At 34.2% G+C, this 60,948-nt stretch overlaps 1 protein-coding gene across 4 annotated transcripts; it reads right to left on the bottom strand.

Annotated features, from left to right (window-relative positions):
- Window positions 1-9,991: 9,991 nt before the first annotated feature.
- LOC124365757 (interferon-related developmental regulator 2) lies at window positions 9,992-58,421 on the bottom strand. Of its 4 annotated transcripts, none has more exons than XM_046821757.1 (9): window positions 58,203-58,421; window positions 49,899-50,036; window positions 43,305-43,473; window positions 36,410-36,611; window positions 32,424-32,638; window positions 22,687-22,930; window positions 20,658-20,753; window positions 12,043-12,165; window positions 9,992-10,176 (listed from the first exon to the last, which is right to left on the bottom strand). In XM_046821757.1, exons 1-9 carry the CDS (start codon window positions 58,231-58,233, stop codon window positions 10,093-10,095), a joined length of 1,302 nt encoding a protein of 433 aa, XP_046677713.1. In that variant the 5' UTR covers window positions 58,234-58,421; the 3' UTR covers window positions 9,992-10,092. The 4 variants fall into 4 exon arrangements, with proteins under 4 accessions (XP_046677713.1, XP_046677712.1, XP_046677714.1 ...); XM_046821756.1 differs by having other exon boundaries at window positions 43,305-43,476; window positions 58,203-58,420; XM_046821758.1 differs by having other exon boundaries at window positions 43,305-43,476; window positions 49,899-50,018; window positions 58,203-58,420.
- Window positions 58,422-60,948: the final 2,527 nt, after the last annotated feature.

Here is a 60,948-nt window from a genome sequence, read left to right as displayed (position 1 = left end):
ATGAGACATGTGAATGTCAAATTTCATCTTTCTAGGACATTGGGAAGTTAAAAAAAAACATAGTTCTTCTGTTTCTGTGTGGTTGCAACCCCATTTCAACCTCTGTGGTTGTTTGTCATGAAATGCTTTAATTTTTATATTCAAGCCATGAGCCAATTTTCAGCTTTCTGAGACATCGGGAAGTTGAAGAATTAGTGATGAGTGAGTGAGAACTTTGCATTTTATATGTAGAGATTTTGATATTGGAATCTATGCTGTTTAAAAATGTATATAGATATACCTAATATAACTAAAGTTATGATTATTTTGTAAATCTGTGACAAACCATTTATTTTCCTATTGCTTATCACTGTAAAAAAAGATATAAACCCACTTTCAGCTGTGAAGAACAGATCTTCAGAATTGGGACTTCTGGCAGCTGTTTATCTAAGTCTGCAGTTAAAATTAAATTTAAGGAATCTTTGTTGATGTTGATGCCCTCATAGACACTGGTAGATGAAACTTTTGATGAAAATGAAGGATTTATTGTGGTGGTCGGAATTATACGGCTTCAGTAGACTTACAATCTCATGTAAGTAGTCATTATTTTGTCGATATTGAGCTTTTGAGTCACCATTATTTATAAATAAGGTTTCTGTCATATCTATGTACAGATATGATTATCGGGCAAGTGATAGTATTCTAATATACATATATCTTTTAAAGGGACTAACCCTCCTATAGCTTTGGGCCCACGATGTTTGCCTACAGTTATAATTGATCCTTCTTAATGGTTTGTCTATGTCACACCAGAATTGTCATCTGATACAGACAATACCTCAACAATTTTTTGTTGATGAGACAAAATTTATTGAAAATCATATAAGTAGATTGATATCAGATAGAATCATTGCAGAGGGCAATTCCTGTCCTAATAACCAAAAGTGATAAATTCGACGATGTGAAAGTTTCTCAATATCAGATATTCAGAATTAATGACAATAGACAATAGACAATAGACAAATTTCTTTATTACGTGTTCATTAAGAACAGAAATAGGGTCATGAAATACAAGTACAAACAAATATTATGTTGTCAGTGTCAATGAACATGGCTGCGCCTCAGGTCATCTTCTTTTTGCAGTTATGAATTCTTCCAGCGTGTAGGTTGGCCTGCTCACAAGAAAGTCATGGAGTCGCTTCTTGAGAGCTGCTCCTTTGAGTTGCTTTTATTGGTGTTGGAAGAATGTTCCACAGTTTACGGGCCATTGTAGCTTGGACTTTTTTCCATACAGGGTTGTGCGATGTATTGGCAGGACATAGTTTTTGGAGTTTCTTGTGTTATATTTGTGGTAGTCTTCATTGGTCTGTAGATTTAGCTTGTCAACGTATAAGATAATGTGTAAAATGTATATGATGTGACTGTTAAGATTCCTAGAGTTTTAAAAGCTTGTCTGCAGCTTTCTTGAGGTCCGAGCTCAGCAAGAATTCGTATAGCTTTTTTCTGTAGAAGAAGAAGTCTGTTATTGTTATTGGCTGAGGATCCACCCCACACCGCAATTCCATACCTTAAATGCGATTCTACAAGAGCGTGGTACGTTGTTTTGGCAGCTTCCAGATCACTAACCCATTTGATTCGCCTCAAGGCATAGATTCCAGTACTGATTCTCTTGCATAGATTATCCACATGTTCTGTCCACGTAAGTTTGTTGTCCAGAACAACTCCCAAAAAATGTAACAGAATTTTTTGTTGATATATCAAGTATGTTAGGGATAGGGTCTTTTTTTCTGCTGAAATTTACTTGAATTGTTTTTGGAGGGGTTTATTGCTAGGTCGTTACTGTTACAATAATTGAGTGCTTTATTAAGTGCGTTTGTAGCTGTTGCGTGGATTCCCCTGGCGGTGTCATTTTTTGACCAGGAGTGTTGTGTCATCTGCATACATAACACAGGTGGTGTGTTGGTCTTGAACATGTTCGGGGAAATCGTTAACAAAGAGCACAAAGAGGACGGGGTCAAGGACCGATCCCTGAGGTACACCACGGTTGACAGGCAATGGGTTGGACTTGACTGTGGTTTTTACACCGCAGCTTGTGGTTTGCACCTCGACAATCTGAGAGCGGCCTGTTAAATAGTTTCATGAACCCAGTTTTTTTTGCTCCTCCTACTATACCAAAAGATGTTAGCTTTCTTGCAATTATGTCATGTCCTAAGCAATCGAATACCTTGCTGTAGTCCAAGTAGCAGGGCAGTAACATATTGTTCTTTGTCAATTTGAGTAGTAATAAATTCAACAAGGCTGATTATAGCAGACGAAGTTGACCTTTCTTTTAGAAACCCGTGTTGGCTGTTATTTATGAGCTTTTGGTGATTTAGATGTGCCATGAGTCTATTTAGGACTACTTTTTCTATAATTTTTGAGAATGTCGAGATCAAAGAAATGGGCGGTAGTTTTTCACATCTGTAGTATGTCCTTTTTTTATATTTAGGGTATACTTTTGATATTTTTAGTTTTAGTGCTGACGGGAATTCACCAAGGGTGAAAGATTTATTAATTATACTGACTAGTGGTGGTGTGAGTTCATTTACACAGTGCTTCACTATTTTTGAAGAGTACTCGTCTACTCCACTAGAGGACTTTACCTTAAGGGAATTTATAATGGATGTTACCCTCTTTGTTATTAGTCAGTTGTAGAATTAGTGGGTTGTTTATGTTTTTTCTTGAAGTGTGGTCTGCTTGATTATTGTCGTCGGTTGGTTGGGCAGTTGTTGTTTTGTTTTAGTGTCAGCTCAGCTATTTCAGTGAAAAATTTAATTTAAGTGTCCTGCAACTATAGAGGGGTTGTTTGTATTATCTTCATTTATTGATATGCAGAGTTCATCTGGTGATCCTTTTTAATTTTCCTCTCTTTGTTTATAAATGTGCCATAGGGCTTTACTTTTGTTACCAGCTGAGTCAATTAGTTTTGAATTCGCTTGTTTTTTTTTTTAGATCTCGAAGTTTGATATCGTAGTTCTTTTTCTTTCTTGCCATGTCTTCTTTGTCTAAGTTATTCCCTGTCATTATAAATTTACTCAAGGCTCTGAGAAAAATGTCTTTTAGCGCTTTAGCCTCGGAGTCATAGTGTGATTTTACCTGTTTCTTTCTCTGCTCTATTTTTTTCTTGGGACAGGGCAATGTCAAGAGCTATTTGAAGGGTATTGGTAAAAATGTTGTAGGCTACGTCTGTATTAGGGGGCATAGTGGATATTGTCCCAGTTTTTTGTTTTGACAAGAGGGATTTCAGATTGTTTTAGGTTGGCTTGGCTAAAAACTCTTTTAAACGTGGTCTGTGAACTGTTGTTAATTTTGCAAATGTTTATTTTAAAGTACTTGTACCGTGTGATCTGATAGACCTGTCACACAACAATGTTTGTGTCATTGCCGTCAGGTAGATTAGTACATATGAAGTCAATGGAAGTGGCTTGTTTCATGCGTAATGCGTGTTGCAGGTAGGAGGAGTCTTCGGATGTTGTGTGTAATTAGTTCATCCTTAAGTAGGGTTTTTTTCTGTGGTGTCTTTCATGTCGTCTATATTTATATCTCCCATGATCACTACAGGTTTGTTATGGGCTTCTATGTGGTCAAGGATATTTGATAGGCTGTTTATACAGGATTTTGGCACTCTCTTTTGGGGAACGATAGATTCCAAGAAAGTAAATGGTTTTCCTCCATGCATTTAACTTTGGTCATTGCCGCTTCACAACAGAGCTCCTGACATAAGTGGGAGACATCAATGGCTAGGGCATTTTTTGTACCAGGGGCTGTTCGACATAGATAGCGACCCCCACCCAGTTTGTGGTTTTTGCCGACTGAATTCCGCTATTATGAGTAGTTTTTCAATTTGGGTGCTCCTCAGATGCTCCTTTTTTAGTCCGTGCTCCGTTAATATGACTAAAGTTTGGTTGTGTTTCATTAAGGATGTGGTTTAGGCGTCTACCTTTTTTCCTAACCCACAGATGTTTTGATGTAGGACTGTTAGCTGAGTATTTGTGATTTTTTTAAAGTCGAGTTTATGAATATTCTGGTTTTTGAACTTGCTTATGTTTTGGTTGACCTGGCCTAAAAAAAGTTCTCTAGTCTTGGTTGCCTGTGAGTTTGGTTTTTGTGTGTCATTGCAGATCTTGCTTCGCCCGTAACTTTTGCTGTAAGGCCTTTGTATCTGTCGCCGTGAAGTTTCCAATCGTGGAAGTTGGGGGTAACAAGTTTTCATATGTTTGTCCCTTCTTCCCCATTTAGTGGCACTTACTGGTGGTTGTTTGTAGTTTGCTTGAGGTATTGTATTATGGGAGCTTGCCTGTGGATAGTGAATAATTATGTCATCAATGGCTTTCATTTATAGTGTGAGGAGCAGGAATGGTACAGTGTCGGTGCAGTGTTGTGGTTGGGATTTGTCCGGCATTGGAGTCCTCAAAATGCTTGTCATCGGTAATCTTTCCAGTTATTGCCCTCCTTTTCTCGTAATGAATTTTTAATATGTTCAATATTTTTCTCAAAGAATTTTTCATACGTTTCTCTATCTTCAAGTTTCTGTGCTGTGACTGGTGGTTTAGTTGGTCCTACAGCTATGCTTTCTTGTGTAAGACGAGACGATTTCTTCAGCAGTTTTGGTGGTGAGTAGCTGTCAGGTTGGTGCATCTGAGCCTCGACCAGGATTTGGTTTTTGTCATTATTAGTTATAGAATTTGCTTGTGGTGTTTGGTGCATATAATTTGCTGTATCCACTCCAGGTAGATTCCCTGTCTGTTTCAGTTGTCGTAATGAGAGCTTGTTTGGATTTAGCAACTTTTAGTGAGACACTGAACAGGTTTTTTTATTTTGCCTTGTATTTCTCTGATTTTGGAGGTATTCAGCTTATGAGTTGGGAATCTTTTTGTGCTACTAGGTGTTTGACTGTCTATTAAGACTTGTGGATCCTTTGCACAGTTGTGCTGTTTAATTTGATCATTAAGTAGCGTTACCTGAAAGTTCTATACAATCCAGCTTCTTTTCCAGCTTTGCCAGCTCTTGAGCCACTGGTGTTGGACTTGACGGTGTTATTGTGTAGGCTGTGGGCTGTTTTGTATGGTTTGCGTTTCTACATTTTTGAATTTCTTTGAGTCTTGTTGGGTTTTTGTCCAGCAAATCTCTTTGTCCAGATTTTTCTCTTTTGAGGTTAAGGATTGTTTGTTCTAGTTCTGATATTTTATTTGCTTGTTCATCATAAATGAGAGTCTGTCTTGTGTCATGTTCCTCATAAAAGTTTTGTAGTTCTTGTCTATTTTGTTTTTCCTTTGTGATCTGGGCTATCGCTTCCTGTAGTTTTATTCCCAATGCTTCAATTTTATGTAGGTATTTTTCCTCGGCTTCAGTTCGATCCTCCAGTGTTGCCTCCATTTCAGAAAGTTTAGCCTCCAAAGCTGAGTTTCGGATGCTTAAGTCCTCCACAATCCTTTTTCAGCTCCAAGTTCTCCGCCAAAAGGAGACTGCCCACCTCGGCCGCCAATGCCAGGGATGTCTCAGGGTCATCTTCCTCTTGTCCCTCTTGATCTCTTATACCTTTGTTTTTACAGCACTCAAACTCAGCTCCAGATCAGACTTTAACTGTGTTTCTATTTGCCTTGACCTTGTGGTATCCTGATGGGCTGGGTGTCTTAAATTGGGAAAAAGTTCTGATTCTCCTATTGCCACAAAGGTTAATTCTGACATAGAGCCGTTTTGGGCAGTCATTGAGGTCTTGCAATTTTCACATGCCCATGTTTTTTATTCATCTTGGGTCAATTTTTTTAGGCGCTTGTCAGATATATTCACACAGCCACCATGGTACTACTGGCTACAGGACCCAGTACATATTATACCGGAGTATCTTACCCCAACACTGCAAACACCACAGGGTATTTGGAAGTTTCCGAATTCGTTTTTGGCATGTTAATATTTCTTTGTGACAGATGTGAATCAGTTTTTTTAAAAGTTTAAAATAATAATAAAATTGATCAGTTTGATTTAATTCTGTTTGGCTGGTTCAGAATCTGTCAGTTTTATAAAAATGGGTTCATTGAAGAAAAAATTATCAGTATTAATAAAAATAATGAAATTATTATAAAAACAATAAAATTATTAATAAAAATGATCAGTTTGTTTTTAAATCTGTTTGGCTGGTTCAGAATTTGTCAGTGTATTAAAATGACTGCAATTTGTGAGAGAAAGGGTTTGTTGTTTCCCTCTTCAAACTTCTTGTTGTCAACAGTTTTTGCAGTTCAATAGTGTAGATGTAGCCGTTGAGGTAGAATGTGTCATGTGATAGTTTGCTGTGCAGTGATGACCTTGTCAGTGTGGTGTAACCAAGGTTGAGGTAGGTTCCGCAGGAATGTCCTGCCACTGCTGTGTCAGCACAGGTGTTTGGTTGCCACTTACAGTTTAGTGGTGTTTAATGGTGTGCAGATCAGTAAGTATTTTGTTGTGTTTACTCACTAAAACTTCACAATAAATGGGAGCACTTTCACAGTTGATGATAAGTGTCGGCCATCTTGTCTGCTCATCTGAGTTAACTCAGTTCATGTATAAAAATAATATTTTACACTCCATAGTAATTTTTCAATTGTTGCCTACCTATATCTATATGAGATTCAAAGTAAAAAAAACAAATAAACAAATAGGATGTTTTTTGAAAATATCCAAAATTCACCTACAGATAAAATATGAGAAAGTTTGATAAACAACACACAAACAGATAGACACTGAAACGAGAAAGTTTGTTTAAAAAAATACACACAAACATATAGATCCTGTAGTATTGTCTTTTAGAGGTCAATGCTGATTACTGATTACTGGTCAATACTGATTTTATCTACAGTCAATGTATAGCCCTTGACAAATGAGCAGTGTCAATGATGTTTTACTTAGTAACTTTTCAATGTCCATGGATACCACATAGTCCAGCACTGGGACTGTTTAGATAATGACAACAAGCTGGTTTTCAGTAGCAATCAACCAACTTTCCTGCAAGCTGTTTGTAGTGGGGTATCCTGTTTGGAGAAATCTGCCACAGGAAGACTACAGTACTCAATCTCTGAATAGTGTTCTTTTTTTATTTTAAAAATATAGTTTAATTATTTAGATTCATTATTGGCCTTAATGACCTACAAAGTGCCTACCATCTAATTCCTATTCGTGACAATAAAAAGAAGTTAACAGGACAGGTTTTGAGGCTGGGGTAAATTGTGCCATTTCAACAGAATTTGCTTTGGAGTTAGTTACGAATAGAGCCGCCTATTTCCAAGATTCCCTGTTTTCAGAAAAATACACAAACTAGTTAAGATATTTCCAATTCCTCCATATGTTGTTTCAGACAATGAAAAACTTTAACATGAGATTGATCAGTATGTAGTACTGTAGAGTAGTACTGGTGATTGTCCCCTTTTAGTTGAAACTGATGAATCAGAACACGTTCTTGCTCCAACACTTAGTCAGATGGGTGGACCAGTTGCATTTTTTTCTTGATTTGTATCAGACAGGGAAAAGAGGCATTTGTAATAGAAAAATAAGCTGAAGCTATCTTTGAAGCAAAAAAAAGTAGAAACTTCTTAATTGGTCATCATTTTAAGATAGTGACACATCAGATATTAGCATATTTCATTTTTGATCAAAAAAACAGTAGTACCAAAAGAGTAAGGAAGTTCACTGATGGAGGTTTGAACTGTCTTGTTTTAGTTTCGATACTGTGTACAGTCCCTGTTGTCAAAGTAATGTCACTTAAAAAACGATTACAGAGGTAGCTAGAAGTACATAACTTGTTTTCTTCATTAACTTAATTTAGCTTTTATAAAGAAAAATGTTTGAATAAAAAAGCATTATTTATTACAACTGATATACAAACCTCTTGCTGAATCAAAGTTCCTAACTGCAAATTTTATTGAGATAGAGAAGAATATGATGTTAATTTATTCATACTGAAGAAAAAGTTACTTCAGATTGGAATCCCTTCTAACTGAATTTTTTTGCTCACTGGAAGAATCATTCAGGTATAATATAACAACTCCAAGGGTTTGTTGGAAAGGAATTCCCCAGGGCTGTACCTGCACTGTGTCTATCTTTATATAGAGCTGGACTTTCAAAGACTTTTGACCATAAAGTAACATTACTTGAGTTTGCAGATGATTTGGTGGTGAATAATAATGATAAAGCATTGGAAAATTGTAAAAATGCTCTTAATGAAGCTTTAACTCGTTTGCATTTGTGGGCTAGAAATAGTGAGTTTTAAATATTAACTGAGAAATCAGCATTGTTTTCAAAAAATATCTTAATCTAACATTAATGTATTTTACGATACTAACCAAATTCAGACTAAGAATGACCATGCATTTCTTTGTATAGTTTTTCACAAAAAACTTACCTGGAAAAAGGAAATAAATTGCGTAAAGGAAAGATGTCTCAAAAGACTAAATATCTTTCTATCAGTTATCAGTTGTCATTTGGGATCCTTTAATATTAAGTTCATTTATCATGTACAATATTGGATCATTTAACTTATACAATCATCAGTGGACGAATTGAGTGAAGGTTTGACTTGGATTTGAACGACCTGAGCTTTGGTGTTAAAGTTCTTACTTGCGGCGGAGGACCATCTTTGTTAACAGTTCATAAAATTCAATACGGCCTACGGCCCATAGTCCGAGACAAGTACTAGTACTACCATTCTTTATTGCTTCCTTCTGTTTTTCCGCTATACTTCTTTAATCTGTGTGTAAGCAAATATTACAGAGTTTTACTCAATATGAATTATTACATTCAACTGAACAGCTTTAAAATACTGTTAAATTCAGTGTTTATTTATTTTTATTTTACATGCTCCAAAACAGGTAACAACCCAATTACATTGGGGCAGTTCTCTTATTACAATACAATATATTGTGGGTTAAAGTCCCCAACCACATGCAACAAGCAATAAATTTTAAAAGCAATAATAATTGAAACTACTACTTAATAATAATTATACCTACACCTTAATTTTAAGGAATACACACGCATATATATCCTTTATGTAAATAGACATAACTCACTCAAATAATATATAAATACAACAACAAATAAATAACAACAATAAGTAAATAACAACAATAAATAAATGGCCAGAATAAAAAAAAAATAACAATAACAATATATAAACAACAACAATATGTGAGTATAACATGCATTTGGAATTCACAAATAAATCAATTGTACTTTAGTTAATAATCAACAAACAAGCAACATATTTTAAGTTGTACATTTCAACATGCAGAAAAAAAGCAAAACAATATGTTGTGTAATATATCTATTCTAAAAATTTAACAATTTCATAAATAAATTAATAAATAACAATGTTATACATAATTATTAAGATCTCAGTTTAAGAAGCATTAGACACTTGTTTTTAAAAGTAGAATCCGTTTCGAAAAATATATCTATATCACCTCCACCTGAAAGCATCATATTATGTGATCTCACCATCCGGAGCAGAGGCGAGGACGCGTGCGCCACCGTCCGCACGTGTGGCAGTTCAAACAGTAGCCTGCCTCTACTGTTAAAGCTAGGGACCCTAAAACTTATAACCCCCAGACCCTCAGCGCTGTCCACCCGTCCCTGAACCAGGCCCCTCAAAAACATCTGCTCCATCACATCCCTCCTCAGGCTCAGACTCTCAAACCCAAACAGACTCATCAGCTCTTCATAAGGAATCAAATATGTATAAATATTAAAACATATTTAATATTATAGTTAGTTAGTTAGTTTTATAGTTAGTGTTCTTCTAAACATATTAAAATTTTCTGATTTGGATGCGTGTTGAGATTGGAACAACTCACACAAGTTTCTTGATATAGAACACCAATACTTACTGCAGTCTGAAGGTTTGAATGAAACTCTAAAGTTTAAAGAGAGAAAACAATGAGAACACATGGCAAATTTCACTGTAATAATTTAGTGAGGATGATTACACTGGGTAAAAAACAGAAAATTTCTTGCTCAATGATTCACTTTACTGATTACTTACTGTACACTTTACACTTGACAATACAAGCCCATGAACACGTTGGAATACAACACGTATGATTCAAATTAACTTATAACTGCGGAACGCTTGTCCCTGTTCTTGGCTCTGGAGATGCAGCGGGCCTTGAAGTTAGCTTGGTTCATCAAATGCTGAAAAAGTCACAAAATATCAGTTGTAATGAAGTTTGCGTTTTTAAGTTTAGGCTATTATAACTGTAACACTTTCACTACTGACAACGTCTTTTGACAGCACCAACTTTTATAGTAATAAAAATGTATTTAAACGTATTTGGACTTCGGCATTGATTGTCATTTACTATTTCCATGTTTTTATTTCTTCCTCTACGGATTATGATCAATAAAATGTTGTTGGCAGTCATGGAAAAAGTGGTTTGTTTAAGAAGTCGTCATCACGTCGCGTTGCCAGTTTGTTGTCGTTCTGCTAATTCGTCGTCTACATTGTTATGGTTTTACTTGCTATTACTTTAGTTTACAACAATTGTTTTGTGAGTAAATACAATGAATCGTGACAGTATTGAAGACAATCAAGTGCTAGAAGAATTACTCAGATTTACAACAAGTGACAGTGAAAGTGATTATTTATTCCAAGATGACACAGATAATGATCCTGGTATTACTACCGATGGACTTCTTAGAGATGCAAGTAAAATTTTGACATTGCTTTTTATGCAAATAACAAATATAATCAAAATAGTAATAAAAACTTGTATTATGCTCTTTGATAACTAAAAAAAAACGACCAAGCAAGACTGCAAGAAGAGACACTTCCTATCAGTGTAGCGAGTGCAAAATTGACATGTGTTAAGAACCATGTTTCGAGACTTTCCATACTAAAAAAAATATTTAAACGTAAGTGGATTTCAATTGTAAATATCTGTAGCTATATTGACAGTAATGACAATGCTGAATACAGCAAATTATAATGAGAAATATATTTATGTTATAGACTAGTACATGGTGAGGTTTTTTGGTTTACTTAAAAAAATATGTTTTCAAGTTTTAAAACAAGACTTTAGGTTTGAAAATATTTATGCATGAGCATTTGTGAAAAAAAATGGGCGGGAGTGTTAGAAAGTTGTCAAAATTAGGAAGCGGCAGTTAAAGTGTTAAAGGTTACATCATATACTATACCAATGACATGAGTCAAACAAAACGACAAGTCTTGCATGTCTATTATTATATCTGACTAGAAGGAACGTTACAGGAGCTGACACGAATAAATGAAAGAGTAACACAACTAGGAATAAGATAAATGTTTTATTATTTACCAATTACGTTAAGGAAGCAAGCACAAAGGTCAGGCCTCCTAGTGGACAATAATATTGGAAAGAACTATGCATGTTATTTTCGAAATCACGTGAATGATTAATTTTTTATTTATTCCAACATATTGCAAAGATTTATTATTGTATATAAATATAAAAAAACTGGGAACAATGTTCAAATAACAAAAAAATTTGATATAAAAATGTTCAAATTATCCAAATTTGCTCTTAATAGCACACAATCTAAATTGCAGTTGTGTTCCATGTGAGCTGTTATATTTTTATTGGACAATAAAACAAATTGGAAATGAATAAATAACACATCCACCTAATGAAAGTTACAGTGATATTGTAAATGTAATTCAGTTACATTATTATGGTTTATTGACACTTGGAGTAATTGTTTCTATGGTCTTCAATTTTCATAATACTGTACAAAGAATTTTAATATTTCGTGGTTACTAGAAAAACAAGAAAGAAGGAAGTGCAGAAATGAAGACGCAATAGAATTCAACTGGCTCATCAAAAACTCTACAAGGCCACTGACTGTCAGCACAGGTTAAATGATGACTGTAGGAATAGATGATATTGTCAATTACAATTCATGAATGTGAAATGAGAAATAAGCATACAAAATAAAATAATACCAAAATAATAACCAATAGTTGTAATTCTTTTCAAGTTTTACACTCCACGTGGGTATTTACTAAAACAAATTGACAGTACGTACTCTTTCGATCCTGGACTGCTTGTGAGCTGCCATGTTGAGGGGAACCAGTTTTTCGCCCAGTTCAAACACGTCACGCAACAAGTCGTTCTCTGTGAGATGCAGGTTCATGCCAGACCCCAATACCTGTCGACATGTCACTTGTCAGCATTGTGCAAATACATAGAACACTCTAACCCTAATTAGTGGTTAGTCAATAAAATAAAAAACTCTTGGCTAGCCTACTCTTACAGTAAGAGACACTATTGTGCAAGCCTGGGTTGTGGCAGATAAACTGTTGTTTAATGCTATTAGGCCTGAGATTTACTGTTAAACTTCGCATGAGTACATAAGATTAGTCTCTTATGATAACAGTAGCATTTAAATTATTAAATAGGATCTCTTTACTTTATTAATAAAGTTTATTATAAAACCAAACAATGATATGTCATGAACTATAATAATATTTTTGTTACAATGTCAAGTAAATTCGAGAGCTATTCCAAAAGTAACCGCCTTTTGGTTAGAAACAGTCACCCAATCAGATAAACATATTTTATTATATACATTTTAAAACTACATATTTCCTCTATGTTCATACATAATTACTATTAAGATTTAATCACTTTTAATTATGAATATTACTAGATCGAAACACTTGCTATATTATCTTCAATCCAACTTATAAATGCCTTCTTCCAACAATTCTTGCTGCTTACGTATTTAGCCAGCCCAGTGAAAGCATTTTTGAGATCATCGTTGTCATTGAAACGCTGAGCCAAGTCACTTTTTAATGTGCATTAAGAGATGATAATCACTTAGAACCAAGTCTGTAGGGTGGATTGTTGAAAATGCCTCATTTAAATTCTCGCAGAAGGCCTGTTATTAGCCGAGAAGAGTGAGGGTCGTGCAAAATCCTGTTTGTTCATACACTTCTAACAAACGAACCCATTCCCTTCTCCCATAAAGTTTGGCTCATAAACAGTTTAAAGTTCCCTTTGAATACTTGCCACCGAATATTGTTTTGCTATAAAACTCCTAATTACAGAACGAACTTCATATTTCACGGCATGAACTGCTACATACATTTTGCAAATCTATAGAAAATGAACAAGTGCTCTTACAACCTTCTAACTGCAACCACTAGATGCTGACTGACCTACGCATGCCTGTGTGTGAGAGAGAGAAATACCCCCCACTACTACCAGTGCTTAATTCTGGAATAGCCCTCGTAGTTCACTTTTGCGGAGAGGTTACCCAATCTGGCTTGGGCCTTTGCAATATCAACAGGAGCAAGTGTGTGTATATTTCCCAGTGGCTATCTGTTCTATTTTAGCATAAAGCAAGTCCATGTAAACTTAAGCCGTTATATCAAGTGACTTAAAACAACCTACAAGCTGTTTAAATAAAGTTTACTTTTAAGTTCTGCCAGAGGACATACAGCATGAAAATTGAGCAACAAGGAGAGTTGAGTTGCAGCAATCAACTAAGTGTTATAAATATTTGACACAATGTGTTAGGCATGATATTTTACTTACTCTGATATCAGATTAAAACTAATGTATACTTTTCCGTTTCATTTAGGCCATTGACACAGATCACCGGAATTAGATGTTATATAATCATAACTTACTACACTAGAGTGATAATAAAGCTCATTACCTAACTGACGGAATACAACTGTTTAAAAACAAATTTTTTAGGAAGAATTCTTAACCACCTAAAAACCTTTAAAACTAGATATATAAAAAAAATATGTAATTTTGTGAGATTCCAATGTCTAAATAAAATTGTTATAGTGGACATAATGCATTTATAACTAACAAATTACATAATAAAATTGGTTTCCAAATCTACGGAACAAAAAATATTGTACTCAAATAACAGAAAACATAGCCTACTACAGGAGAATTGAGAAAACATAAAAAAGACACTGAGTTTTGGAAAAAGTGTGTTATTTCTAATAGCTGTACCACAGTCGTGTTTTAGTTTTGGTTAAATCTAACTCTACCATATGATGTAGCTTATCTTAAACTATAAAATATGATGTACCTCAAAAATGAGAATTTTATAGATAGTGAGGTTTGTAAAAACAGCCTAAATTTCAGGGTTAACTCACGTTTTTTTTCCAACTAACACATGAGAAATTTAATTCATATTGAATAATCTAATCTATGAGCATTCCAAATAGGAGTATGGTCTTCACCACCATACCTTATACCTGTTTTAAATCCATCAGCAACTCTAGCTGACATAAAAATCAAAAGTGGTGTTTACCTTGTTATTATTTAAACGAATCTACTGGTGAAAAATTAGTAACATCCTGAAACCACAACGAAGAAAAGGAACAAACTGAACATAGATTTAGCACATCATAAGGAAGACTCACTTAATATTACAAGACACTTTACATGCGTACATGCAAGGCAGCAAAACACTAAGGAGTGATGGGTGCAAAGTTTAGTCATGCAGTGCACATAAATACTGCTTTACGTTAGCCAAGACAGGAATACCTGCAAAGCCGTGATGTTGCCATGTTACCTTAGGCTGATGAGACACAGTGGCTAGCAAAGCCAATCAGTCAAGTGAATTAAAACTAAGTGTTCGAAAAATGTACTAATGGGTCAAGTGAACGGTTCACTTGTGGGTGAATAATTTAGTCAATTCCTCACAAGCTTTTACTTGGCCTTTAAGAATAAATACTGGGAGAGCACTTGTGAGTATTTATTTACTCATACTTCCAGCTGGGACTGCTTTTACAAGTAAATACTCGAGTAATAACTGGAGAGTATGTAAAATCTCGCACTTCACTGTCTTTGCTGCGTTTCAATAATTCAGAAGTAATTACTCTTCAAATCATAAGTAAAAGCTTTTAATTGCCTTTATTCACTTTACTGACTGTATCTGTGTCTCTATACTGCCATGAATCTGGCAAGACATGAGTTGTTGTAAAAGCTGGTGTACAATTTTACGGCTGAAAAGAAATAGAGCTGTTGGCACAGTCTTACTTTAATACATGTAGTATTAATGTTCGTGGTCTTGCATTTAACTAGCAATAACCTTAAAGAGATTGATTCATGTTCCACTACACAAAAGTTTTGTAATAAAGGACAAGAATTGAGAGAAAGTTTGGTCAGAGTTATACAGTACCATTTATTTTCTATGATTTCTGCTGCAAGTTTTAAATAAACAACATAAACTCATTATATCAGTGATTTTATCAACTATGTATGTACTCTTTAATAACTGTAACAAATGGTCAAATACTCAGTAGAAGAAACTTAAAAAAACAATAAAAATGAGAAGCATTATAAAATATTACTTATTTGAACAAACAAAATGTTCATGAATGTAAAGGATTGATAAACAAAATAGTACATACGAGGTTTGTCTGACAATATCTGACCTTGACTTTGACAAGAACATACCGTGATTCTGTCCCTTCAAAGTACTCCCCTCCACAATCCACTCGTCTCCCTCCTCCTGCTTTCAGAAATTTTCCCTGAACTTATTTTAGGAAATGGTTAGCAAATCTTTCGTAACATTGTCTATTTGTCTCCAATCTTTACTCTTTCAGATGAATTTTCAAATGTGGAAACAGCCACAAATCACTTGGATCTATGTCAGGACAGTAAGGAGACTATCTAAGCGGTTTGATATTGTATTTCATTAAAGAGTAATGGATAAGATTTAATGAATGAGCTTGAGTGTTGTCGTAACGGAGGATCCAATCACAACCCCTGAAGTTCAGGCAGTTTCCTTTGCAAAGCAATTTGTAACCGCCTTAGGACGAGATAATATTACTTGTTGACTGACTTGTGGAATTTATTCGTAACAAAAGTTATCCCAATACATTTTTTTTTAAACTGAATATTGCTCTGATTTAGCCTTTCTTTTTTTGGGTGTTGCTCTTCACAGGTGAAGATTTAATTTTGTTTCAGGGAGTCCAGGCCATTGTGTGCGATTTAAAGGTGGCGGCAAGCCATTCAATCATCTGTCAAAAACAGAATTTTTTTGCAGAATCAAGGTTTAATTTCTAATCGTAAAATTTTATAAACCGCAGATTTTAAAATGCAAAACTTCTTTCAATTACCATACAGTTATTCAACCCTTTTCAATGATTGCTACAAGACACGTTCAATGATTGCAGAATTTCTGGCCATAACACATGCCTGTAAAATCATAGATCATTCTGCACTGAAATGCGGCCATGTTGTGTATCATAGAGGTTGTATCTGAGTCAGAATAGCCAAGATTCTGACAAAACTTCATGTAAACTGATTACTCTCAAATCATAGAGCAATGCGACGCAAGAATCAGTATATAGTATATCAGTACAATAATATATGAATCAGATGCCTTCATATCCGTTCTGAGATGGTCAGTCATATAACAATCAACCTGCGACATGAGGTCAGATAATTGTCAGACAAACGTCATAATCTAATTTAAAACCTCAGTAATACATGGTTTTTCTCAGCGTTTTTATAGTTCCACAATTATTCTTTTGCAACTATCGACAAAATCTAATCCATAATTAATTTACTGTGCTTGTTACATATTTTACTTTCTGAAAATTTAAAAAAATAATTTACAAAAATGGGAGATGTATATTTGCATTTTTGTACTTACCTGTGTTGGTTTGTAGAACTATAACTACAGTAGGCTGCATAGTCCACTAGCACGTTAATTTAACTAAATTAAAAAAAGAAACTATATTAAGTACAGAGTACATGAAACACAAGGACAACTAAACACTAACAAAAATGACAAGCAATAGATTTGGCATACAAGCATGCGTACAAAAATAATGTGTTAAAAAGCTAAAAAATACATGGCATTATTTACATTAGGTGTTATTACAGATTGTGAAAGCTGAAATTTTAAGTAACATTCTATAGAACGTAAGTAGGAAAGAAATAAGCACGCTGAAATTTTAAGATTGTGAAATATGTATCAAAATTACAATACAACAAATCCCAACACAATTCAACAATTACGATTAGGCTGTACTAACTTTTTTATTAACTACACTACAAATTTATTTATAGAAAAGAAGCAGGACATCTTAACCCTTTTAGTGCCAAGTATTGCTGTGAGTAAGTCATTCTAGTGCGAAAAGTCATTGACATCAACAAAGCAAATTTGTTGTAGTCCTATTTATTTTTCAGCATGCTGGCTAATACGGTTAGGATTTAAATGTTTTAGTCTGGTGTTATTCTTTCTTTTCTTGCCTGATACAATTGGGGCAATGGTACTTTTGTGATGTTTGTTATAATTACACTGGCAGCCATTGTGTTCTGCCGAGTATTTTGTTTATTACAATACATCATATAATAAATAATTCGTTCTTACATTTATGGTATATTTTGTTTTTACTCCAATATATACAATGAGTGACAACCAATTTATCCAAGCAAGTGATAAAAGTTTGTTGATTGAGTTAGGCCTTCAACTCTTTCTTCAGTGGTTTTTTTTATACCTACAATGAAATTTAAGTTTCAATATTTACTATTTATATTGTAATAAATTGTTCAATCACATTCTGTATATCTTGGAGTACAGTGGCAAAACAACTTGGAAAGCAACTTCATTGAAAACATATTTTACAATTTTTAATGTTACCAGACAACAAAACGTAGCATTTTTGCTTTCTTGCTCTCATAAGCACTTTTGACAATATAAGTATTAATAGATCATGATGATTGTATAGATTTGTATGCTCTTTATTGTAAAAATACTGGAAAAAGATCTGAAATAATTATTATGGGGTAATGTAATCTGAAATGTACGATATTTGGGTTAAACGTCAGAACTTTTTTAGGTTTTTTTTTAATTAAAAGAATGATTATACTTCTGACACATATTTTACATACCGCATTTATACTTTACAACATAATGAAATTGGAAGATGATATGATAAAAAAATAAAAGATACAATTTTCCAAAAAAACTCAATATTTAGGAAAAGAATGGTACAGCACTTTTTGAATAACAATTGATGGCGCTAAAAGGGTTAATTATGTTTAATATTGGATACACTTTGCTCAATACTACCTACCTCACACTCCAACCTTTCCTCTTACTTTCAAGGATCAAGAATATTTTGATTGTCATTCCCCATTACAATGTATTGACAAAGTTGTTAGTGTCTAGTGCATATGTATGCTGAAAAGTACATGTCACTGTTCTAATATGAAACTGGGAAACAACAATTTTTAATAGTCAATTGATAATTAATAAATACAACAAGGGAAACATCGAACATCTCATTTAACCCTTTTAGTGCTGGGGATTTACATGTCATGTCTACGTATAAAGCATGGCCGCCAGTACAGGTAGAGCTTTCTAAAAATATATTTGTTTGTTTGTTATTTCTTCTTCAAAGAAACACAATAACTTTGGCAAAAACAATAGTTTTAAATTCCATAAATGTATGCTAATAACCCAGGTTAATTTTCTTCAGCACTGTAAGGGTTAAATTATTGTAACTGATCCAAATGTGCAAGTCACTTAGTTCAGCTGGTTTGTTCGTATTTGTTTGTTTGTTATGATTTTGTTACTTAGCCTATTTAATTGTGTTAGGATACTCTTTTATTCAACACATTATCAACATACAGTGATTGTAAAAATATAATTAGCAGCCCTGCTTCCCACATTGACTCTACAACCCAAAGTGAACAGACAACTAGAATATTCTCTACTCATTAAGAAAGATTGCAGTGTAATCTAACATTTCTAAATATGTGTAAAGTATTATTACTTTGTATGTGTTCTTTTTTAAGCCAGTGGACCTTACATAGAGTATTTTTCAAGGTCAGACTGCTGATTTTCCCATAAACTAGGAACAACTCTTGGCTCTCAGCGCTAATCAATCTAAACCAAAATAAATAAAAAATGAGACAAGTTAGATTACTTGTTTGAAAAATTGTTAATCCTTTAACCGCTGTGAAATTAGGTTAGATTACTTATTAAAAAAGTTGTAACCATTTAACCATTGTGAAATTTGGTTAGCAAATGTTTATGCCGAGAATAGTTTTGTGCTGACATTTTCCAGCATCAAGTTTTTTGTTTTGTTTTCGCCATATTATTAATTTAAATTGACAAACTATAAATAGGTTATTTAAAATTTATTTACAGATCAAAGAATTATCACGTGATTTATAAATATTTTGAATATCAATTACATAGATTGAAAATATCAATACATAATTCAATAATTTCTCTATTTACTCAATCATTAACATAATCGCATACAAGGATGCACATGACATCCTAGTAGTTTGACTAGATAATATATCCTCAAGATTGCAGCACCAATACTAGTTTTCGACCTAACAGGGCCTTGAATAACAATATAAATAACACAATACACTATTCTTTGTTTGCAGGTTATTTTTGACGATGGAAGGATTGTGAAGGAAACAGGATTTTTCCGGACATTTGCCATTGTTCAGTGAAACAAGAAATCAGTAACACTATGTTTCGAAGATCTGCAATCTGATCTCTTCTTCAGGTAAAGAACTAACCTAATACATAATTACAAACTAGGTTAAAATAAACAAATCTTACCAAAGCGTTGTGGCACGCCTAAGTCAGGAATCACAACCACCATGTTGTTTGTCAACTTCACTAACTCTATAAACATGCATTTAATAAAAAAACTATACACAACACTAATCATTAAAACTGAACTACGGAATACAGGTCACAACACGTCTTCATTCGTCTACTAACCACCTACGACTGTCGACCAGTCGTTTGACGAATTGGTGGTTAGTAGACGAATGAAGACGTGCTGTGACCTGTATTCCGTAGTTCAGTTTTAATGATTAGTGTTGTGTATAGTTTTTTATTAAGTGCATGTTTATAGAGTTAGTGAAGTTGACAAACAACATGGTGGTTGTGATTCCTGACTTAGGCGTGCCACAACGCTTTGGTAAGATTTGTTTATTTTAACCTAGTTTGTAACTATGTATTAGGTTAGTTCTTTACCTGAAGAAGAGATCAGATTGCAGATCTCGAAACATAGTGTTACTGATTTCTTGTTTCACTGAACGATGGCATATGTCCGGAAAAATCCTGTTTCCTTCACAATACACTAGTTGTCGTAATGATAGCAAAAGATAATAACTTGAAAACAAGAAAACTCAGGCATTGTTCTCTTGTGCACTAAAGTAGTACTGCACCATACTCCACCATCTCGAGCATGGTGGTTATTTATAAAAGTAGTGTTGAACTATACATCTAAAGCGGTGGTTAAAGGGCTAAGCAATTTACAGTGTCTAAAAAAGTAAAATGAAATTAACGAATTCATGTTGTGCAGGATCTATGCATGCTTTAACCAAATCCATGCACATACCTTTCATGCACAACACAACCCCTTGTTCTTGCAATATTGGTGAGTATTCCTGCAGCTGGTGAGATGTTCTGCAAACCAGTTGTAATGTACTGAGAAACGCTCAATGTAACAGGTATTTTTTTTATTGCCATTTGATTGGTTCAATACTTGCACACACACACTCACACAGTACAATATTTTGGCCAAATAAAAGTCATAAGCATTTGCGCACACACACACATTTTACTTAAAGTAAATTTTTATTTGCAAGAAAATGTGACAAAGATATGAGGCTAACCTGACAGAATGCATCGTATTGCTTTTTTCTGCACCAAGAGTCGAGCGCCAGAGTCTCCAGACCAAACCTGACTTGGATGTTTGGAGGGCAATCATCCTAAAACAAAACACAAGTTGCTAACAGAACAAATAAACATTATCATCACATTTTCAAGCACTTAAAATCCTCTAAAACAACCCAAAAATAGCCATATTGTTCATTCTGTTAACAAAAAAAAAAATGCACAGAAATGTTCTTTCATATCGGGTGACACAGTTCTAAAAGCTTGCTGCCTTGACTCGATAATGGCGCACGTTTTTAACACTGAAGTGCGGATGCTGTAATTGTATGGAATGCCAAGACTCCCAAGGAATGTAGAATTTTACAACTACAGAAGAGAACAGATATCAGTTTCTAGTGTTCGAAACACATAACAATAATGTTCATAATTCTGTTATCTTTTAAAATCATCCATTGTTGATAATGAACTACAGTAAAATTCCATTAACCCGACATCCTGTAGTTCGGCACACTTGATAATCCAGCATACCTTTTGAAAAAAAAAAAACATTTTCCTGAATAACGCAAAACATAAATCATTTAATATGCAACGATGTTTTATTCCGTTTGTGGTGGGCACAACGTTTAGATAGACATGGAGAAGAGACTAGGCGTCATATTCGGCTGACTGGGTGATATCGATTAGACTCGATTCATGTGACTGACCATGGCCATCAGCCTGTGTAACCAGTAGTACTTTCATATCAATTCAATTGAGTCTAATAATGGTAAGTCAATTTCACAGTTAATGTACTCAGCACAGGCTTGTGATGGAAGGACAACTCTAAAGGACTGAAGTTTCATTATTGCTTTCTGAGATAGGCAAGCAGTGTCTAGAAAGCCTGGCATTGGCAGTACAGTACGGGACTGTGTGAACCGGGATGAATGCGCCCTCGACCTTGATTTTGTCCTACCCAATTGTTGTGATACGTAGACTACACATTGTAAATAGTCATAAAAAAAATAGTTCATATCTCCACATATAACGAGGACTATATGAAGGTTATACTTGAACTTTTTGTTTACTTATTATGCCTACAATATTTCCTTGATATATATCCAATGATCCAGCATATCTGATAATTCGGCATGCCTCAAGCCCTGACCGTTTTGGATCAACGGAAGTTTACTGTATATACAAAGAAAATGTTGTATTTGATGAATATGAATGTTTTCATAACTGTGGGGATACATCAGTGAATAATTCCAGAATTTCCAGCGTGTGTGCAGATTAATTGTCCTCACTTGTAATACTTTAACCCTTCCCACGCCATAGACAAATATATTAGAGTGGCAGACTTTGACCAAAACGCCAAATACAGTTATATCCGATAATATGGATTATGTCTCTTGGAGAGATTTTTTGTTCACTAAAGGCCTTCAAAATTCCTGGTGCACGCTCTGTGCTTATCGTGGTTGCCAAGGAAGTATTACAAACGACCTTCACTCTGCGGCAGGGGGAGGCAAGTGCCCTTGGTCTAACTCCAACCACATGCTCATCAGTTCTGCGTCTCCTACAGAGCCATAATCAAACATATCTGTGACTTGTATTACCGCTTTCTCTGTTGTCACGAGCGTCTACTACATACCTCGTTATTATTCATCATCGTGTGGTAGTCTTGTGATTTAGTTTGAAATATTTTATCTTGTTTTATAGTAAAATGTAACTGAAATTTATTTGAAATACACAGTTTTGTAAATAGTTCTTTTTTATTTTTATCAATAAATACGCTAGTTTTAAGTAAAATTCTCGGTTTTATAGTTTTTTTTTTTGCTTTTACCTTTTATAATTTAGTTATAATAAAAATAAGCTTTAAACTGAAAGAAACAAATGTTTTTTACTTGTCTTAGCATCATAGGAAAGTGAATGATTATTATTAGTGGCGTGCGAAGGGTTAAATTCTATAGTTATTAAATTTGCACTGGCCGTATGCAATGGATAACCCTACGATAAGTAGGAAAGGGAGGGGAGATAACGTAGTAGACTAACCTCCACGTATCTGAGGATGTCACGGAAACTGCTGCGCTGAGTCTTGCGATCCTTCTTTGCACGGTACTTGTGTGAATCAGTGGCCAGCTGGCGCAACTTGTCGATCAGCTGTTCCCCAGCCTCCCACTCGTAGTCGTCGTCGTACTGGCGGCCTCGCTCCATCATCAGTGCAATCACTTCGCCCGCCGCCATCCTCACATCCAGGTGTGGCGAGTCCAGCAGACCACTCATCTGTGTCAGGTTCCTGTAACATCAAAACCACACAGGCAAATGTTAAATAAAAAAGATAGTTAAATATTTAGTAATAATATCCGTACAATCAAACAGATTTGTAAAGAGCGACTGCTAGTAATAAGACTTAGACCTTTTAGATAAAAACACAGTTCAAGGCAGGTCTCTTCTTGGTGAATCTTCTTGTACAATCAATGAAAATCATAAATAAATTATGGAACTCGAATCACAAATTTGAATAAAAACCTACAAAATATTAGAGTAGCAGATATATTTCTGTGCAATAAGTACTAACATTTTTTACAGTTCATACTGTAACTTTTTTTGTAATTCAAATTTATAAGGATTGCAAAGTGTCACAAGTGGATTTTCTACAGTGGTTGATTAGTGATAATTTGTTGAAAATGAGTGGTTTCCCTTAAAAACAGTCATTTTATATAGAATTTATTACTTTGACATTATGTCTCTTATGAGATCCGATAACGTCTAGGAGAGTGAAGGTACCATAAATTTTAAAAATAGTTAATGACACATCATTCAAAATGCATGTTGCAATTTATACGGTTTTAGAAATTTCAGTCCAAACAGAATTTGAAATATATGCTTAACCCTTTCCGGGCCAGGCGGCAAAATATTGCCACCAGTGACATACGCGAAAAGCGCCAGGCTGCAATATATAGTCTCCTTGATATTCGTCGTTTTCTTAAATAAATACGATGTCAAATAATTAAAGTTTTATGTTTTTTTATTCCCTGGTATATTTGTAGATAATTAACATGAATATCATTTTTATTTTGGAGGTCTATGCATTTTTATTTCGTAATAATTGTCATGTGACATTATCAGCTGACTCGATCTTTTGTTGTTAATTCTTTATGCTTTAATGTAATCGTACTATTGTATGCTGGATTCTTCTTCATTATTTTATTTTGTGGTTGTAAATATTAGTAGTGTTAGTTGTTACGTGCTTAGCTATTGTGTATAGTAGTTACAATGACTGACAGTTTGCAATCTCACAGGAGTGAAATTGTAAGTAGCACATTTGTAAATAGAAAAAGTGTAAATAAATTTCAAATAAAATTGTGTAAATATTTCTTGGTAAATAGTGTTTTGAAACTGTTTATGGATCCTACAATCATCTGTTTACCGGTACATCCATAATGTGAATATTTATTTTAAGTTTCTTGCAATGTAAGAGTCAGTTGCTTTAACACTTATAAAATGTTGCAAAGTGCTAAAGTCTGTGAATGTAACAGGGGTTTTTAGGGTTGTCAATGTCTTTGTATTACCTTCACAATCCCTTTAACATCAAAAACAAACTTTAAACAAAGGATGCTAAAAGTTTATAGCTGTTAGTGTTAATACGCATTTCGTAAATGCAAATTTTGTACTTTATATACACCACCACTAATATCAAAGTAAAAATATAATTGATGTTCAATTAGAGATGTCAACTCGCCTTCGGCTCGCTGGGGGCTACGCCCCCAGGCCCCCAAGGTAAGTGCCTTAAATTCTGGGAAAGATTGATTTGGTGATAGGTAAAATTCGGACATGATGTCATGCCAGGTAATTCCCAGGGGGGGGTTAACGTTAACGGGGGATAAGACGTCAGAGGGTTATCTGGTCATACCAGGAACTTACCATGGGGAGGCAAGAGATTTGGTGATTGGTAAAATTCGGATAGAGGTCACGCTAGGAAATTCCCAGGGGGGGGGGGGTTAACGTTACCGGGGATTATGACATCAGGGGATTATCTGGTCATACCAAGAACTTCCCAAAGGGGTTAAGAGATTTGGTGATTGTTTAAAATTTGGACATGAGGTCATGCCAGGAAATTCCATGGAGGGGGTTTTAATGTTACCAGGGGTTAAGATATCAGGGGGTTTAATTTACTCAGGAGGTTATCTAGTCATACCAGATACTTCCGGGGGGGTGGGTTAATGTTATTGGAGGTTAATGACACACCCAATGCCCCCTTTCCGGTGTTGGCCAAGTTCGGGGATAAGCGGAATTCTGAATAGTATTAGACATACTTTTTTGAATTTTCCAGTTTTTACCAAAGTTTTGACTCTAAGGCCCTTTTTTGACTTAACCGTTAGAGATACGACAAAAAGTGACTGGACCTTTCTTGTCGAAAATTTAATTTTCTCTTTCGATTATGCCATCAGATTTAAGCTACGACCTATAATTTAGGCAGTACAGAGTATAGGACAAAATACTGCACTGGGCACTTTAAAAATATCACGTAAAACATAAAAATCAATACTTTAAAACGCGTTATGCGGCCAAACCGTTGAGGATAGGGCAAAATGTTACTGAACATTTTTTGTAGATCACGCAATTTCATAAATCCTGTTAAAAATTTGTTTTGAGCTACGACCAACCGTTTAGACGCTATCAAGCCCGGAATGTAAATTTTTAGGCGAAAATGTCAAAATATTTTAACTTAATCGCGTTTTGCGGTCAAACTAATGAAAATAGAGTAAAAAATTACTTAAACCTTTTTTGTAGATCACATTATTTCCTAAATCTAATCTTTGTTTTATTTTGACCTCCGACCAATGGTTACGCCGCTATCGACCCCATAATCAAAATATTCACGTAAAATTTACAAAAAAATTGCACATAATCACGTTTTTTTTCGGCCAAACCAATGGAGATAGGGAAAAAAGTCACTAGACCTTTTCTGTAGATAACGTAATTTGCTAATTTGATGGGTCAATCAGATTTGAGCTACGACCTACCGTTCGGCCACTATCGGGCTCGAAACTTTATTTTAAGCGAAAAAATCTCTGGAATGTCAAACATTTCCGTGTTTTTGTGGCTTAACCACACGAGATAGGTCAAAAAGTCACAGGACCTTTCTTGTAGTTCACTTCATTCCTGACTAACGATTTTTTCGTCAGATCGAAGCTAGCTCCAACGGTTCACCCGCTATCAGGCTTACAAGAAATGCCTGCAGGGGTGAAGAATGCGCGATTTTTGAGGAATTTTTTTGAGGGGTTTAAAAGTAAAAAAGTCCGGTTTTTCAGACTTTTCCTCCGGGTCATATTGTGAAAGGTACCTGCGTGCCAAATTTCAAGTTTCCAGCACTTCTAGAACTATGTTAGAATTTGTATCTATATGTCAGTCAGTCAGTTACACATGCGGCTGTATAAGTATTTAGATACATACAATACAAAAATGTTACAATAACCACCTATCCCTTTTCAGTTTTTCTAAATTTCAAATTGTTCATTTTGTAATCCAAGTATAGTTCTTCGTACTTCAAAAAACTGACTTTTTTCCAACTACATGACAATTGGCAACTAATGATTACCTCATGTTTTAAATTTGTTAAAACTAATTGATACATTTTTAAAGTGTCTTTTTTCCAATGTTTTATTATTCTTTATTTACAAATTTATAAAAAAGAAGAAATTTATTTAACACTTTACATTGTTTTAATTTATTCTTCTCTAATGATATAGAAATAAGTTTTTGTTTTCACTTATCTATTTTTTTATCTATATCTATGGTCCAGGAAAAAAAAATACATGAGAGTAAAAACCGACTAAATCAAAACCACTAGGTTGCAAACATATTATAATTACATATTTTATTTTAACCCTAGAAGTGTGTCCATGTTACCAAAGATAAAACGTCAGTCCATTTTTGACGTGTTGCAAGGGTTTTTTAAAAAATTCGTAAAAAATACTTAATTTAAAGAAAACATATATTGTTATATATCGTTTTTCTTCTCAGGAGTTGTACTATTTGAAATAGGAATAAATGTTTTGATATTCTTTGGTTTAGTATATATTTTCATGAAAATAATGAGAAATCGCAAAAAGTTTTATATGAAAATTTCAAGTTTGGACCTCTGTAAGGTATTGAAATATTACAGTAAGGTCAAAATGTTAAATGTATAAAATGTAGAGAATTTTATAGCAAATTAGAAAATATATTAAAAATTTCTATGCAACCAAAATTGTAATTTTGCCATTTTTTTTTTACAAAAGCGAAAATGTACAAAAATGTACAAGGGTTTGGGCTTTTCATTTTTTTTACCTCCAAATGTGACTATATATTTATATAAAAAATAGTTTTCTATTGTAAATTATACGTGCTATTTGAAAACACTAAAAGTAAACAACAAAAAAGTAAACTGTTATTTTATTATAAGCTGACAAAAAAAAAATCTTTTGAAAAATGAAAATATTTTGTAACAAAATTCAGAAACAAGCTAAAAATTTTCACTTATACTTTATGTTTATGTAATTTTTGAATATACTCTTAGTAAGTATGTTTATTTGGCTAAAATAAAATATAAGATATGTTCAAATAGTTTGAGAAGGAACTGAGTTATGACATTTTTTGCTAACAGTCGCACGTTGAAGAATTTACTCATAAAAAATAATCTGGTTTGCAATGTAAAAATAAAATATAAAAAATTTTTTTTAATTTTTTTACATGTTATATTATGTTAGCCCATAATGTTTGAAAGAAATACACTCAATAATTTTTGAAATTGAGTAAAAAATAAATGTTGTGCGTCAAATATTGTAAAACCTTGCATTGTAAAATTTTTGACAAAATATAAACAATAGATATTATAGTTCAAAATAACATTGTTTTATAATGTTTTTGTCATTTTATATGCATTTATGCAGTAGAGTATTTCAACCTGAAAAATTAGAGACCTAAATTATGAAAATCGGTAAAAAAATAAGCTCGTGGTGAAATAAAATAGGAGCTTAGGAACGTAAAATAATGTGTCTCAATACAATGTACATAAAATTTAATGGTAGTTTACACAAAATATGAACAAAAATTTTTCTTACTCAGTGCTGAGCTCCTGGAAGAGTTTTCTGTCCTCGTTGCCTGCCACGTGGGTAGTGTTGGAGAAGGGGGAGGCACTTTTTGTGTACGCCAATGTTACACCCGGGGCACCAGAACACAGATCGTTTTTTACACACACCACACCTCCTCAAGCTGCCATTGTCACTCAAGCTTTGGATGCCGTGGCCCTCAAATGCTTCTCCAAAAGGGATGTAGGGGATTACCGCAGGAACATCAAGTACAGGGGAATTATTTGCCAGCCCGAGTATAATTTCATTTATGAACGTGAGCTTGCTTTCCGGTTTTGAACTGCACAGCTTATACAAGTGGTAAGCATCGAACAGCGCCATGTCAATGAAATTATACACGATCTGTTTCCAGTACTTGGTGGTTTGTCTGGAACAAGTCAAGTGGTATATGTTCTTGTCCTTAGCATCAACACCGCCCATGTATTGATTATATTGACAGATCATATCCGGCTTGATCTTGCGTTCACCACTCCTACTGACAACTACTGTATTTTTTGCTACATATGCAGTGCTTATCAGGTGCACAGGCTTCCTGCTTTTACGTTCTTTATATTTTACAAGAAGGACATGTCCTCTTCTAAAATACAAAGGCTCGCCTACACGTACATCTGCAGCTAGAATGCCATGACTCAATAAACGGCTGGTTTTATTGATCGTGCCAGTCAAGTAAGTTTTATTGTCCAATAGATACTGAGCAAGAGGTATAGTACCAATAGAATTTTGGTATAGTAGTTGTCAGTAAAGAGGTGGTGTCTTTTGTTGAGCAAACCACAACACTGCATCAACTCTGCAACAACTTTCTGCGTAAAAGGGTCCTGCCCTCCAGCAAGGAAGTCGGTGCCTGAGTATAATGCACTGTGCAAAACGTAACCTGAGGCACTGTCACACAACTCGAACTTCTTAATACCAAACCTGGAGTGGCGCTTATTGGGCATATATTGGATGAAGACACATCGGTTTTTCATACCGACCATGCTTTCATCTATACAAACCTCCTGGCTTGGTACAAAGTAGCGTTTGAAGGCATCATTCATATTATCAATGAAGTCTCGTACCTTTACCCACGGATCAAAATCTGGATGGTCCCTGGGCAAAGCATCTCGAGAAGACACCTGAAATTGTGACATGATGGCTTGAAATCGATCTAAGCCCATTGTAGTTTTATAAAACGAATTTGAGTGATTTGGAAGAGAAGACCAGTATAGTTTCAGTACCTTAGCCCTCATGAGACCCATATTCAGCAGTATCGCCAAGAATTTCTTCATCTCCACAACAGTCACATCAACCCATGTTCGCAATCGGGATCTTGGGCCAAGATTCCCTGTTCTTTCCATGGTTTGAAGATTCTGTTGTGCATACCTGTTAGTCGCATTCACCATCATTTCCCAGATGGTGTTGGTCATAAACAGAAAAAAAAAATCAAGGGGAGTCCTGCTGTTACCGATCTCACGGGGACCAACATTCCTTACTTTGAACCTAGCCTTGATGTTCTTGGGTGGTTCATCTGGGTATGCTCGTATCCATAATGAGGCAGGGAGGACGAGAGGCACAGGTCCAGTAGCAGGGGCAGGGGGGGGCGAGAGGCACAGGTCCAGCAGCAGTGGCAGGGGGGGTGAGAGGCACAGGTCCAGCAGCAGTGGCAGGGGGGGTGAGAGGCACAGGTCCAGCAGCAGTGGCAGGGGGGGCGAGAGGCACAGGTCCAGCAGCAGTGGCAGGGGGGGGTGAGAGGCACAGGTCCAGCAGCAATGGCAGGGGGGGCGAGAGGCACAGGTCCAGCAGCAGGGGTAGGGGGGGCGAGAGGCGCAGGTCCACTAGCATCAGGTGGGGGCGGATCAGCGGCAGCAGCAGCAGAAGGACCAACAGGTCCCTTGGCTGGACGATGACGTCGACGACGCTTTCTCGGAGACATGTAATAATCATCATCGTCCTCCTCGTCACTCTCAGGCACATAGTCATCACTTGACCCAGAACTGAAGTCAGTAAGTTCATCCATGGCAGCCTCTTCATCCACAGGCTGCAGCACAAAATCATCTCTTGTAGATGAAGGACCTGGCATGGGCTGGTCATCTTCTTCATCCTCCGAGTCTAGCAGGAGCCTGTCGAGCTCGCTACTGTGGTCCGCTATATTCTCTGCCATTGTAGGCCTAGCTATTGATCTGTTGTGTACAAAGTAATTTATTAGAAGTAGCACTAAATCATAATTCGATTGATGTCGCACTACTTCTAATAAAAGTAAACAAATTTGGCTCTAAAATTGAAAAAAATGTTTATAAATGATAGGCCACTATGACCTGATTATGAATTATTATCAAATTATATGTAGGCCTATCTCTAATACTTGTATTCTAATGTTTGGGAAAATTATTTCTGAATAATTTGTAACTTGTAAATAATTTCATGTTCAAGCCTAACTTAGGTCTCAACTTTTGAAAATGTATAAAAATGCTACTGACACCTAAGTATTTACAATTTAGGTATGTAATACTCATTATAATAAATATTAGGAATGATGTTTATAAATAACTCTAAATAATAATATATCAAATAGAACATGTGGTATGTTGTGAAATCCAAAGAAACATGTGACTGACAATAAAATATATAACAGATCAATAGTTATTCCAACAAAAGCATAAAAACCTTATATATTTATTCAGAAACACTTCACAGGTAATCACTTCACTAAATCACTATACACTTACACTTTATAGCAAAGCGCGATGGAACGAACACAAGCGTAATGTACTGTGGTGCAACAAGTTACAAGACAATGACCGACAGGGATGGGTTGGGTTGGTCTCGATGCGACGCCGTGAGTCATCTCTTTTGTTTCGCACTGCCGGAAACCTACTGAACTAAATTTACCGCTGAAAGGTTGTACCGGTAGATCGTTTCTTTCACTTTACACTGATTTTTTTATTTTCTTTATTGACAATAAATAACTGTGTGAATGTTATTATACTAACCAGCATAAAATATGCTGGTTTACAACTTTAGAATTGTCCCTTTTTAGAATATTCATAGTAACTCAACTATTCGTTCTAATGACTTTCTGTTTGCACTGGAAGAAAGAATATTTCATTCCGCGTCTATTGACATATGGCAGCACTGTTTGTAGGCAATAAGTAACTTGCTATGATTGGTTGAAAATGACGTATTTCTTTGACCCGGCCACCCGCGAAATTCAACTCAAATGATGACTTCTTCAGAAAACATTTCACCACGACCGTAATATTGAAGTTAGAAAAAAAAAGTTTGTATGAAAATTGTAGAGTGGAATCTCACAATTTCAATGATACCAAAAACATGGTGATTGTTTGAAGATAAATAATTATTTTTAACGAAAAACTGAACCGACATACAATATGCTGGTTCCGCACAACACACATAAATTACAACCGACATAAAATATGCTGGTTCCACACTTCTAGGGTTAATGATGATATAATATACCAGTGTAATTCTTAGAAATGGTTTTTACTTAAATATTCTTGAATAGAAACTTCTTAGTTTTTAACAACACTTTTAAAATTAATCTGTCTAGATATGCTATATCACATTAAGTATTTGCATTATTACTGAACTGATAAAACAGATTAAAACCATCCATGAATTTTCTAAGTATCAAACTTGAAACTGATTTATAGTACGTCCAAATATAGCCGTTGTCTGATCGGATTAGTCATACCCCTTACTGCATCACCGAGATTGGTTAGACAGTTGGCTAGACCTACATTACAGCTGTAAACAACATTAGATAAGCAGTCTCATCAGAGCAACCAATAAAAGATAACATTTGAGGACTTTCTCATTAGCTAACTAGCTCATTTTCCACTATCTATGACTTCCCATCTTCTCTCTTTGTAAGCACAAACACATAAATATTATCCCACAGAATTCTAACATACTTTTCAAGAGATTTCCAATCAGTATTCCAATTAAACTAAAAATTAATTCATTTTTATCTTCTCACGATTTTATGCAGGTTCTTAAAAAACATTTGTTTCTTTTTCAATACCGGGGATTACAATCATAGTTTTTCACTTCAAGAGCGAATGTTATTTCCCCAACACATAAAGTGTCTTAAAATTACAATAATGATCAGGATAAAAACTTATCTCTGGTCAAACTTTTTAACTGATAAATTCTAAACCTCTAGTTTTCTAGAATTATAAATATGTTTGGTCATTAAAAAATTAAAAAATACACTTATCTTGAAATATTCCTAGTAATTAGTAGCTAACATAAATTTCATGGTAACAATGTAGTATGAATAAAGGAACAATAGAATGGTTTATTCTAGGTATTATAAATAATTAGTTATATACCAAACATGATTGAAGAACTAAAAAGAATCTACTCAAGAGTTAGGAGGAGGGACAAACATTGCAAAATGCTTACCCCCTTTAATATTTAAATATTTTTTAATATTTATTTTATTATGGTTCAATTTAACGTCTTTACTGTACTTATTGTTTGACGATTAACACCAAAACCAATACCAATGCACAGAAATGAATACGTATATTACACTACACTTGAGAGCAGAAGTTGTTTTCCTTTACGAGATGTTTCACAATTAGTAAAGGATGTAGAAATTACACTGAAATTCTTCAACAAACACATCCAAAGTGGAAATGGAAGCAGGCAACTCACGGGTCTGTGAAGGCATGAATATCAATGATGGTGAGCAACAGGCTCCAGGCAGACAGGGCGGCTGCATGCAGTGTGGCCAACTCAACAGGAACAGAAGGAGTGGTACCATCCCCCTTGCTGTAAGATCCACTGAATACCGACAGCAGGGTACGGTGGGTGTCCGCCAACACGTCTGTAGAGTCTAGGAACCCCAGCATAGCCAGTGTCCAACAACACTGCAACACAACCAATAATTATCATATTAAATTCACTAAAGGAATGGAAGTGGAGGTGAAACATAAATAAAAATCAATATTTTAAAGAGATTTCTTAATAGTCGTAATCATGGTCATAGATGATAAAACCGCATTTTAAATCAAGAACCTTAACCCTTCGCACACCACTAGTAAATCCATTACCTTTCCTATAACGACAAGTAAAAAAATTCCTTTTTTTAGCTTCGAAGCTAATTTTTATTATAACTAAATTATAAAAGGTATATGCAAAAAAAGAGTATAAAAGAGGGAATTTTACGTAAAATTAGCGTTTTTAAGTTTAAAATTTCAAGTTTTATTGTATAATGTAATCAAACTGAAAATTTAATTACATTTTACTATAAAACAAGATAAATACTTCAAACTAATCACAAGACTACCACACGATGAAGAATAATAACGAGATGCGTAGTAGACGCATGCTGCGTGAGCGTCGTGACAACCAAGGAAGCAATAATGCACACCACGGATATGTTTGGTTATGGCTCTGTAGGAGACGCAAAACTGATGAGCAGGTGGTCGGAGTTAGACAAAGGGCACTCCCATCCCCCTGCCGCTGAGTGAAGGTCGTTTTATAAATACTTCCTTGGCAACCACGATAAGTACGGAGCGTGCACCGGGCATTTCAAAGGCTTTTTGTGAACTAAAAAACTCTCCAAGAGACGTAATCTATAATATCGGATATAACTGTATTTGGCGTTTTAGTCAAAGTCTGTTATTCTGATATATCCGTCTACGGCTTGGGAAGGGTTAAATAAGAGAATAACCATAAAAAATTAAAAGAAATTTCCTTCGCTAGTTTGATGTATAGTTTGCATATTTAAATGTTGCAACTTTTAAATTGAAATGAGGGCTCCTTTTATTTAAGATGAATAATGTAGCTCAAATTCTGAACTAAATCATAGCAACTAAAAAAGGGACCTTGACTACTCTTAAACGGTTAACAGTGCACAAACAGTGCCCCCCACGGAGCATGCATATCCTCTATTCAAATTTAAGCCAGTGATGCAGTTGGATGTCCTGCATGTAATCAACAGAATCAGTACCAATGCAACTGGTGCTGATGACATATCAATTCGACTGGTGAAAACGTGTCTTGTTCGCTATACTTCCATTCTCCTTACTTTAATTTTTAATGAATCTTTGCGAACTGGTATTTTCCCTGATATATGGAAGATTGCCCAAATCCGTTCACTAAACAAGATCCCATCACCTGCTTTTCCGCAAGACTACAGGCCTATCAGCATCTTGCCTGCTTTATCTAAAGGTCTTGAACGAATAGTGCATTGTCAAATTACTCAATTTCTACAATCGCAAAATATTCTTAACATTTATCAGTCTGGATTTCGACAGTATCACAGTACTGAAACTGCGTTATTGAGAATTACAGATGACATCCGGTTTGCCATGGATCAAAGGCAGTGCACTGTATTAATACAGTTTGACTATTCTAAAGCTTTCGATACTGTTAATCACACTTTTATTAGTAGAAAAATTGAGACATATAGGATTTTCCACCGAGGTTCTTACATGGATGGGATCTTATCTAGGTGGAAGACAGCAGTGTGTTATGGTTGATGACATTAGATCTGACTGGAAGCCTGTTACGTGTGGTGTTCCTCAAGGATCCATTCTTGGCCCTTTACTTTTTTCACTATATGTTAACGATATAAGCAAGGTACTGACACATACGAAGTTTCACTCTTATGCTGATGACTTACAGATATTATGCTCACTGCAGTGTTAGTAACATTAACCAAAACTATTGAAAACATTAACTTGGACATTCAACAGATTGTACTTTTGGACTGAAAAGCACGGACTGAAAACTCAACTCGGACAAAACTAAACCCATAATAATTGGGCATTTTAGACTTTTGAATACAATTGACTTTAACAATGTACGTGAAATATTGGTAAAACGGAGAGGCTGTAGCATACTGTAGTAGTGTCAGAAGTTTGGGATTGACAATTACGAAAACGCTGGACTGGACCGACTACGTTGTAGATACCTGTAAAAAGGTATTTGCAGCAGTGCATACGCTGAAAAGAATGCAACGATTTCTACCGCACCACATAAAGCTTGTACTAATTAAATCACTCGTATTTCCCCACTTCCTCTACTGTTGTGCCGTGGTTAATGACATGACTGTGGTTTTGAATAATAGATTGCAGAAAATCCAAAATTATTGTTTAAGATTTTTGTTTAATTTAAAGCGAGATGAGCATATCTCACCTTATTATGTACTAATGTCAACGTTAAAATTGCAAGATCTAAGAGCTTTCCGAATCCTAATTTTACTTTTTTTCTATCCTTTAAAACCGGGTTTCCAAAAATACTTTTACAAAACGATTTTAAGTTCATTGCTATTGAAGAAGGCGTAAGGAACACCCGCACTGGCTCGTCGACGTTGCGAATCCCCCACCACAGAACGACTGTCTTTAATAAATCATTTGCAGTGTCTGCTTGCCGTTTGTGGAATTCTCTTCCAGATCCTTTAAAATCCTTGGAGAGCCGGGATCGGTTTGCTTCGGCTGTTAAGTTGTATCTTTTGCAGCGGATGTCCGCGGCCGTGGTGCCCGAGGATTGCTAGTCATGATTTGTTGCAGACAGAATGAATGAATGTGTGAGTGTAAGTAAATAATTTTAATAAAAATATAGTGTTTTAATATTGTAATGTTGTATATTTTGACTAAATTTTTTGTTTGAAAGTATCATCAATATTATTTTGTAATCAAATATTAATTTTATACGCAGTATAAATTTAAGAGTGCAATTTTGTTTTTGTTAAAAGATTTGTTTTTTATTTTGAAGATTTACAAATGGCTTGTACTTACATATACTAATAATCAGGTTAAGTGTAAGAAAGGACTATGTAGTCCTAACTTCGCCTGAAAAAAAATAAAGAGAATTTTCATTTCATTTCATTTCAAACAAGTCCGCCACAGTCAACATGTTAATTGTTGAGCACACAAAAGCAAAATCAACTGTTCTGACTGAAGGGTTGTCTTTTCCACTGTTGATAACAATATTCACATACACAAAACACTTGTGCATGACAGGACAACTATAGTTATGTAACCTCTACTGTTATACCAATCAGCTGTTGTGGCTGAAGAGTCGTCTTTTCCACTGTTGATAGCAATAGTTGATTTGAATTGTAATTTCTTGTTTAACAGATTATTACCACTATCATTCTTAAACGCCACATAGATTTCATACTCTTCCATTGTTGATAATAAACTGCCTTCCTTACAACGATGAATTACTTCCAGACCATTTCCTATTTCGCTCATATTGTGATTTTCATTGATCAGATTTTGGGTGAAAGTAGGTCTTTGTTTATTTCATATAAGATTGGGATGTGTCCATTATCTTTATTTGAATGAACAACCAGTTTGTTCGATATACTTTATGGGACAGTGTCATGCGTGATCGTGTTTTGCGTATGTGAATGTGATATATTTGTTTGTGTCTATTCTGTTATTTTAACTTTATGACATCACCATTCACCACCACGCTACAAAGGTTCAAAGGTTCTTCATGATGAAGAAAACAAAATAAGCTTTCGAAATATGTCATCCAATACATGACTATTAGATTGTTTCACAGAAGGCTATAAACCCAATTTTAAAGTTATTAAAAATTACTCTTGAGCTATAAACTATGAATTACAAATAAACAATCAGTTTTTATATCCTTTTTTATTTTGATCAGTTTACGCAATTTACCTTGGCTCTGGCAAGAGGACTGGCAGAATTATCAAGGATGGTGAAGGTAAGTAGCGGCTTGAGATCGTGGCACACCTGATCTGTCAAATCGCCAACACCCAACTGTATACAGAGCAGGGCTGCCAACTGTGCTGCACTCGCTTGCTCTGCGCCCCGACCCTTCTTCAGACACCTCTCGATGCCATCACAGACTGTCAACCTCCTGAATAATAACAAACACGCCAGTTCCAGTAGTACCAAGTTTCAAATCTGAAGTCTAATTCAATACAACAATTATTAGCTACTTTTATCTGTACAAAATGTATTTTAACCCTTTGTATACTGTAAAGAAATTACTTAATACCTCTGTAACGCTCAATTAAAATCATATTAATACTGTATTTACATTGTAAGTTATTGCTTTTAGTTGTTTCGGTGTTCAAATCAATATCAAATGCTATTTTGAAAATATTTATTTTTATTGACTACATGTATATATGGACTGTAACTTAAATAAACTAAAATTATGTTTAATTAACAAAGTCACAATTAATTATTAGCTCCTATCACAAAGCTTTTAATTATTAAATATTATTAGCTCCACAAAGCCTATCACTTGCGGGGAGCTGAAAAATGTCCATTTCTGTATGTCTGTCTGCACGATATCTCGAAAAGCAACTGACCTATTGAGTTGAAATTATGCATTTCATTTCTGTATGTCTGTCCGCACGATATCTCGAACAGTAACTGACCTATTGAGTTGAAATTATGCATTTCATTTCTGTATGTCTGTCCGCACGATATCTCGAACAGTAACTGACCTATTGAGTTGAAATTATGCATTTCATTTCTGTATGTCTGTCCGCACGATATCTCGAACAGTAACTGACCTATTGAGTTGAAATTATGCATTTCATTTCTGTATGTCTGTCTGCACGATATCTCGAACAGTAACTGACCTATTGAGTTGAAATTATGCATGAAGCTTCATTTCTGTATGAGGAACACTGTTTCAATGATGGTGCATGTCACTCCATGGGATTTGGCTGGGGTTAGCGAATATTTTTACATTGGTCTTAAGGGTAACCACGATAGCAACGAGAAAATAGCAGAATAAATTGGTAAAAAAACTCAATACATCCATAACAGATTCAAACGTGTAATAGATTAAACACACATAGCCTAACTATCCCAATACATGCAATATCATTTTATAGTGACTTGGTGTGTAGACTTTTATTATTTACACTGAAACCTAATTTAATGAACAAAAATCTGAATGTATCATGTGGTAAGATTCAAGATATTTTATTGTCATTAAGCAATTTACATGCAATAGACAAAGTCATAGTAGCAATATTTAACCGTTTACCCTAAAACAATAGTATATTTAAAAGCATAAATAAATCATTAATTAAAATTCATAACTAAAACTTAATAAATATGACACATACAAACTAAGTATAAATAGTAAATAAAAATTATAAAATAATTAAAAAATCAGGGTATTAATGTTAAATATTATGTTAAACATGTTAAATATTCGTCAACATAGTAGAAAGCATTCATTTTTAACCATTTACTTAACACTAACTTAAATCTATTCACTTCTACACTAAAAGCTCTCTGAGGTAGTTTATTAAATAATTTAATCTTCATGAAGATGTGGCTACTTTTTGATTTTTCCAACCTTACTGAAACTTGATTAAGTAAGTAGTTATTCCTTGTATTGAGGGTATGAATATCTTGCCTAAATTTAAAATGGTACACATTTTCCTTAACACCAACTAAACAAGAATAAATATACATACTAGGAAATGTCATTATTTGAAGTTCTTTAAAAATGGGCAAACATGACTCTCTTTCTGGTATAGATTTAATTGTCCTTAGAGCTTTCTTTTGCCAAATAAAAATTCTATCTGCATGACTGCTATTACCCCAAAGTGTAATTCCATACAGAAGATGAGAATTAAAAAGGGCATAGTAGGCTGTAATCAACATGGACAAGTTAACAATTTTTTTTTAGTTTTCTTAACAGGTAGATATTCCTAGATAACTTTTTACAGAGACTATTAATATGTGAGCTCCAACTTAATGCTTAACTAAATGCTGTCCAGATGAATGCCAAGTAATTTAACAGGCTTACTACTTTGAACTACTTCCCAATTCAGAGAGAAAATTATTTTTTCAGTTTTACTATTATTTATCATCAATCCATTAGATCTAAACCATTCCAGAGCCATACCCATAGAATTATTTTGTTTAATTGTCAAATTATCTAAAGTTTTGTCACAGTTTAAAAGTGTTGTATCATCCGCATATAATACAGTTGGACTTTGTATGTTAAATGATAAATCGTTCACAGCAACTATAAAAAGGAAAGGTCCTAATACTAATCCTTGTGGAACTCCTTTCTCTGTAATTTTAAAATCTGATTTTTCATTATTTATTGTTACCATTTGTTTTCTTCCACTTAAATATGATGAAGTAAGATTATGTAAAGAAAGATTTAATATGTAGATTTTAAATTTTACATGAAACTTAATTTCTACAAGAATGAGTACTATGATGCGTCATTTTCGTGTCAACTTCATTTTTTTATGATTGCCTTTCTGTGATATCAGGATATCTTGAGAATGAAATGAGCTGTAGATTTGAAATTTTGCATACAACCTCAGCAAATCCTATTATGACACATTGGCGTGGCATATTTTTACCTTGCTATAGTTGGCATAGTAATAATTTTGTACTAGTTTAAAGGTATGAAATATAAATACAAGCAAGATAATAAGAATGAAAAAGATACAAAGGCGAAAAATGCGCAGTCAATGAGTTAATTGTGAAATACTAATACAAGATAGTGAAATAGTAGTTCACCATGGTTGTTGTATAGTACAATAATAATCATATATAACTTCTGAAACTATTATAAAACAACAATGAAGTCACATTTCAAAAGTAGATAACCTCGTATAATAGTCAATAACAGCTGAGTATCAGTTTACAAACAAACTAAGCTTGCACAACAGCTGATTGACATGAGTGAATAGTTCCACTTAGAGCAACAGCTGGACCACTGTTAGTGGAGTGTGTCCAGACTGTCAAAACAAACAAAAGTTGGAGTTGTAACTGTCCCCAGATGTTATGATGAATCATGCTGCATATTATATCACACTAAAGAAATTCTCTAACGCATTCTGATGAACTTTTGTAGAACTAACATTAATGTAATGTGTTGATCTGAGATACCGTGATGGATGTATTCCGCTTACACCATACAAGAAGTTAAATTTCTCAACACAAGCTTGTTAGCTACAGGACCATTAAAGGAAAAAAAATTAAAGCCAATTAAATAAGGTTGATAAGATGACATTGAGTAGTTCACAAACATTCTATTCATGAAAGAAATCTGTATTTGCAATTTTCTAACAGTGTAAACCCACTGCTTCTATTTCTGTAAATATTTAAAGATACATAGACCTAGTGAAAATATAACAATAATATGAATGCAAAAGTTTTCAATATGTTTGTTATAAAAAGCCCATACAATTTCAAAACAAAACAGCAGATACACAATAATAAAGTTATGTAGAGAAATGCAACGGCTAAATGTAAAACAATATAAGTGTGAAACTAATACTGTAAGACAAATAGGAGGGGAGGAGTTAATTTTTAACTGTAACATTACTTGCCTGAAAGGTCGAGAGATTTCAGGACTACAAGGAACCTAAACTGTCCTATATGTTTATAAAGTAATTCAGCTGATTAAATTAATCAGACAGTTCATAATACAAATTCAATTGACAAAACGGAAAAATATTAAACAAAAAAATTATGTGACCTAAGTTTTAATTATTACATTTACAATTACACCTAAATAAATAAATGATTAAGTAAATAATAATATAATTATTAAAATATTGTGTAATGTGATGTCATTTTTAACTTTGTTACGGTTAAATAAAACAAAACACAAAATCTGGAAACAATATCTTATTCGACACAATCCAATCAAGAGCACGAATCCACATAATGATAATGGATGACTGATTAATGGTTTAGATGCAGGAATTGGAATGTTAATTTTAACAACAAATATTGTCTGGAGATAGGGCAGAGTCTAGAGATATCGCTAGTAATCAGTGAAGAGGCCAGAGTCTAAAGACACAATGAAAGGCGGCTGTCAAGTGGGTACTACACATACATTGTACAATCTTCACTGGCTTTTCTGCAATCTCAAGCTCTGACCGGAAAACTTCAATATTTGGAGCACAGAGTAACAAAAACCAAAATCAGTATTTTTTTTATATTATCTGGATTTTTCTGAAACAATTTATGTTGTTGGGATAACATTCACCTTTAACCCTAGAACTTGTCAGTTATTTTATCTATGCTGGCATACTTACTCACAAGTATATGTTTGATATTATATATCTATGGCTTTTACAACTTGCAGAACTGGTTATGTATTTAAAGGAAAACTGTCTTACAAATGAAACCAAATTAATAATAAATAATTATTATCATATAATTTTGTTATAAAACTTTTAAATTCCCTGGTTCTTCCTAAAATATGGTTTACTACAATTTTTTTTTTTTTTATTTGTGAATTGACCAGAGAACTCATTCTTAGTTGTAGTACAAGTGTTACAAATACACTGGATTATTATTTGTAACTGTACTTTACACAAAAAGAAAACATTCAATTTGTAAATCTATTAAATTGCCTTCCTAAAAACTGTATCATATAATTTATTTTCCTCTCTATTGGTACTAACAATAATATTATATTACAGCTGATAATCTAAGCTTTCAATCAATTCAATATAAAACACTCTGTTGAACACTTTACCTCCTTTAAAGTTTAAATACTGATATACTATATGAATATGGCGGGTGCCACCAACTATTCATTAACTTTAAATAAATTGTCTACCGACACTTCTATCAATTATAAGTGTGTTTTTAATAGTTAAGGGTTATAAACTCACAGGTAACATATATTTTATTGGGTTTCTAATTTAAATTTATGATTTAAGACATGGTAAAAACAAACACAACACCCACTAGATTCCAGTTAATGGCCAGTGGGAGGGTTAAAAAGTGTGTTTTGTCACAACTGAATGCCAGTATTCTTTCATTCAAATATTACATATTATAACATCATTCATTTTATTGGCCTAGCTTTAGTGAAACCTATCACTTGAGAGGCTGAAAAATTGTATTCATTTCTGTCTGTCTGTCCGCACAATATTTCAAAAACTTAATGACCTAGAGATTTTAAATTTTATATGAAGCTTCATGTTTTATATAAGCAACACTACGTTCAATGATGTGATGCATGTCACTCCCTAAGCTTTGGCTGAGCGTTAGCGAATTCTTACATTGGTCTAATGGTTAACCATAATGGCAACGAGAAAATACCAGAATAAATTTGTATACAAACTGTATACAATCATATTAGATTTGAACATTTGAGATTTTTATATGTAGGTAAAAGAAAAAATAATAGAGTAGTAAGTTAATGTTAAAATTTGACCATGTCTATAGTACCACTGTTGCCTAATTACGATAAGGAATCTGAATACCTAACTTTATTTTAATGTATCATGTGGTAAGATATCCTGAGAAATATTTCATACTTTCCACATAGAGAAAAATGTGCTCAGATGATGCACGTCCAACCATGGAATTTGGCTAAGAGTAATTTTTGTATCAATTTCTTTTCTGTATGATTTTCTGCCTATCTGTCTGCCCATAGTGCATCTAGAGAATTAAATGAGTGAGCAACTTAAGTGAAGCTTGTTGTGTGACGCTATGATGTAGTGTACTTCTACTTACCAAGTGGGCAAAAATACAAAAAAAGTCTAGATGTAGAACTTTATTTTGTATAATATAACAACACTAAAATAGTAAAATATAAAGTTTTCAGTTTGGGTTACATTTTACATCACAGAGAAATTCCTGAAGAAGGTTTATGCTTCGGAATATCATCTACATTTTTAATAAACCTATATTATGATAAGTACCTATCTAAACGGGGTTTCCACACTCCAGGAACATCTGCAATGAATGCAATTAAAAAGCCCTTAAAATAGAATATTATGCTTTTTTTACTCTCAATTGGTTTATGGTATTGAAATATGGGGAAATACATTTAAAAAGAACATTAATAAAATTGTATTACAACTACAAAAAAAGCAGTACGTTATATTTTTGGTATTGGCTATAAGGATTCGTGTAAAAAAATTTCAAGAACTTCATATTATGACAGTCCCTTGTTTAGTTGTGTATAAAATGTTGCTTTATACGGCTACATCAAACAACTTAAAATATCAAAACATCCACCAATATAACACAAGGGGAGCAAACATATTGTAACTAAAAAACTGACTTCCACCACTTGTTAGTGGTTTGTATTAGCAACATTATCTTTTGTACCAAAATTATGGAATGCACTGCCAAATAGATTAAGATCACTGCCATTTTGTATTTTCAAAAGACAAATTGGCTTTTTACTTTAGAAACACCTACTTTAAGAAGTGGATGAGTTTTTTGGGATTAATCATGAATTAAACAATTATTGTAGATCTTAGGAAATTCTTTTATCTGTGTTGTAATTAATTTTTAGTTAATTGATTTGTTTTAATTATATTTGATTATTTAATATATTGCTTATTTAAAAGAGTTGGGTGAACTGGAGGATTGCATTGCTCTTAACATTGAAGTGTACAATGATGTGTTATCAATGTGACAATGTATGACAAATTGCCATGTAATCTTTACCAGTAATAAATGAGTATCATTGAGATGTTATTAAAAAAACACAACCAACCGCATGAATGCTCTTCAACTTCTTATAATGTAGAATAGAAGGAGATATATGACCAGTAATGAGGTACTATCATGTTTGTACCTGTCGATGAGGAAGTCTGGGACGTACTTCCTGGTGAGCGCTTGACTTACGGCGTCCAGGCTGGTGGTGCGACCTTGAGCTGATTTCTGGGTGATGCCGTCGATGGCCTCGCACAGTTTCTCCTCGAACAGATCCTCCTGGCTCTGCTCGTCCACCTCATCCCCGGCCACTGCTGCCAAACACACACAGAGACTCGCCACTTTACTGATTTGTTGCGATATTTTACCACGCAGACAAGTATAAAGGTATTGCCCAATCGTTGTTACCTCTCTGTTGATTAGATTCTCACAAGTTATATCAATTTGGTAGATTGAAGATTTTGAAAACCTAGGGTACATACAATTACTGTGTTAATTATTTATTTTATTTTAGACTATAACCAACTTAACTGTTATGTCAATCTATTTTAATCATAGATCCAGATCAACCTAACCATATTTTAATATCCTGCAGAACAAGTACAAAACTTAAAATCTTTTAATGGTTCATCACACATAATTCAAGTTCTCTCATCAATGGCAGGGGTGTTACTCAGGGGTGTGTTTTCTACCACACGCTGTCTCAGATGCTTCAGTTTGTCTCAGCGGAAAACACAACACTGCCTGTAATAGAAAAGACAGCAGAATCTTAGCGAGTCACTTTTTCCAGTGATAAGTGAGGCGGGTGGGTTGTTCAGATCAATGGGCTAGCGTTGACTATTCTAAAAAGCCAGTTAACTTTTTAACAAATTCAAATGTAATCCAACAATTTTATAACATGACTTCAGTGGCATTTTCCTAATTTCTTGGACTTCTGTGGACCAGAATTTGAAACGGAGAGATCACATTTCATGTCTTTCAGGCCAAATAAACAGTGAATGTTTACATCTGTGAATGGTTTCTCTTGTGGCAAGTTTATAAGCAATATGTTTATGGGTACTATAAACATTCTATAGTATAATAATTATATATTCATTATTCACACCACAGATATGCGATCGCGTTCTGGAAAAAATTCTGTGGTTATTTAAATATAAAAACTACATTGAGAAGTGTATTTCAACTGGACAACAAACAATCCAGCAAACCCGGTTTTAAAATTTTGGAAACTTTTACTTCCCCTTCAATTTATATTTTTTAGCCATGCTGTTGTCTACAGAAAATGTTGAGAGATTTCAAAAAAGTCAAATACTAATTGGTGCCAGCTGAGACATGAAACTCTGGACTATTCACCGATTAGCTCACTATATGAACATAAGACTACTGTGCTTTGGGAATATACAAGCTTAGAATTCACTTACAACCCCAACTGACAGATCAAGCCTACTACACAATTGCTGATTTTGTTCACAATTTTAGTGAAATCAGCGCTCTGTAGTGACCTAATTAGCTGTATAATTAGGAATTTATGTTTAAGTAACATATCCTTATACGAGGTAGAGTCAAAAAGTTCCCAGAATCGATTAAAAAAACAACCAGCGTAATTACTGCTGGGAAAGAATTACCTGCAGTGTTGGTATCGCTCAGTTGCCACTGTTTACTTATGGAGACCAACATTTGACGAAATTGGGTTTGAGATAAATTTATCACATGGTAGGTGTCCACAACATCCTTGATGACAATTTGAACATGCATCAAATTTGTTTGTGAATGGTTCCATAAATGCTGACTGACGACCACAAAAAAATCACATGTTAACGGCTGGTGAGTTAATTCATGTCTGATGCAGGTCCAGATGTTGTGACAAATAAATTATAAATATATTAATCTAACTTTATATCACAAAAAAGGGTTCAATTTTGTTACACTTGCATTTAAACCAGTACAAAGCACATTTTAAGTTGGCAATTTTAGATTCGGCCTATCTCAGTCTTGGCTTAAACCTGAGCTCATAAACCCACAACGATTATCTTTTAAACCTGAGTTTTTGTAGAAACCAAATTTTTAGACCGTGGGATTATCCCTCCTCATTTAAATCGAGCTTATGTTTAGACCACATGTTCAGTTAAAACCGAGCTCCAATATTTAAGCTACGGCCTAAAAACCAGGTTTTAGACCAGGTCCATTGTTACACCCGAGTTCATCAACCAGCTCTATACAGGGTGATTCAAAAACTAAACGGCAATCTCTCGGGAGCTTATTCCATAGCTAAAAACAAGTAAAAAAGTTCATATAACCATATGCCCGGAAACGCTTCGTTAGCGAGTTACGCCTAGCGAAAGATTTCGCCCGGATTTCAGAACCCTTGGTGAAAGTCAGGCCATATAAAAATGGTAAAAGGTAGTTACAAAGATACAAATACGATTGGGTTTTTATGTTTTTATATCTGACAAATTTTATTAAAAATTCGTCCCAGAGCTGTAAATGCAATACTTTCAGAGATATCTTACGTAAAACACAAGAATTGGTGCAAAGAAATAACACATTTTTGTGTTTAACCGTAAGATTACTTCCATAAATGTTAAATAAAGGTCATTTTTTTTCTTAAACAGATTTATAGAACATTTAATTCTGAAAAAGATTCATGGTGAATTACTTAGGAAAAAAATTAATAATAGGTATTGAAATTTTAGCTTTATTTAAAAATAAAACAGACGCACAAAAATGCATATTCTTATCTGCATAAAATATTAACTAATGTTTAGGTTGTGAGTAACAGCTGATCATTTATTCTAGACTGAACATTAACATAAAATGTATTTACCTTTATAAAACTGTAATAATCACCTATAATAGTTGCTCAAAGTGTCCCTCCGTTGTTTAGCAATGCACGTTTTCGCACGACGAATCCACTCTTTTCTAGCGCGTTTCATAACGTTTGAGCATTCTTGATAGTTTCTGCCGCCTCTGTAATGCGATTACGTAACTCCTCTATGGTGTTAATCCGTTTTGAATAAACAATTGACTTCATCCAACCCTATAAGAAAAAGTCTGCTGGCGTGAGGTCAGGAGAATGTGGTGGCCATTTTACTGGTCCATTTCGACCAATCCATTGTCTACCGTATGTATCATTTAAATAGTTTTTCACATCATTAGAAAAATGTGGAAGGTGCTCCGTCGTGCATAAACCATGCATTTATTCTGTTTTGAACAGGAATATCTTCCAAAGAGGGTAGGCAGGTTTTTTTTCTTAAAAAATTTAAGTACGCTACTCCATTAAGTCGATTAGGGAGGAAAAATGGACCAATCAAATTATCACCCAGAACACCAAGCCATAGATTGACTGAAAATGTATGTTGAAAATGCCTCGTCGCAGTTTCATGTGGGTTGTCGTACGCCCAAGTATGGGTATTACGAAAATTTACAATTCCATTTCTAGTAAAACAGGATTCATCAGTAACGAGAATACGCCGAAGAAAATACTGATGTCGTAAACAATTTCTTCTTAACCAGCGGCAGAACATCTTCCGTTTATTAAGATCTTGCGATAATAAGTCTTGAACACGTGTTATATGGAATGGTACAACTGTGCTTCCATGAAGTGTCCGCCATAGACGCTTGACTGGCAAATATTTAACTGACGTGATAATCGTCTGGTGCTTGTGGTTGGTGATAATTCTACAGCATTTATTATTGCTTGTTCATTATTATAGTTCCTTGCGCTACGTTGACGACCAGTATCTATTCGCTTCGGTTTAAAGCTACCAGTTTCTCTAAGTCGTCTCTCCACAGCTTCAAATGTTTTGCGATCAGGTGTTCTTCGATGTGGAAAAGTATCACGATATTCCTGAACTGCAGCTAAACCATTCTTGTTAACTTTGCCGTAAATCAGTATCATGTCCGTATACTCTTCAAACGAATACATACCATTTACATTATCTGCCATTATTTACTAAGATAATTACATACACTTTTATAAAAATTATTTAATAAAATATTTTAAAAATAAATATTTAATAAAAATATTTTTAAAATAAATATTTAATAAAATATTTTTAAAATAAATATATTAATAAAATATTTTTATACACTTGTATAAAATATTTCCAAATAATCACAGGATCTCACAAAATACAATCTTCACACGCCACAATACAAAAACCTCCATAAAGGTTATTCAAATATTACTTCATGAACTTAATTGTTGATCAGCTGATATTGCCAACCTTTGCAAAGAAAATATGACGATAAAAAGTGTTGAATAAAATGATCAGCTGTTACTCACAACCTAAACATTAGTTAATATTTTATGCAGATAAGAATATGCATTTTTGTGTGTCTGTTTTATTTTTAAATAAAGCTAAATTTCAATACCTATTATTAATTTTTTTCCTAAGTAATTCACATGAATCTTTTCAGAATTAAATGTTCTACAAATCTGTTTAAGAAAAAAATGACCTTTATTTAACATTTATGGAAGTAATCTTACGTTAAACACAAAAATGTGTTATTTCTTTTGCACCAATTCTTGTGTTTTACGTAAGATATCTCTGAAAGTATTGCATTTACAGCTCTGGGACGAATTTTAATAAATTTGTCAGATATAAAAACATAAAAAAACAATCGTATTTGTATCTTTGTAACTACCTTTACCATTTTTATACGGCCTGACTTCACCAAGGGGTTCTGAAATCCGGGCGAAATCTTTCGCTAGGCGTAACTCGCTAACGAAGCGTTTTCCGGCATATGGTTATATGAACTTTTTTACTTGTTTTTTAGCTATAGAATAAGCTCCCCGAGAGATTGCCGTTTAGTTTTGAATCACCCTGTATAAATGAACTAAGAGCGTTTTGTGTTTGGTACAACACAATAAACTAATATAATGGTTTAATCTTTTATCAAAAGTTTTAAAAACAATATAGAATACATTCAAACAGTAAAACTTTTATTAAACTGGAAATGTGTTTTAGTAAGATATCAAATTAAAACAAACATTGAGTGTTCTATACCAGTTGCTAAAGATCATTACTGTTAGTCATTTTAAAATAAAATGTATGGTTTTATTATTAAATACATAATTCTTATTTAATCTTGCAATTACTACATTACAAACTAAATACAATAATAAAGGAGATTTGATTTTTGCCCAATGGCTAAATTTTAAAAATAACATTCTCAAAAACATTTTAAATTGAAATAAAAATGCGAAATAAACCAACAATTTTAGAAAATAAAAAAATTAATGGAAAAATCTTACAACTATGTAACTCAAATATAAATTTAATATGTATTAAAATTATCCCAATGTGGATATTTATTTCAAGGATGAATAATTTAATGTCTAAAACAAGTGGCTGCATGGACAAATGTCAATAAACACAAAAACCTAATGACTAGCAAAATACAGGCTTATAACATTCTTTAACAGTGAAAAGGCACATCTGTCGTTCGAGAGATAATTTTTAATACCTTGAAAATTAATTACATAACAGCAAAACACGTGTTGCATATAGTTAAATTTAATAATTGTTTAAAATAAAAAGTTTTAGTGTGCTTTTCATACTAACCATTATGATAACCCTAAATTGTAGACTTAAAATAAGAACAAAAGATTTAGTACTATAGACATTTCACGGTAGGAAAGATATAGTGATTGTAATCATTAACAATCAGGCCAAGGACAGTGAGGTAATATATTATCTGGAACATTATTAGTGACATATGTTAGGACAATCTAAGCTGCCAAACACCAACAAGTTCAGTACAACCCAGATTAATTCTGAAATGTCAATATTTTAGCCTAGTTGTTATTTATTACAGTTTAAATGTCAATTAGATCCAGGACCAATCTCATTAGGCATACTAATAATTCATTTTCAAGGTGACACCAAATCCGGGGCCTTATAATAGATTCCATTACAGGAGATTTACTATCAAACAAATAAAACAAGTTTAAATCATTTGATTGGAATAACATTGAAGGGGGAGTTAATGTCTTTCTAATATAAGTACCGATAGTCTCAATAATTTCAACTAAACCAGTCCAAATCCTGCTTGGATTATTGGATATTTAAATTTATTGAAATAGTTACAAATGTACTGGTAAGGAAAGGTAAATCAATAAATTATGGCTCCAGGAAAATTATATTTTGAAAATTTTCAGTTTGTTACTGTACAGTACAAAAAGCCGTCATCACTTTGGTTTGACATTAACTTTCACAATAAGAGCAGTTTAGCCAGTATAAACCCTAGAGTTTATGAGGTTTTATAAATCCATAACAGGTAAAATTGGAAAAAGAAGTGAAAAAAGAAGAAATTGGTTTCCTTACTCAGTCGTGATAACACTTTTAATAGCTCTAAAATCCATATTACTGTCTCAGCCCAGACGTTTTTAATAGTGTATAGTCCTTCCTATAAAAATAACAGGCACTTAGAACACCATATTATTAAAATCTTTGTATTTTGATCAAGAAATTTATCTCTAAAAATACTGTTTTTAAACCAGCAGGGTTTGGACTTAATTGCTCTCAGGAGAGCAGATAGTTATAACACAGGTTAATGATAATATTTTATCTCAAAGTTTGATCAAGATCCCTAGCAATAATTCCAATTGAATTGTTATTTTTTTTAAATCAGTTTGATCTGAGAAATGTTAGTTGTTAGCGAGATTTGCCAAGCAAGTGAACTGTCCCCAAATGATGTGAAAAGCAGAAATGATGATCGCTGCCAGACTCACCTTCGTCCATCACGGTGGTCTCCGATGCCATACTGATCACACTGGCGTTGTCATTGATAGAGTCTTCATCGCTGGTGCCCATTACGTCAGCACGCAGCCGCCCCACCGAGAGCCCACCACCTGGCCAGACGAGAATCTCTGTTACCATCGCACCCACTACTAGCATGATGTTTGAGTACGACATACATACTCAACTCAACATTCTTCTAGGCTCTATCCTCAGATTTCACGCCTTTAAGGCACGATGTCCAATATCCGTTGTAAAATTCTGGTCAAATCTCCTGGTTGATGAAATAACAAACTTGTGGATGTCTAATAAATTTGTGTTTCTGTATGAAATTAAAATACAGATTTATAATTTCAATTTAATTTATTTAAGTGATAGAGTGCTTATTATAGGCTAATAGACTTTTATGAAGATCTTCCACTGTTAAGTTCCAACAAAAAAACATAAAAACTTTGTTTTGAAACATTAACGAAAATTTCACAAATTGCTCAACAAACTTAACTTATTAGAATACAAAGAAGGTAGATACAACAAATCGTACCAATCACGTATATAACAGACTGCAACAACGGTTGATAGGTGTAGTCAATATTTGTATATGAGTATGGATCTCTGTGTTCCTACTCTTGGTTGACAACACACGACTTGTATATTGTGTTTTGTACCTCCTCTCTGTCTCAACCAACTGGTATGATTTTTTGTTTATTTTAAACCATTTATATTCCTACATGTTGGGTCAGTTAGCCAAAGAAGGAAGTAAGAAGATCTGACTGGATGCCTCTATTTTTAGTGTTTCTTATTACTATACTGAACAATATCAAATGTCAACATTTCTTTTATCCATTTTATATTTAAACAGTGCAAAATATTTGCTGATTAAATTTGAATACACAAGTTTTCAAAATTGTACGGGACTTTATATAGATAATATATATTTAAAGATGAACACAGCAACAGTTCCACGGTGAAGAAGAGCGTGCAATACTCAGATACTTGGGTACGCGAAGGCTAATTTTTATTTTTGAAAACATCAATGTGACTCCCTTCATCCAGGTTGAGAGGATGGCTAGTAGTAAACTAACTTTCGTGCCCAAATTCACATTTAAAAACTTGTTATTTATGAGCACCTTATAATTTACACACAATATTTTTAATAATATTCTATGACTATTATAAATGAATAATTTAAAAATAATTATCACTAACATTATAGTTAGACAAAAAGTTTACAATAGCCTGCATAAGAGTTCAAGGGTTCCTTAAAAAAGAATGATGATAACAAGTATGGAAACTTTGTTACCTATCTACTGATAAACTCAGTTACATAAAATAATTAAACTTAAATGGTTTGTATGATATAGGTGCAACCTCTGGTCGGGCTGCAGCGGTGGGCACTGCAGAATTAGCACTCTGATACAGGAGGATGTTTTGCACATGATCTCTGATCAGATGCCACAAAAGTTTTCCTTTGACAAAACCCTTTAGGATTATTTTATCCTCAAGGGATGATTGGTCAGAGGGGAAGAAACCTCTTCCACCAGCGGAGCTCGAATGGTACACAGACGGCTCCAAAACAAAAAGCGGCACAGGCGCTGGAATTCTGGGAGTGAGACCATGTAGGGAGCTGGTGGTTCCTATGGGTCCGTATCCGACAGTCTTTCAAGCGGAGGTCGCAGCCATTATGGAATGTGCTCGTGAGAATCTTCGTCTGCGATGTAGGGGCAAGACGATTAACATTTTCACGGACAGTCAGGCAGCGCTGATGGCGCTGGATTCTTGCGCAACCAAATCCAAACTGGTTTGGGATTGCTATCAGACCGTTTCCTCCCTTGCCAGAATCAACAATGTAACCGTTTGTTGGGTTCCTGGTCATGAGGGGATTCTTGGGAACGAAAGAGCTGATGCCCTGGCCAACCAGGGCTCAGCAACAATTATGACGGGCCCTCAACCGTTCTGCGGTGTTCCAAGGTGTGAATCCTCTAGGGTTGTCTCGAAATGGATTCGTGCGGAGCATGGGAGAAGGTGGAGGTTGCATCCGGGTTTGAGAGTGAGATATGGTATTACAGTCACCTTCCTCCAAGGTGGCTTCGGACCTTCTCTCATTAAACAGATCAATGTCTTCTAAGGTCATTGGTCTCATTACGGGGCATGGTCACCTGAGGAAGCATCTACACAGAGTTGGCATCCTTCAGGAGGATCCGCTCTGTGGAAGGTGTAATGAGCAGGAGGAGACTGCTGAGCACCTGCTCTTTGATTGCCCTGCAATAGCAAGAGAGCGGTATGCCATCTTTGATAGCTTGGACAGGGGTGGTGAATTTTCCCAGGAGGACTTGATAGGTTGTTTTCGGCGGTTTGTTGAACTGCTGAAGTTGTAAACTGGTAGGCCTCATGGTGTTTCCGGGGTGCGCGAAAAGCCCTTGAGGCTTAAGTGCATGGCAGTAGGCCGCCCCAAGGGAAAAAATGAAACTACCAAATACCATTTTTAAAATACTACATATTTTCTCCACGTACTGTCAATACATATAAACAATACATTTTTTATATAACCTACTTTCAACTGAGTAGATTTAACTTTTCATAAATAAGGAGGTGCTTTGTTTACCTATGTAGTAGTTGTGCTGTGTTGACTATTTTATTGCTTCAAGTTGTTTTCATACAACAATAAATTTTTAACAATGAATGGACATCTTTAATAGGCTGTTACAAGACAGTAGTCTATTATTTCACTTGACCCTACACAAAGTGAATCAGTATATTAACAAACTGATTACACAAACTAAGTTATTAATAACTGAGTATATTGAACATAATTCAATTCTGTAATCAAAATCCTAAAATTAAAAATTTTAATAATTTTTGTGCAATATATGGTTTGTGACCACCTAATAATTCTTCCTGGAAAAAAGAAGTATATCATTTTAAGAAATTATTAAAAGTGGTTTTAGACTGTTTTAAGTAATGTTGCTAAAATAAACATTATCCGAAAAAAGTTATCCTTCACAGGAACATTTGCAACTTATATATGTTATTAATGAAATTTAACTTGTATCTAACTTTTAAATATCTTAAGAGGCAGCTGTTATCAGATTCCATGATCGGTCAGCAATCGGTAACAGATCTCAGTCACCAAAGGGATTAGACGTAAATGTAAAAAAAATCCAAATAATTATTCTGTCCATGATAATAAAGCAAAACTAACTGCAAGGTTTTAAGTATGTTAACCTTTAGAAATAAGACAAAAGCATCAATTTTATTACACTACAAGGCAGTTTAATATAAATATTTTAAAATCGGACGTAAAAATCTCCTTTTAAAAATGTATTATTAAGTTTTAATTTTATCAACTATATTTGGTGTAGACTAAGTAGGCATAATGCAGAAGACGGCTGATATATTGATAATACTGCTACATATTCACCCTGTTAGGGTTACATATTAACTCTGTTAGGATGATTTCAGCTGTAGTAGTTTCTCTGACCGCTGGCTGTTTCACAAGTATTTTACATTCATTTTACAATCAGAAGAAATTGTTTAAAAGTAAGATATATGTTGTTATTCTCCGATTGTCAATATGGTTTTTGATCAAATAAAGAAAAATGTAGGACTGTTACAGTTTATGAAACATCATATTTATGGGATAAAAGTAAGAAATAAAAGTATTAGGGTGCAATGAAAACAAACATTTAGGAACAATAAGAAAAACTATTTATATGTTATAATGGATCATACACGAAATAATTTTATTTACATCTGAATGATTTTTAGAAATATTAAAATTATATAAATAATAATTAAAGTTCATTTATTTTCTTCATAACCTCTGCATCAGCAATGACCAAATAAATATTAGTAAACATCAATATAGATTTATACCAGACTGATTGTGAACTAAAGCGGCCTACACACGTTCAAATCGGCTTGTCAATTCGATGTGAACAAGCCGAACTGACAAGCCGAATTGACTGTGTGTATGCAAAAGTTTGTTCAAACGATGTGAGCTCAAGCCAGAAATTTGAACCGATGGCATGATGGAAATTCATCATTTCGGCTTGACACATCGGCTTGACGGCAAGCCGAACTGATCGTGTGTATGGGAGCGTCAGTTCAGTTCCTCAAATCAACTGTCTGCGCATGCGCACCAGTGACAGGCGTCTGTTTAGCAACTGTCCCGCGTGTTTGCTGCTGTGTCCGTGGTCAGTGAAATTTATACCCCTTTTCCAAGTGACAGCAGACTTTGAAAAAGTAGTTTTTTTTTTATTTACATTACACTGTGTTGTCAGTGCAATGAGTTCTTGGAGTAAGGATTTCCTTCTTCAGTTCATAGAGTTGTTTAGGGGAAAAGAATGTTTCTTCATTCATCCACAAATAATTATGCCAATCTTTGGGGTGAAACCGAAGTTCTTTTAAAAGGTTAACATGGGAATACTGGGCTTGTTTTCAAAGCCAGTCTTTAGTCCACTGATCCCGCTTGAGTTGACGCTTTCTTCTAATTTCTTTCACAATTACACAAGCCACTGCACCATATATTAGTAATAACTCATCGACCGAAAACATTATTTAACTTGCAATTTCCGAAACACAAGCACAACAAAATTTTGGAGTTAATTAACCAGATTGAACTGACAAGCCAAACTGAACGTGTGTATGTGATTGCTGCGTCAGTTAGAATTGACAAGCCGAACTGACAAGCCGAATTGAACGTGTGTAGCGGCCTTAAGTTATCTAACCTATTTTTCAGTATTTTTAGAAGGAAATATAAAGCCCCTAAAGTTTCGCAGATTTGGGGTTACATCAATATTATATAAATTTTTAAGTAATATATGTTAGTCTATCTCTGTGCAAAAATAGTTGAGTGCGCACCTCATAATTCGTTGTAAAAAATTAAAATATGCTGTTAACTTATAACAAAAATTGTTCAAAGTCGCTTTAGATCATTGTGTGTTACACTTGTTATAAACTACATTATACATTTTTATGATAATTATAACTATTTTTTTCCCCATTACTATTGATGAAAAGTGGGTCTTGTAGATCAGTACCAAATAAATAACAACCCAGGTAGACTTTCCAAGTAAATTTTCACTGCAGAAATCATTTAGTGATTTAAAAGGGTGCTTTCAGTGTTCACTATTAAATATCATAAATACAATATTTCCAAAATTATATATATATAACATAAGACAAGCTAGGCCTAGCAATTTTATTGGTAATACTGTTAAGTTTTACAAGTGATTAGTTACTTGTCCTTGTAAGCCATATAGAAAGTTTAATCATAGTTTTAAATGAAAATGAAGGTGATACCATAGCCTCTCTAGGCTTTGGTAGCATTGTATATTGATATTAACAAACAATATTACTAAATTATAACCATTGATATAACTAACTGATACTGATTTGAAAAATAATTAACTTATACTCTGTAACAACACTGTAAACAAATTGTCAGATACTAAAAACTATATTTTACTTCTTAATAAGTGACTTTTAGTTTCAAAATAACAGCCAAGTGTAGAAAATTGATTAAATTGCTAATTAAAATGATAAAACGTGTTTTCTTGGCTACAAAATTTTGAAGTGGTACAGAAATACCCATTATGTAGACAACTATAGTCACAGACATGTGGAAGGCATATTTTGGGTTGAGTGAATTTGGTTTTGTCAATTTTACCATCAACCGTATTAAAAACTCTTTAGACCCGGCAAGAGAGTCGAAGGTTAAGGCCCGTGAAACAAAGTTTAAAAAAATGGCATAGCCTACCAACCGACCTACATTCAGATCATCTCTATGAGTATTTGTACGAAAGATAGGTATGGTTTTCTGGAGAGGATGCTTTCAACCACTTTTTGCGGTTAATCATTGCTATTCAGAAGAAAAAAAATAATAGTCACGCATATTTCCTATTTTCTATTTTAACCCTTTGAGTGCCAACGTCCGATTCTATCGGACGTCAAAATGATGTCTGAAAAGTGCCAACGTCCGATTTTACCAGACGTTCGGAAAAATATTCGTAAAAAATCCAAATAGCCTATTAATATTTTGACTTAATTATAGTGTATATTTATTTGTTCATAAAGAGTTGTTGTTTTCATAATATATCGATTTAGTTGTCTTTGGAACAATTTATATTAACAAAGATGACGAATGATCTAGATAAGATAGCATTGACAGCTGATCTTCATGATATCGTGTTCCAGTTCACTGTAATTCGCGTTGCGGAATTTACTTTGAGGTTATTTTTAGTATTATTTTGTGTGTATACATTAGTTATATGTTTATATAACAGTTTATTATCCTTGTTTATGTCATTATGGATCGTTCTAGATCCCCTCTAAGTAAAAATGCAATAGGAAGAATTATTGATGAAGAGTTCCTTGACGATAGTTTTGTAAGCAATGTCAGCGTGTGTTCAGAAGACAGTGATAGTAGTGAAAGTGGTTTATTTGGAGACAATACCTATGATGATCCAGATTATATACCTAGTTCCGACTTGGACCAACCTGGACCCAGTAATCGAAATGTGCAAACTAGGCCTACACAACGTTTTGTTTCAAGTGATGAATTGTCAGATGAAGATGTTAGTCCTCAACCTAGGCCTAGAACTGTAATCCCTGACAGTTCAGATGAAAACTTAGATGAAGATGGAAGTGGATGGATAGAAGTGAATGAGGAAAATGACCCAGGTTATAATGAGAATTTTTCTTGTAGCCTAGTGATAGGCCTTATGTAAAACACTGTCCAAATAGGAATTCACCACCAGTCAGCTACTTCAACTTGTTTTTCACCCCAGTAATATTAGATATGTTTGTAAAGTACACAAATTTATATACTAACTCCTATTTGAGGAAAAAAAAAATATATATATATATATATATATATATATATAATATTTATAATAAAAATAATCACAGTTTTGAACATTCTTTGTTGTCACGGCTGATAAATACAATTTTACATTGGTGTGGTAAAAGTGACATAACAATGTTAATTTTAAAGATTTTGAAGTGAAAATGTGTACAGTTATTCACAATTAAATGCTCTTTCAGTTTTTATACATAGTTACAAGTCTTGTATTTTTTTCATTGATGTTATTGAGTGTGAAAATGGAAAAACAAAAAAAATTTGGAAAAATATCTTTGGTAAGTAAATTTTTTTTATTACTAGATATAGTTCCATAGCAGTTTATATTATGTTTTGGTAAACTGCAATTTGTGCAAAGAAAATTAAAAGAAAAATTAGGTTGATAGCTAAATAAATAACCAAACTATGAATTTTTTTTAAAACGCTTACAAATTTGCTAAAATGGGCCTGGCACTTTTCGGTACACTCACTGGAAAAATACCCGGCACTTTTCAGTACACCACCCCCCAAATATGCCCGGCACTCAAAGGGTTAAATGTTTGATGGAAATAGGAAATACTCATGAATAACAACACAATGATAACACAACATATTATTTTTATCATTTTGTTATTATTCATGAATATTTCCTATTTCCTGTTCTAATTGTTTGTTTGATCTTATGGTTCTTGATCGTCTCATATTCAATATAAGAATATTATGTTCGATGATTATACTAATCAATGTAACAAAACTGGACTGCTTATCGTACTCTGTCCGCAAATTGTTCAAAGTCACTTTAGATCTTACTGATCTATATGAAAAGTGGGTCTTGTAAATTAATACCAAATAAACAACACATACAGACCTTCCAAGTAAATTTCCACTGAAGAATTGTTCAATAATTATGAAAGGGTGCTTTCAGTGTTCATTGTTATATATACCTATATTGTAAATTTATCATCAATATTTCCAAAATTATAAATAGCATAACACAACCTAGGCCTATCAATTTTTACTTGCTAGCATTTACTGGCAATACTAATAAGTGGTTAGTTATTTGTCCTTGTAAGCCATATTGAAAGTTTAACCCTAGTTTATAATGTAAATGAAAGTGATACATAGCCTCTCTAGACTTTATTACTAACCATTTTAAGCAATGCTAAATAGTTTATTATTTATTATGACATAAAGAAGACTACATTTTTACACACACTAGTACTGTACATACGAAGAAATAAAATTCATTGTCCAACTCATTGACATATGCTGATCAAGGACTTTTATTACTTTGAAAATGACACTACAAAACAACATATATTGCACAGAAATAAACCCAATAATTTATTACAACAGTTGACACACAATATAAACAGTGAAATATGATATCTCCTTAGCTATTTTGTAAAAGTTGCACAATGAAGTTACGTGAAGTGTGTACAAGGAAGAGAACACTCACCTGATTTTCCTTTGCGTTTACCTTTAGGCATACTAATGTAAAAGAATTAAAATTGACTAAAATAACACTTAATCAAGAAGGTAAAATACTGCCTATAAAAAATCTGTTTCGTATACTAAATACTTCAAAATTTAAATGTGAATTTAGATAAAAGCACATAAACATCATCATCCTCTTAATACATGCGAGTTTCACACTCACACTGACTGCAGCTGCTGCTACAGGCCGTGGCCTTGCATAGCAGTTTTCCCGTTATAATCTGTGTTAAGGAAGGACGACCTTGCCACGAATACATATCCAAAAGAACAACTTCATAGAGACAACTTTTTTCAATCTGTAATACTAATATTTCAATAAATTACAGGGGAAGGTTAGAAAGTATTTGAATAAAACTACAAATCAAGCATTGTAAGCGAAAATGTTTTATTTTGTAAGTTTTAGAATAAATTAATCTGCACTATTTATATTTACAAGGATATCACGTTCAAGCCTTTTACATTATCGAGTTAGTAAAACCTCTACTTATGAACTGATAAAGCCATATGACTAAGAATTATATAAATATTATTTATATATAAAGGCTATATTGATTACTTGTTTAAAATAAATCACCGATAACCAAGATATTAATTTGTTACCATAAGTCTTGAGTTGTCACAACTAATATTACTGGTGAGAGCATAAGAAGTGGGATTTGGAAATACTAATACATTCTAAATTGCCTTATTTTAAAGGCATTTACCCTCTTCACTTGATAAAGATGTATTTTTATGAATAAATACATTGCATTGAGGAAAACAATGATAATATTCGTATTAACAAATGTTCTGAATTATGTGCGTCATTATGATTAAATTCAACACGCGACACGCAATTGTTCTAATTACTGGTGTGTAGTAAAATAATTTGAAAAGACTGGAATATATTGTTTTTATTATAGCTTAGAAATATTATTTTAAACTTATTATGGCAGGTCCATTCACTTGTGACAATCTTTTGCGTGTGGTAAGCATACGGCAACTATATATCACCATTCATATGCACAGTAAGTTGTAGTTGGTAAAGCCAGTGGCGGCGATAAGGCCCAGAGGCGCTGAAGCCGAGACTAAAGGGGCCCTATCATTAACAAAACAAATTTAAAAGATTGCAAAAATGTAAAATATATGAGCAATGAACATGGCTTAACTAGTAATATTTAGTTAAACCGGCGCCTCAAAGTAATAATTAACTAGCATGACTAGTACTGCAACCTGATCTACCAATGGAAGCATTGTGTGTGGAAGTCAATCTCACTTCTCGCTGTAAGGTGGTTGTCTGCGCTGTCTATATTCCCCCTCAAGCCCAAACAAGACTTTACTCACTGTTCGCTGATTCACTTGTGGACATATTGTCCGTATACCACAACTTTGACCACGTATTAATTGCTGGCGACTTCAATTTGCCTGGTTTCAATTGGATTCATCCCGATCCTTCTACTGCTTCTCCTTCGGCCAACGTCATATTGGACTTGGCTTCACATCTTGGCGTATGTCAGCTTAGCAATGTAGCTAATGACAGAGGAGTTCAACTTGACTTGATATTCGGATCTCCTGATATCTTTACCGTGTCACGTGCCGAGGAGCCTCTTCTAGCCCAAGAACCATGCCATCCTAGTTTGTTTGTCTCCGTTAATATTTCGTTACCATCACTTGGGTGCCCTGAGCGTCCTACCTTCATTCGGAACATTCAAAGATGTAACCTAGTGCAGGTTAAAAATGATCTCCAGCTTGGTGCCATTCAGCTCGACTATGATTGCACTGACGTCAATCTTCTGTTCTCCAACTTTTGCACACAGCTTAGTGAACTGGTGGATTATCACTCTCCATGGAAGGCTGTTGGCTGTCATGTCTTTCCCAAATGGTTCTCCAAGGAGCTTAGGGAGCTTGTAATTCTCAAGAAGACTCTACACAAGAAGTTCAAGAAATCCTTTGACCTTATCGACTATAATAACTTTCGCACCATTCGTGATCGGTGCAGGGTTGTCTCCAGGGACTGTCGTTCGAGTTACATCAATCATGTCAATACCACCATTTCATCTAATGTAAAGATCTTCTGGAGCTTTGTTAAGGACCTCAATCGGACGTCTTCTATGCCAAGCTCCCTTAAACATGGCGCTACTGAGGCTTTCCGCTCTGATGAGATATGCGAGCTGTTTGCGGACTACTTCTCGTCGGCCTACTCCACTGTGTCTCAAGATGAGCTGCCTGTGCCCAATTTTTACACTCCATTCGTCATATCTGAATGTGCAGTCACTCTTGAAGACGTTGAAAGGAAGTTAGTCCTCTTGGATTCCACCAAGGGCAGCGGTCCTGATGGCATCCCCCCAGCAGTACTCAAGTTCTGTCATTCTGAATTGGTCCCTCAGATCCATCACTTGTTCAATCTCAGCCTATCTACTGGTATCTTCCCCTCAACATTGAAAGTTGGATTTGTAGTCCCAATATTCAAATCTGGTGATAGTCGTGATGTTACCAATTACAGGCCCATAGTCATACAATCCGTCCTTAGTAAGGTTTTTGAGAGCATCGTTTTAGATATGGTTCAGCCTCTATTTAAACAAGTTATTATTGATGAGCAACACGGTTTCACCTCCGGTCGCTCTACCGTGACAAACCTTCTATCACTCCAGTACATGGTGATGGAGGCCTTCAGCCGCAGAAATCAAGTTGATACCGTTTATATAGACTTTAGCAAGGCATTTGATAAA

Source organism: Homalodisca vitripennis, chromosome 7 (assembly GCF_021130785.1).
Source record: "Homalodisca vitripennis isolate AUS2020 chromosome 7, UT_GWSS_2.1, whole genome shotgun sequence".
Classification (NCBI taxonomy): Eukaryota; Metazoa; Arthropoda; class Insecta; order Hemiptera; family Cicadellidae; genus Homalodisca; species Homalodisca vitripennis.
This window is presented reverse-complemented; position numbering and strand designations above follow the sequence as displayed.

What these genes read in the sequence shown, in the direction of transcription:
- LOC124365757 (XM_046821756.1), bottom strand. Translation starts at nt 58,233, where the DNA reads ATGCCTAAAGGTAAACGCAAAGGAAAATCAG. An exon ending in GACCACCGTGATGGACGAAG is followed by an intron (nt 43,477 to 49,898) that starts GTGAGTCTGGCA and finishes TGTGTTTGGCAG; the next exon opens with CAGTGGCCGGGGATGAGGTG. An exon ending in ATTCATGCCTTCACAGACCC is followed by an intron (nt 22,931 to 32,423) that starts GTGAGTTGCCTG and finishes TTGATGTTACAG; the next exon opens with GAACCTGACACAGATGAGTG.